General features: G+C 36.3%; 1 protein-coding gene across 1 annotated transcript; it reads right to left on the reverse strand.

The window, feature by feature from the left end:
• Positions 1 to 36,785: 36,785 nt before the first annotated feature.
• LOC126810682 (uncharacterized) lies at positions 36,786 to 57,083 on the reverse strand. The gene is made up of 7 exons (XM_056098340.1): positions 57,019 to 57,083; positions 47,342 to 47,466; positions 45,923 to 46,267; positions 44,394 to 45,182; positions 42,118 to 44,061; positions 37,791 to 37,853; positions 36,786 to 37,550 (listed from the first exon to the last, which is right to left on the reverse strand). The coding sequence occupies exons 2-7, from the start codon at positions 47,457 to 47,459 to the stop codon at positions 37,474 to 37,476; spliced, it is 3,336 nt and encodes a 1,111-aa protein (XP_055954315.1). The 5' UTR covers positions 47,460 to 47,466; positions 57,019 to 57,083; the 3' UTR covers positions 36,786 to 37,473.
• Between the last annotated feature and the right edge of the window lie 15,006 nt (positions 57,084 to 72,089).

The following is a 72,089-nucleotide window of genomic DNA, read 5'->3' on the forward strand; positions in this document are numbered from 1 at the left end:
GTGTCATTATCAATGCCTGAAACTTGTTGCGTATCACTCATTTTGGATGTCCCTGGTAGTGTTTCTGGATCACTGGATCCTCTGCAAGTCTGACTTGGAAATGTTGGAGCATTCACTTCAAGTTGCCCACTTGGCGAGGCACTGACTTGACTAACTTGTGGAATGGGATCATTGGAGGAGTCTGATCCATGGGTCGTGTTGTTATTGACATCACACCCTTCTTGCTCCTTATTCAGCCTACCAGGTTTAGTTTTTTTCAGACATTTTGCTTTCTTCTTTGTTTTTTTGGGTGCAGAGGATTCTTCACCTGTGTCAGTAGTTGCAATATCAGATGTCGAAATACTTTTGCCAGGTTCAACTGCTAGTAGTTTGTGCTTTTTTGGAGCTTTTTTTTGCTTGTCGTACCTCATCTCCTGTAGCATCTCAGTGACTGAAGTAGACAGAATGTCAGCAGCATCGTCATGACTCTGATTGTTTGGCATCTTGGACAGAACTTCATCTTTGTTCATTGGGTGGATTCCACACGTTTTGAAGCCACTTTTCAAATTCTCTCTAGCATTTTCTGCCATAGTATTACTCAGCAGAACAAGTAGGCCAGGAAACTCACTTTTTGGAACAGCAGAAGACCTTCTATTCTTTGCCTTCCAATCGGAGAGAATCTTACGCCATGATCTCTTCATTGGGGCAAAAAATGAGACATCAAGTGGTTGACAGATATGAGCAGAATTTGGTGGTAGGCACACAAATGCAATATTGTTCTCTTCACAGGACTTCAGGATTTTTGATGTGAAGTGGCTAGAGAGGTTATCACCAATGAGTACCGTTTTCCCAGCAAGACGTTTGGCATGAGGCAAGAAGGTTGTAAAGAACCAATCTGAGAAAGTTCTTGCCTCAAACCAACCACTCTTGCTTCGATTAAAACGTGCTCCACCAGCACAGCATCTATCCTCACAAAAAGGTTTACCCTTTGGGCCTCCTTCACACCAGGTATCCCAAAGTTCTGCTGACTTATACACTGTATAGACTGGCAGTAGATCACCGTGAGCTGAGCCACTCATCATAACTGAATGAGAGGATTTTGACATGTTCATGATGCGGTCTACATACTTGGAACCTCGTTTCGCAATCACTTTCTTTCGGCCTGGATCGTCAGATAGATTTGATTCATCGTAATTGAAAATGTTCTGTGGTGGAACACCATCAGTAGTTTCAGCCAAGTTGTCGAAGTACTGCTCCATTTCATCAGGTGTGACAGTGGCACGGGCTCGTTTCATGTTGTTCGCATTTCAGTTAGATAATGTTTTGTTCCGTTGCGAGAAAGACTGGCAGAAGTCTAGTCCAGGATAGTTCTCTTTGAACACTTGACATTTTCTTCCACTTTTGTCCAGGTATGACTTCACCATGCATCGGAAATCCATCAAGTCAAATGGGAAGCCCAACTTCTGGACGGTGACTAGAGCAGCACAAAAGAGATCCTCCTCTGCTTTTGAGAATACAGTTGGACGGCCTGGTTTGTTGAGGTGCTTCTTATTTACTTTGTTTTCCAAAGATTTGCGAGGAATCTTGTAAGTTTCTGCTGCCTTTTTCACACTTAGGCGTTTACTTTGGACTGCTCGTATGGCATTCTGAAGGGCATCTTCAGTGTAGTTCCGGTATGACCTGCTGCCTACTTTTCGCTTGTAGTTTCGTACCATTTTTGGAAATCCGTGCAATCCTGAAAATAGAAATTGGAAAAACAGTTATGATATACGTACATGTAAAACAGCTTTTCCAGCATTTTCACTTAGTTCGCAATCAGTTGGATTACTTTTAAAACCCATTGATACACTTTAAATTAATTGGGGCAACTTTGCCATATGGCAATGTAACCCCTAGGAAATTTGGCAAAATTAGCCAAATATTTTGTTTCAGAGGTTTGTAATAAAATTCTTCTTGAAACTTAAATTAATTGAGATATATTTGTTCTAGAAGTGTTATGCGACATGATAAAACTTACCTTATTCCTGAGACCCTCCTGGACTCTCCTTGTGGGAAGAATTTTCCGGAATGACAGGTGTGCTCCACTTTTCCCACCATGTGGCACCTCGTGACCTTGACATTGACCTTTGCATAATCATTTTCATAAACAATTTTTAAAAATTCCCAAATGCCATAAATACATCATATTGCACAAAAATCAAGTCACTGATAAATGCTAAACAAAAAAACTGATAAAATAACATTTTCATGTTGAAATGGCATTGTAACTCCCATGGGGCAAAGTAACCAAATCGGACTTAACAAGGACTATTGTTGGTGTCATTTATTGTTAGTTCCACAGACTTAGGGTGACCGAAGTGAAAGACCTATGAGCGATTGCCGATGAAGTTCTTGGTGTTACAAGCAAATTATTGGAAGCAGATGTTAAAGAACGAGGGTGTGGGTATATATGGGTGGATAACCTCAGACAGGTACTCTACTGGGATCATTTAACCACAGATAAGTTCGACATAATATTTTACATTCTATTCGTACAGTCACTTATTATAACCATAGCAACTGATTTAAGACAGGGATGATGTGCTCATGGGTTATAACAGTAAAAAAAATTACTAATAAATTCCTGTTAACATCTTTTAAATATTCTATAAATGACGTTTCTCTCCGTGCGTTTCTTTCTTTTTTTTGTAAAAATACATTTAGCGACATTCCCTTGAAATAAATCCTTGTATTGTTGAATAGTTTCCATTGCATGTTCATCAATTCTATCTATAGGTAAAACAAATGAAAACCCATATATTTTTTTTTTTTTTTTGTAAAAATACATTTGCAGACTTTTCCCAAATAAATCCTTGTATTGTTGAATAGTTTCCATTGCATGTCCATCAATTCTATCTATAGGTAAAACAAATGAAAATCCATATATTTTTTCTTTCTTTTTTTTGTATAATTACATTTACAGACTTTTCCCAAATAAATCTTTGTATTGTTCAATAGTTTCCATTGCATGTTCATCAATTCTGTCTATAGGTAAAACAAAAGAAAATATGTGGGGCCCTTGTGCCAAATCATCCATACATTTTACAAGTTCCTTTGTCTGATAAACCTGGAGCGTCAATGTTTTTTTTAAAGATATTTCTCAATGTCTACCTCTGTGACACAATGTTTACGTAAGTTACAGCGTGTGAACTGAGGCGTCTCTTGATATAGAGACATAGATATAAATCCAACAAACTGTTGCCCAGGGCTCTTTCCAATTAATATCAACCACACTTTTACCAGTGCCAGTTTTTCCAATTAATATTAACCTCACTTCCGCTTCTGAAATTGAGAGAACAAATCATAGGCATGCTGGGGTAGGTAAACCAGACCCAAAGCACCATGGGGGGAGGCTGTATGTGGTTCTGTAACATGTACTAGAGTAAACCTGAGCCATGGCCCGTGGAATACCCATCATCAATATTATGAATGGTTGAGATATTTTCTTAATGCAGTCTGTGCATGCTTAGTGGACCGAAATACCCTTTTCACTCAGTTGTCACTATTTTTGGGATTGACTGAATTTTAATTCCAGAATGTTCATAACTTCAATCCAGTTTAGGTCTGCCTTGTGTGTGAGGTTCTCCTGCACTATACAAATGAGTTCAATAGAGTGTTGTCGTAAAATAATTGATTTAGGTAAAATTTGTGTCAACTCATCCACGAAGAGTAGTAGTGCTCCAAAATGTTCTTAAAGACAAACAGGGTTTAATGTTCACTTGACACAAACTAGGTCATTTCAGGAATAACATATGGTTCAATTTTATTTCAATAATTCACTTGCACAAAAGTGTTCACAAGGTTGAACAGGCGATACTACTCCTTGTCACATACTACTGGGGAATCGAAACCAAGCCACTTGACTCAATCACAGACCTTATGATACAGCACGCATGTATAACCATTCAACAACCCAAAGCCCCCTTGCATACTGAAAAGCAAAAGTGCTTCAACAAGTGGTTTAATCTCCCAATGCTGTAAAAAATCTTCGTCCATCCATTTATGTTTATTTTATTATTTCTTAATTTCATATCTCACATCTCTCTCTCTCTCTCTCTCTCTCTCTGTACAAAAATATTGTGATATCTTCCTAGGTATTAATTAAATTGAAAGCCTACTCTAATTACCTCCCCTTGGTTCAAGCACATCAATAATTTCATGTCATTTAAAATCACATTAAGAGTCGTCACTTTGTTTTATCTGGGAACATTCCAAAAGAGCTTGCCATTCTTGCTATAACAGTTTAAAAATAGATAATGAAAAGGGAATATGTTGAAAATTTCCGTCAAATTACTTCATTCTGAGCGAAGTTATCACTGTTTGAAGAATAGCGGAGTCGTGATTTTCATTGCTGCATGGGATATCACGTGGCTACGTGGGTAAGACGCTGGTTCGCTAGCCTGGAGGTCGGGTGTTCTATCCCTGCATTGGCCGAGAAAGTTCATTCAGATTTTCCGGCGTGGTTTCCCCTTGTCAGTGATGCAGGATGGAGGGCCTGACAAGGACAGCTGTCTAGTTGTTCGGATGGGACGAAAAACCGAGGTCCCGTGTGCGCATTGGCGTGCACGTAAAAGATCCCTTGGCAGTTGGAATTCGCTATAAGAGTAGGCCGTAGTGCTGCTGCCCGGGCAAAATTTCCCTCATAGCACACTGTATGGCGAATGCCCGTCTTCATTAGCCCAGGTTAGGAGCAGAACAGTAGGATGTTAAACCCCATTTCATTTCATTTTCATTGCTACATTAATTGTTACTGTTGTTAAAATAATTTGCAAGTTCTTGATTATCCATTTTCAAATTAAATTGTTAAATGGCAACCATGTTTCTATCCATTCAAAATCGCCTTCATCTGATGGTCTAGAGAGTGGATTATGGGTTAATAAATGTCTAATTAATGATTTATATAACATTAGAGGCAATAGGTAGATTGATCTCTTACCTTAAACATACATTATTCACGAGCTACATCTACCTATTGCAGTTTTTTTAGGCCTGAAATGTTATCTAAATTATTAATTAGACATTTATTTACATGACAAGACCATAATCAACTCTCAGTGTTATTGGATATCTCCGATATTAAGTAGATTAGAACGATTCACCTATATTTTGATCTAATCTAAAAATGGTAAAGGGAGGCTAACCTTTGAACAACTTGTGCGATGGTTGCAATTAATGCATGCATCTTGTCAAACCTTCAAAAGCTAATATCATCACTCACACTGGAGCAATTTGAATGAAATTTTCAATAAATTCACTTTGCATTATCTGCTATCAAACTATCATAGCAAAAATGGCCAGCTCTTTATCTAAATCTTACATAATGTATCTTTAAGCATCATTCATATTATTTTGATACAGTTGATATTGGTAAGAATCTAATTTACTTCCAAGCAGGCATGGAAATAACGGTTTTAGATGTACCTGACAAAATGTCAGGCACTAATGAAATAGTACCGGACATTTTCAACTTAGTGCCGTACATGTATTAATAATATCAATAAAAAAGACAAATCAGTGACGGACAAAATGACAGGCACCAGAGGTTTTGTGCCTGACAAAGCCTGAATCTGTGTCTGACATTGTCAGTGACAGTTTACCTTATTTCCAGGCTTGATTCCAAGTATTGTCTGCTAGTGTAGGTCAGTAGATGTGTTAAACTATAAAGATGTTTTAATCCAATCAACATCAAAGCCATGATCCATAGAATTGATTATGGTCTTTAATGTGAATAAATATCAAAATAATAATTTATATAACATTTAAAGCCAGATGGGCAGAATTAGCTCTTACATAATTCACCTTGAATTATTACAATGAAGTATTATTATATTATGGAAAAGATCAGATTCTTGTTAATAAATTTCAGTATTTAGGCCAAAGCCTTTTAATTTTTAGTTGTTTTGAGCATTGATTAAATAAATTGTCACTATAGGTATTGTGAATATGTTTTGTTAAGGTTTAAAATTTAAGCCTTTCGAGAGAATAAAGAAATGTGTGTGGCCTTATACTAATACTATATTCAATATTTTACCTTTGTGCCAAATGTATTATGTATTTTAATCATCATAGGGCATATGTAATAGTTGGTTAATACAGTTTATATTTTAAATGTTATGCCAAAATATGCTATTCTCTGTATACCATGGATAATACAGCTTATATTTCATACTAAAATAAACTATTCTCTGTATACAATGGATATTGCAGTTTATATTTCATACTGTTCTCTGTATATCATGGATTATAGATGGCTAATACAGTTTATATTTCATACTATTCTCTGTATATCATGGATAATACCGTTTATATTTCATACCAAAATACACTGTTCTCAGTGCCCTATGGATAATAGATGGACAGTTTATTGAATATTTCATACTAAAATGCACTGGTTGTAACTTATTAATAAAAATATATATTCCTATATTGAAAAAATATAAATTCCTATATTGGAAAAATATAAATTCCTATATTGGAAAAATATAAATTCCTATGCTAAAAAATATAAATTCCTATATTGAACAAATATAAATTCCTATGTTGAAAGAATATAAATTCCTCCCTGTATTAAACACAGGTTGTAACTTATTTTAAAGCATGTATATAAACACTGTTTTAGAAACTGTTTATAACTATATATTTTTGTAAAATAAGTTATAATATCTTATTGTCTACGGTTAATGTAAGATTAAGGCCTGTTTTGCATGTACATGTTTTCTCAGTGGTTCTGCACATGTTTTCGCTGGTGAAAAAGTCAGTCATATGCTAATGCAATGGAACCGTTTCCAAGTAACTGGCAAAAACGTGTGCTGAAACGCTGCGAAAACGCATACATGGAAAGTCTCGATTGAGATGAAATGGGGGTTTAAACGTCCTACTTTTTTCTATACCATCCGGTCTATTGAGATGGAACTCCTTGTCAGTTGGGCAAGACAGAGACGTAACAAGGAAATAAGTGTCTGGTGGTTTGGTTGGAGTGACAAACGAAGGATAACTCTTGTACATGAAAGTTTAGGCTGCAGTCTGAGTCCAGGCTAAATTTCCATTATTGATAGCACACCTCATGGCATATACCCATCTTCATTAGTAGGACTTAAACCCCATTTCATTTCAGTTCCTTTCCAATGCCCTATTAAAAAGACAATATAAACAGTAAGCCAAATAAGTATTATTAGATTATACAAGTGTTATATTATGTTATATTACACATCTCCAGGTTATATATTATATCCCATAGCAACTATTGATGATCAGGTTATATATCCATAGCAACCATTAATGTTTTAAGATAACCTTTGCCTGGAAAGTGATTTGCTATCTACTAATTATATATAAATTCTAGCAACTTTATAATTATTATAGAAATACTAGCAACTTTATAATTATTATAGATCAACCTCAGTTTGTATCTAAATTGTATGTTATTTCCCCCCTGTTATTTATCTATAAATCCAGCTATGTTTTATTTTCATTTATCTACAAATTCAAATAAGATTTGTTTTCATTTATCTATAAATCCAGATAAGATTTGTTTACATTTATTTGTAAATGCAGTCAAGACGTATTTTTATTTTCTATCAATGCAGCTCAGATGTATTTTTATCTACAAATGCAGCTAAGATTTGTTTTCATTTATCTTCAAATCCAGATAAGATTTGTGTTCATTAATCTACAAATCCAGTCAAGATTTGTTTTCATTTATTTGTAAATCCAGCCAAGTTTTATTTTTATTTTCTCAGCTGTTGACAACCCTGACTTTGTTATAAACATGTGCCTTGTGTTAAATTGTATTTGAATTATTTTTCTATTTTTATTTTCGGTGTTATGTTTTGTTAAGGATATTTTTTGCTTGTTTTTTTCTTGTTGTGTTGAAGGAATTTCCGCCCATTTACTGCTTTATTAAATGATTTGAAAGATTTAAACATGAATTGTTCTTACTTTATGACATTATACATAACCTTTTTTATATTATGGATTATCTAGTTGAAACAGGAGATCCAGTGTGTGTGCCCTTAGTATCGATACTGAAAAGTAACAGTGGGTGTGGTCTCCATACTGTATAAGTACAGTAGGTGTGGTCTCCATACAGTATAAGTAACAGTGGGTGTGGTCACCATACAGTATAAGTAACAGTGGGTGTGGTCTACATAATGTATAAGTAACAGTGGGTGTGGTCTCCATACTGTATAAATAACAGTGGGTGCGGTCTCCATACTCTATAAGTAACAGTGGGTGTGATCTCCATATTGTATAAGTAACAGTAGCTGTGGTCTCCATACAGTATAAGTAACAGTAGCTGTGGTCTCCATACAGTATAAGTAACAGTGGGTGTGGTCTCCATACTGTATAAGTAACAATGGGCCTTGACTTGGTGGCCTTACTGTACAAAACCTTCCTGTGTTATAGGGATTTTCTGCCGTTGTTACCCTTTGTGCAGGACGAAGGGGCTGGGTTCTTTTATTGAATAAAAAGAACCTCCCACTAAACCAATCATGGCCAAAGCCCGCAAATTGAAAAATTTCTCGATCATATTCTGAAAAACTGGAAGAAACTCGTGGAAGCAGCCGTTACAGAAAGATTACCAGAAATAAACTTTTAATGAGGCATGATTCAAGAGGTAAATCTGCCTATTGCAGGTCATTATTTAGACCTTAAATGTTATCTAAATTATCAATTTATTAACATGACAGGCCATAATCAACGCTCGGTGCAATCGGAAGGCTCCTATTTTAAGTAGATTAGAACTCTTCTGTAATGTAATGATTTAATTCAAAAATGGAGAAGTGATGCTAAGCCTCTAATAATAAACAATGAATGCACACATCTTGTCAAAACTACAAACAATGATAAAGCCGCTTAGAAGAAAGTAATTTCAATGAAGTGATGCTAAACCTCGAATACTTTGAACCGTGATTTCGATAATAAACAATCAATGCACACATCTTATCAAAACTTCCAACAGTGGTAACGCCGCTTAGAATAAAAGAATTTGAATGAAATTTTCAATATATTCATTTCTTTTAATACATTTCCGAACTATCATAGCAAGAACAGCCATCTCTTTATCTAAATCTTACATAGTGTATCTTTAAATTATTATAGCAAGAACAGCCATCTCTTTATCTAAATCTTACATAATGTATCATTGATATAACTTGTACTCCATATAATTGTGTCATGTGATAAGTGTAGGATAATGCACGAGACTGGGGTTATGTTGGAGAACGACAGACTGAAGAAAAGAACCCGAGAAAAAGAAAAACCGAGGCCAGCAGGCCAAGGTTTTACTGTCGAGGGCTTTTTCTGAAGTATTTTTTCCCCAGTATAACCGAAGTCGAGAACTTTATCTTGCTTATAAACCGTCTATGTTTACATGTACACAAGAAGGGAATATCCCAGAATTCTCATAAGAAAAACCTTATATCATGTTTTCTTATGGAAAATTAACCTACCCTGGAAGAATAACCTGTTACGGGTTTAAAGAAAAACTTTCAGAAGAATAACCCCAAATTCCCCTGTATATATACAAAGACGCCGACGACTTTTAAACCCTGAGTTATTCTGGACATAGAATATACCCCAAATATCAAAGAGATCTACCGTTACAGGTTTATAAAGAGCCATATTAATCGAGAGCCCTGCACGCGTCCCGAGTACCACAGTCAACCAATTCTCCACCCCGGAAAATAAAATAGTGGTCAAGTGTTGGGGTTGATGAACTTTTCACCCAGACGAACCATTAAGGCGTCGTAGCGTCCATCATTCCTTTTTGTGGTGATTTTCTTTCTTTTTTTGTCTGTTTCCTTCTTTTTCTTTTTTTTTTGTCTGTTTCCTTCTTTCTTTTTTTTTTTTGTCTTTTTCGTACATATTATAACACAACATTATCAATATTTTTTTTTGAATGGAATGATTTAGATACGACAATGAAATCCGCCAGGTTAAGTCCTAACAACCCTTCGTACCACCAATCTAAATCTAACTTTGATTGTCTTATAAACGTGTCGATATACTACCAAATAAAAATTCCGGTTGTCCTTTTCCATTTTTACCCGGACACCAAAATAAGATTATTAACTTTTAAAAGTCATGTAATGTTGCACAATTTAAACAACTATTTCTAAACGTTTCGAGTGAAATTTTGATAGGAATGGAATCTCTATTCAAGAACATGATTAACAAAGATTTTCAATTGTTAATATAAAATTTATTCAATGTTTGAAGATAATGAAGGATCTGTGAAATTTAGAGTATGTAATAATAACATTACATGATGCGGGATGCTAAATTTAGAACATAGATTGTTACTTTAGCGCCAACACGATGACGACGTCATGTATATCCTGTTCTTGGCTTCCTCTCTATATATACCGTACACGTGTGTACATGTTTTCCGTTAGTTAACGATATACTATGTAACCATAGACAATGATAACTATATGTAAATATGTATAAATATACTATACCACCCATCTTTATACAATGACATTATTTATGAATAGTCCCAAGACGGACGAAAAGTACTCTAAAATGCTAAAATGTTATTAAACCAGTGTTGAAATCGGTTTGTGTCGACATAACTTTTATCATTTCCTCGTTTATCGTGAAACAAAGTAGTGCAGCTTTACGGTTGTGCTAATATTTCTGGAAATGAAATGAAATGGGGTTTAACGTCCTACTGTTCTGCTCCGACTGGGCTAATGAAGACGGGCATACGCCATACAGTGTGCTATGAGGGAAATTTTGCCCGGACAGCGGCACTACGGCCTACTCTTATATCAAATTCCAACTGTCAAGGGAGCTTTTACGAGAAAGGCAATGCGTACACGGGACCTCGGTTTTGCGTCTCATCCGAATGACTAGACAGCCGTCCTTGTCAGGCCTTCCGTTCTGCATCACTGATTAGGGGGAACCACGCCGGAAAATCTTGGTGATGGATATGTATATATATATGTAATTATAATCCAAATATTGTGCATATGCTAAACACAGAGTGCTTGATGAATAAATCCAGAGTAGATATAAATAATTAAAAAAAATTAAATAAATAAATAAATAAGAACTTACAGATTTCATATTTTTAATTATTTATTTATATATATATATATATGTATGTATATTTATGTGGAGCCACGGTGGCTCAGTCAATAAGATGTTAGCTATATTCCCAATGATATATCAACTGAAAGATATGTTGTTATTTAAAGTAGCTAAGTCTCTAACTCAATATCATCCCAAATCTTGGACATTGAAAACACAAATTATTTGTAGGTTTAAAACAACATTGATGTTGTGGTCTTACCGGTAAAAGGTAGGCTTCTCATATCCAATATTTAAGACAAAAAAAAACATTTTACAATTGGTACACGAATCGTGTACCATAATTTGTTTGAGCGCTATTTGTAATAAGGGACTCGAAAATCGAGGCTAGGCATATTCCACAAGTCATGTCAAACGGTGACGCTATATTCTTATCTGGAGAGCATGCCCAATAAATACTACCGGCGTAGACTGGAATAACCAGACGATAGAGATTGAAATTCGATTGAGAATACTAGCGTATTTCGCCGAACCTAACTGATAGAAATTACAGAAACGATTGAATGTAAATCAATTTATATACATTCATATTACATTATTGTATGCGTTGCTACCCATTTGTGTCAATTTCTAGGTCCCAAATATTAGCAACTTAGCTCCTTTAAATGTATGTGTGTCTATATTTATATATTGTTAATATCCTGTTAGATTATTCTTGTAGAATGAAAGAAAATAAATTATGTATTTTGAATTTAGTATATATTGTGAATGAATATGTCTATAAGATAAACAAAAGACGTTAGCTGGAGATCCAGTATTCGAACCATGCGTTGGCTGAGAAAGTTGAGAAGGTTCTGGCGTGGATCCCTCTTGTCAGTGGCGCAGGAAAATGGACAAGGGAAACCTATAGTCGTTGGATGGGACTAAAAAACCGGAGGTGTACACGTGAAAAGAAGTAAAATAAAAGTATACTATAGATAGAAATGAGCATGAAAATAATCAATGCTGTTTAGTGAAATGAGAATAAGGGGCGGGGCTTTTATACGAGTATATAGTTATGTATACACATTGTATACTGAACTGTTTACAGTTTAATGTCCAATACATTATCTGTATGTTACTGAGAGAGAGAGAGAGACCCATGTTAATTCTAGTCTCAGTCAGGGTAGCTACGAGAACTTAACTAAAAACGTTGAGATATACTGATATGTTTGTTTTTAGCTACGATTGGATGCCTTTAGTTCCAAGTGGCAAATTTCTTTATTAATGCATGTAACATCTTAAAAATAAGATAATTTTATTATGACCAATTAAACTTACAGAGGCCAATGTAGTGGCACAACTATCGCCTACCTCCAAATATTCGCGTTTAAATTAACGAAGCGTTGTTTTTATCCGATATACACCGTCATACATCTCCTGTTTTAAAATGGCGTTCCTAGTAACGGCTTAACTCCTCGATTTTAAATACAATGATTTATACCCGTTTCGGGTAGGATTATATGCTTAATTGTAGTTGGATGTGGCAGACATATTTTAAATAACAATAATCAATCGTTGTTTTGATGAAAATGATTACCGATGCGATTCCCGTTGGCTTTGCTACGTGGGACTATATAGGGCCATCTCTTATCTCGAAACCCGGCGGGTTGAGAGATTAGGTTTGTTATCTACAGTCAGAGGTGATTTGTTAATTCGAAACCTCTTTTATCAGATATTAGGACCTCGTAATTCAAGGACTAACATGTAATTTTATTTCTATAGTATCGAGTGAGTGTATTGGTCGGTGAAACGAACAAGGTTTGACAGGCAACCGTTCTCCTTGTCACGTACATGTAGGGGATCCTAACTGCCTCCTCTTGACTCAATATCCACCCCCTTCATCAATGGTCACGTGTCTCAGTAAATCTAATGACTCTATATTATCTGTGTAGATGAAATTAAATGATATGGGATTTACCGCCCAACTTTTCTGTCCAAACTGGGCAAATTAAGACCAGCATACGCCATGCAGCGAACTGTGTGATAAATTTTGCCCGGACAGCGGCGTTATGGTACACTCTCATTTCGAATTTGAACTGGCATGGGTTCGTTTATATCAAGGTGTACACGGGACCTCGCATATTCCTGAAGCAATGGCCCGAGCTCTAATCCAACGAAACACTGCGAGGAGTATGTGGAACTTGGTATTTCGTCCCATAGCCTGGAGGTCGGGTGTTCGATCCTTGCATTGGGCGAGAAAGTTCATTCAGATTTTCCGGCGTGGTTCCCCCTTGTCTGTGATGCAGGATGGAGGGCCTTACAAGGACAGCTGTCTAGTCGTTCGGATGGGACAAAAAAACCGAGGTCCCGTGTACACCTTGGCGTGCACGTAAAAGATCCCTTGGCAGTTGGAATTCGATATAAGAGTAGGCCGTAGTGCCGCTGTCCGGGCAAAATTTCCCTCATAGCACACTGTATGGCGTATGCCCGTCTTCATTAGCCCAGGTTAGGAGCAGAACAGTAGGACTTTAAACCCCATTTCATTTCATTTCCCACCCAAACGACTACACGCTCTTGCCACAACCTCCGTCCTACACCACAGAAAAGGGGGAACTACACCGGGGCATCCCTTTGAACTTCCTGGCTCCTGAACATCTCGCTCACCGCGTTACCACTCCCATCTGCAAAGCATATGGACTAATCTTGATAAAACTTATGGGGCAGTGTGTCACATCCCCCAGCTAAGAGTTGCAATCAGACTCCTGAGATTTTGTTTAAATATAATACTGTCAGTGTCATTGGATATTATGTGGTTAGTTTTTGTGGGCTGGCAAACTGTCTTCATTACGCATTGTACGTCTATACAGATAAAACCAACGCAAAGAAAAACTATAAAACGTACTTATGGAAAAACAGCTACCTATATATTCGGGCGACATTTTGAAGAGTATTCGGTCAACGTTATCAAGTTTTCCATACGCATGTGTTATGGTCTATTTCTGTATCCAGTTGTAGGGTTGGATGGCCGAATGGTTAGCGCGTGCGCGTTGTATCATAAGGCCTGTCATTGAGTCAACTGGCGTGGGTTCGAATCCCCGGTTGTACGTGACAAGGAGTAGGGTCGCCTGTCCAGCCTCGTGGGTTTTTTCCGGGTCCTCCGGTTTCCTCCCACTGCTAAAGCCCCCTACGCGCAAGCGAATTATTGAAATAAAATTAAACCATATGTTAGTCCCGAAATGCCCTATTGCCCTAGTCTGTGTCGAGTGGACGTTAAACCCCATTCCGCATTCATTATGTATCACTGTGTAACAGGGGTAGGTTTTAGGACGTTGTCAATTAATGTTAGTAATAAATGTCCTGGTCAGCGTATTTATTAGTTTGAGTTTTGAATTAATGCGTTTATAGTTTTGGTTTTAATTAAGCTAATACAAATCTGTCATTGAGGCAGATCAACCTTCGTGGGTTCGATTCCCCGGTTGTACGTGACAAGGAGTAGGGTCGCCTGCCCAGCCTCGTGAGTTTTCTTCGGGTCATCCTCTCACTGCTAAAGAGCCCACGCGCAAGCGAATTGTTGAAATAAAACTGAACCATAAGTTAGTCCCGAAATGATCTAGTTTGTGTCGAGTGGACGTTAAACTCCATTTCTCTCTCACACACAATTCATACTGTCGTTGTCGCCAAATATAATAAATTATTTTTGCTACTTGGCGTTAGCTAGCGTTACCCCCATGGCATATATAACACTCATAAAAAATCTTACAATTCAGATATTTTTCGTTCCTCCTGTAGAAGTTCTAACTGAACGAAACGTCTTTGTTTTGTTTATATAATGTATTGTTTAACTCGTCTTACTGAGAGTAATAATAACTCAGTCTACTGCCTTCATATAAACATACACCTTCTGGGTGTAATCCATTAAGAAATAATTATTCAACAAACCCAAATATATATATATAAATTTTTTTAGGAAAAATTGGATTATCGAGAAGCAAATGAGGAGAGTGTACGCGAAAGACACCTGGCACGGCACACGCACATTTTACCAATTTATTTAATACCTACACCACATATCCAATCTTGAGGAACTCTCTACTTGTTTTATAAATCCGTCTTCATTATCCCGATTGGAAATGAAATGGGGTTTAACGTCCAACTGTTCTGCGCCGAACTAGGCTAATGAAAACGGGCTTATGACATACAGTGTGCTATGAGGGAAATTTTGCCCGGATAGCGGCACTATGGCCTACTCTTATATCGAATTCCACTCTCAAGGGATTTTTACGTGCACGCCAATGTGTACACGGGACCTCGGATTTTTGTCCCATCCGAAGGACTAGACAGCTGTCCCATGTCAGGCCCTCCGTCCTGCATCACTGACATGGGGGAACAACGCCGGAAACTCCAGTCCTAGAAGAACAGCTGGACGTTAAGCCCCATTTCATTTCATTTCTTGTTTTAAATCCATAAAGACCAGCCATTGTGATGGATGAGTTGTATTTTGCTTTGTTTAGAAGGCGTTTCAGATTTGTTGGCTGGCTTTTTGATTCAATGAATTGAACATTGTCAAATTTCGCCGACAGGTTTGTTAACTGATGCCAGGATTGTCCTGTATTCATGCATTGTTTTAAAGGAGTATATACTATGTGTCATATAACAGGTATTTTATGATTACATGTTAGGATTATTTCTGGACGATCTGTGTTATTACAATGGGTCATCTAATTGTCATAAATACGTGTATAAAGGATAGCTATAGATATGTGATATACGTTACGTGGTTATAAATAGGTCACTACGTCATGTTAATATCTACGTCATCATTTCGTCTATTTATATACTGTACTGGTATGAACAAAACTCATTCATTTTGAACTGGGTCAGGATGATAATTCTCTTAATGTAAAGTTCGGATGAAGAGAGAGAAAAATGGGGTTTAACGTCCACTCGACACAAACTAGGTCATTTTGGGACTTACATATGGTTCAATTTTATTTCAATAATTCGCTTGCGCGTAGGGGTCTTTAGCAGTGGGAGGAAACCGAGGACCCGGAGAAAACCCACGAGGTTGGAAAGTTCGGATGGTCCCGTGTACACATTGGCGTGCACGTAAAAGAACCCTTGACGGTTTTGATTCAAAATAAGAGTCGGCCATAGAGCCGATGTCGAGGCAAACCGGCCCTCGTGGAACACTGTATAAGAGCGTATGCCCATCTTCATTATAACTGCCGGGACAGAACAGTAGGATGTTAAAACTAAAACTCCATTTGATTTTATTTCCATAATGTAAACTATACATGTGACAATACTAGGATGATTATTAGATAATTTCACCTTTCTATTAAAGATAACACATCTACTTGGCCTCAAATCTATTAACGTAAAGCGACAAAATATACGTTTGATTTATATTCTAGTTTCATTTTTATATATAGTAACACTGTGAAATATGATAATAGATCACAGGTCACAGTTCAATCAATGTCTTACCTGTATATTAAACAATTTACCTGTATAAATATATAACCTGTTAATCTATAGAAGGTGTAACTTTTAATAAAAAAACATAAATTAAATTAGTCTCATATGAATGTTTGTAAAATAAAGCGAAATATTGTATTCACATTCTAGTTTCAGTTTCATTATCCCACTATAGGTTCAGAAATTTAAAAAGCTAAACCTACATTCATTCATTCATTCTGTCGTTAATAGCCCAGTCGGTGCAGAATAGTAGGACGCTAAACCCCATTCATTCATCCATCCATTCATTTGTTCATTCATTCATCCATTCTTAAATTTATTCGTTCATTCATAATAACTGTTGATAATAAATCCTTAGCAGGTAAAATAGGTCAAAGGTATGTAGCATGACGTCACAGCTTGATTTAATTCTTAGAAGTCAGTTTGAATTACTCCTCTATTAAAAACTCGCCTGTTCACGTTTTAGTTTCGGAAATAAAAATAGTTACCTGTATGGCGTAATAACAGTGTTATTGACGTGAATTCATACAATATTTAACAAGTTTTATATTAAAAACGATTGAAATAAAGTACTAAAGTGTAAATATTACATCAAAATTTTACACGTAACATTTAGAAATAGCAGTTTAAATTGTGTGTCTTTGCATGAATATTTGAATTTAATAATCTTGTGTTTATGTCTGAAACAATTTCAAAATGATCACCAGAATTTTTATTTGGTAATATATCGACACGTTTATAAGGCGATCCAAGTCAGGTTTAGATTGGTGGTACGAAGGGCTTGTTGAGTTCTATCCCAGTCTGTCATTGTCATGGCTAAGTCACTCCGACAAAAAAAATCATAAAAGTAACGAAAAATGGCGTCTCTCTGTTGCATGCATTTCATAATTTCCTTCACTCTTGTATGTATATGTTCGCTTAGTGCCCTTTGCTGCATGCATTTCATCCTTCTAGCCAACCAAAAAAAAGATATATTACCTAAAAAAGTTAGAAAAATAAAAAAAAATTATAAAAGACCTAAGAAAAGTTTGATGGACGCCATGAAGTGAGCAATGATAGGTCTGGGTAAGTAATTCGCTATCCTAAATACTGGACCACCTTTTATACAACCTGGACATAGAAAGGATCATCTGGTGTACCTCAAGGTCCCGTCCATGACCCTGTTCTCTTCAGTATATATACAAAACCTATTTGGAATTTTGTTAGAAAACATGGTTTATAAATTTCATTTATATGCTGACAACACACAACGTTATATCCATTTTATACAACCTGGACCCAGAAGGGAATCTTATAACATCATCTTATCATTTGGTGTATTCACTTCAGCCTAAACCCCTTGCGAATATTGTTAGAACACAAGAGAGAGAGAGAGAGAGAGAGAGAGAGAGAAAGGTGGGGGTATGTCCACCTGACACAACCTAGGTCATAACCGGACTAACTTATTCTGGTAATTTCGGAGCTAACATCTGATCCGTTGGTATTTAGAAGTGGTAACGTACAAGCAACATGATATTATTGCCCATTGTCTAGCTCATACAATCTATACTAGAGCAAGATAGTGGTCTAGATACTTCAGAAGAACAAAGATTATAGAAAATATTAGATCTGGTGAAGTAGATTAAATTATGCACATAAGCATGGCCACACCCGCAGTCACGATCAGTGTATAACAGAGCATCAGTTTTGTAAACATAAAATTTGTTTACATCACGAACACGAATATGAAATAGGAACCTAATCAAGACCATAAACAGGGTGCATTACTAAATACATTAAATCAGGAACAAGAACATAAAATAGGACCCCAATCAAGAATATAAACCGGGCCCTAATCAAGACCATAAACAGGGTGTATTACTAAAGGCTATACAAGGACGGTAAACTCTTTTAAAAGCAACCATTCCGTCCTCTGCCAAAACAGCGACTGAACACTACAAGAAATATTGGGTCTTATACCTTCAAACAAGGGGGATCAGATCATCTAATAAACAGTTGAGTCTTTAAAACACACCACAGTTCATGTCATCATGATTTATATGGATATTATAATTTTACCAAGTGGAAGCACATGCAGTAAAAAGAGTAGTGGACCTAGTACCGACCCGTGTAGCACCCCAATTGACAGCGGTTTAGATAAAGTGTTGCTGCTATGATTACGGACACATTGGCTTCTGTCAGTTAGATAAGACTTAACAGCGCCAATCCGCCGATTCCCACGAAGATGCCACTTAGATGTAGAAGTATAAGGTAGATGCCAATGTTGCTGTCCAATCCTGCATCAGTATCACCTTTTACCCTCAGTAGTGCTGTCTCTGTGCTCTGACCTTCTTCATAAGTAGACTGAAGCGGTTCATGGGGATTGTTAGCTCGCAGATAATTAGAGATTGTCTCGCTATCAAGGGGCAGTCTTGACTAGAAAATGCATAATTCCCCGAAGAAAAAAACTCCAAAAACATGGGACCCTATGGAAGACCAAACAGCTCTTTATTCTTAATTCTTAATTCCTAATTCATAATCCTTAAATCTTATTTCTTCATTTGTTGTCGTATTTTGACATTTGTATCTTAAAATCATTATTTGTATCTTAAAATCATTATTTGTATCTTAAAATCATTATTTGTTTTACAAATTAGACATTTGTTCTTTCAGATTTGTAAAATGTATTTTTGTTTAATTTAATTTTATTTTAATACATAGACAAAATTTATTTCATCCTAGACATACAGCGAAAAACAAATCTCGAACAACAAATTTCTAAATACAATTCTTCAAATACAAATCTTGCAAAACATCTCTCCAAAAACATCTCTTCAAAAACATTTCTTCAATAACATTTCTCCAAAAACAATTCATCGAACCGGAGCATTATGATCATATAAGCGGAAATCAACCTGGCATACAAAAAAAAGGAGAATCGAGCAAACATATATACAATAAGAAATACCGCTCGATGATCGTGATTTTAGTTAAATCTGAAATCGCGTGCGTGTTATATTTACATGTATATATATGTTAAATAGCATTAAATAAAATAGATTGAAAGTAGTTTATTTTTAGTAATTAGGTTATTATTTCATAGCGAAACGAAGGAGGGCTTTATCTCTTCTAAATCATATAATCATGAATGTGTCGGTAAAATAGCTAATACTCGTATATTCAAAGAGCGATAGACAAGTACTTTCCGGTGAAGCATTTTACGATAACTGGAATTTCGTATTAAGAAGCGTATTTTGACGCGTAAATACCCCCCCCCCCCCCACTAAATAGAGTTCAGACGATCCAAGTTGTATCTGCTTTAACAAGGTACGTAAATATGAATATGTCAGAAAATATTTTACAATTTTGAAAATGTATTCGGACCTTTTTAATGATATGCATCCCGATATCTTGTATTGTGTGTTATGGCTCGTATTTTGACGTTAAATACCCCCCCCCCCCCCCATATTAGTGCCATTTCAAATTTGTTCTTTTTTTCAAGGTATGTAATTACAAATGTGCGAGAAAATAATTTACATTTTGTATATAAACAGATATCGAGAATTCTTATTAAGTTAGTGGGGTCAGGTGGGGGATGGGGGATCACGCGGCTAAGTGGGTAAGACCCTGGTTCGATGGGTTGGAGGTCGGGTGTTCGATCCCTGCATTGGCCGAGAAAGTTCATCCAGCTTTTCCGGCGTGGTTCCCCCTTGTCAGTGATGCAGGACGGAGGGCCTGACAAGGACAGCTGTCTAGTCCTTAGGACGAGACGAAAAACCGAGGTCCCGTGTATACATTGGAATGCACGTAAAAGATCCCTTGGCAGTTGGAATTCGATATAAGATTAGGCCGTAGTGCTGCCGCCCGGGTAAAATTTCCCTCATAGCACACCACATGGCGTATGCTCGTCTTCATTGTCCCTGTCGGGACAGAACAGCAGGACGTTAAACCCCATTTCATTTCATTCCCATACTGTAAAAGGTACATGCCACCATCACCTAGGAATCGAACGAACTCGCAATCGAGGATTATTATAGATAATTTCATCTTTCTATTAAAGAAAACACACCTAGTTGGTCTGAAATGCGTTTGATTTATATTCTACTTTCGTTTTTATATATAGTAATAGTAGGTAATTGGTCACAGGTCACAGTTCAATCAATGTCTTAAAAGTTAACTTGAATTACCTGTATATTAAACTATTTACCTGTAACAATATATACATGTTAATCGATATAAGGTGTAACTTTCACATAAAAACATACATTAATTAAGTCTCGTATGAATGTTTGTGAAAATAAAGCGAAAGAAAATATTGTGTTCATATTCTAGTTTTAGTTTCATTATCCAGCTAGGTGTAGAAAAGTCGGAAGCTAAACGTACATTCATTACTTTTTACTTACATTAAATATTAAATTCATTATTACGTCTTTAGTAGCCCAGTAGATCCAGAACCTGACGCTAAACCTCATTTCATCCATTCGATAGTAGGAACTGGCAAGGGCAATGTCTAGTTGTCTATGACGCAAACCCAAGATTTTTTGTAGTTTTAAATGCATACCTTCATAGATTAGATAAACATATCAATATCTTATCACGTGACTGGGGGATGTTATCGATCGTGTAAAATTGATAAACACGCCCCTTTCCTACATCCATCAAATAAATAACATTAAATATTATTACAAAATTACACGATACACACCAACACTTTAAAACTTCAATCATAATTGTAAACATATTATTAATAAATATTATTATAAAAGACAGGTTTGTCATAACATTGTGTATTTTTATAATCAGGGTTTATAGGTATCGTAATATCCTATTCTGTAATCAGTGAAAACTTTCATTAGGTTTAGCAAACGTTTATAAGGAATTGAAACTAAAATTGTAGTTGTCATGGTACGCAAGGATGAGTGGAAATCGTTGACAATCTAATCGATGGAGGAGCGCGCTCCAAGCTTGTTTGATGATAGCCATAAAGTTGTTCCAGTTGCCATCGTATATATCATATACGATACTTTCAAATCCATCAATCTTGTCTGCCTAAACCACCATCCTATACCTTGACCATGACTTTTATAAAGTACCGTAATCACTCTGTTTATATATATATATATATATATATTAAATGCTTTTGCTTTTGACTCCATACTCCTCGTGGTGTTTCGTTTGATTATTGCCCATAATTCAGTCTTTTTCGTCTAGGCCTCCATACTCTATCCCGTTGTCCGATGTAATATTGTCAACAATCATTACAAGTCCAGACATATATAATATGAGCGATTTTGTATCACAATTCATATTGCCAATGGAGCTAATAGTAAAGTTTGAATTATAAAAATTATATTTGTTGTTGGCCATTATGGTCACGACATTTACATAGAAGATCGGGGAATTCAGATACATAGAAAATCGGGGAATTTAGATACATAGAAAATTGGCGGAGATACATAAATGTCAGCCCTTGTGATAGATGAATTGAATTTTGCTTTGGTGAGAAGGCGTTGTCGAATTTCGTTCTCAGGTTTGGTGGTCAAATTGTCGGGATTGTGGTTTATCTTTGAACGTTCAAGACAACCAGCGGGAAATGATTTTGATGAATGTTTGTTTTAGACTTACAGTTTAACAATGGACCTTAAGATCCTACAAAGACCCGTCGCCCTTTACGTGGCCTTTCTCCGGAATCCATCTATCACCGCGGACCACCATGTTTTAATTGTATTCGGGATACTTATAAACCGACCCGTGTAGCACCCCAATTGACAGCGGTTTAGATAAAGTGTTGCTGCTATGATTACGGACACATTGGCTTCTGTCAGTTAGATAAGACTTAACAGCGCCAATCCGCCGATTCCCACGAAGATGCCACTTAGATGTAGAAGTATAAGGTAGATGCCAATGTTGCTGTCCAATCCTGCATCAGTATCACCTTTTACCCTCAGTAGTGCTGTCTCTGTGCTCTGACCTTCTTCATAAGTAGACTGAAGCGGTTCATGGGGATTGTTAGCTCGCAGATAATTAGAGATTGTCTCGCTATCAAGGGGCAGTCTTGACTAGAAAATGCATAATTCCCCGAAGAAAAAAACTCCAAAAACATGGGACCCTATGGAAGACCAAACAGCTCTTTATTCTTAATTCTTAATTCCTAATTCATAATCCTTAAATCTTATTTCTCCATTTGTTGTCGTATTTCGACATTTGTTGTCGTATTTCGACATTTGTTGTTGTATCTTAAAATCATTATTTGTTTTACAAATTAGACATTTGTTCTTTCAGATTTGTAAAATGTATTTTTGTTTAATTTAATTTTATTTTAATACATAGACAAAATTTATTTCATCCTAGACATACAGCGAAAACAAATCTCGAACAACAAATTTCTAAATACAATTCTTCAAATACAAATCTTGCAAAACATCTCTCCAAAAACATCTCTTCAAAAACATTTCTTCAATAACATTTCTCCAAAAACAATTCATCGAACCGGAGCATTATGATCATATAAGCGGAAATCAACCTGGCATACAATAAGTCACCATACAACAAAGGAGAATCGAGCAAACATATATACAATAAGAAATATCGCTCGATGATCGTGATTTTAGTTAAATCTGAAATCGCGTGCGTGTTATATTTACATGTATATATATTGTTAAATAGCATTAAATAAAATAAATTGAAAGTAGTTTATTTTTAGTAATTAGGTTATTATTTCATAGCGAAACGAAGGAGGGCTTTATCTCTTCTAAATCATATAATCATGAATGTGTCGGTAAAATAGCTAATACTCGTATATTCAAAGAGCGATAGACAAGTACTTTCCGGTGAAGCATTTTACGATAACTGGAATTTCGTATTAAGACGCGTATTTTGACGCGTAAATACCCCCCCCCCCCCACTAAATAGAGTTCAGACGATCCAAGTTGTATCTGCTTTAACAAGGTACGTAAATATGAATATGTCAGAAAATATTTTACAATTTTGAAAATGTATTCGGACCTTTTTAATGATATGCATCCCGATATCTTGTATTGTGTGTTATGGCTCGTATTTTGACGTTAAATACCCCCCCCCCCCCATATTAGTGCCATTTCAAATTTGTTCTTTTTTTCAAGGTATGTAATTACAAATGTGCGAGAAAATAATTTACATTTTGTATATAAACAGATATCGAGAATTCTTATTAAGTTAGTGGGGTCAGGTGGGGGATGGGGGATCACGCGGCTAAGTGGGTAAGACCCTGGTTCGATGGGTTGGAGGTCGGGTGTTCGATCCCTGCATTGGCCGAGAAAGTTCATCCAGCTTTTCCGGCGTGGTTCCCCCTTGTCAGTGATGCAGGACGGAGGGCCTGACAAGGACAGCTGTCTAGTCCTTAGGACGAGACGAAAAACCGAGGTCCCGTGTATACATTGGAATGCACGTAAAAGATCCCTTGGCAGTTGGAATTCGATATAAGATTAGGCCGTAGTGCTGCCGCCCGGGTAAAATTTCCCTCATAGCACACCACATGGCGTATGCTCGTCTTCATTGTCCCTGTCGGGACAGAACAGCAGGACGTTAAACCCCATTTCATTTCATTCCCATACTGTAAAAGGTACATGCCACCATCACCTAGGAATCGAACGAACTCGCAATCGAGGATTATTATAGATAATTTCATCTTTCTATTAAAGAAAACACACCTAGTTGGTCTGAAATGCGTTTGATTTATATTCTACTTTCGTTTTTATATATAGTAATAGTAGGTAATTGGTCACAGGTCACAGTTCAATCAATGTCTTAAAAGTTAACTTGAATTACCTGTATATTAAACTATTTACCTGTAACAATATATACATGTTAATCGATATAAGGTGTAACTTTCACATAAAAACATACATTAATTAAGTCTCGTATGAATGTTTGTGAAAATAAAGCGAAAGAAAATATTGTGTTCATATTCTAGTTTTAGTTTCATTATCCAGCTAGGTGTAGAAAAGTCGGAAGCTAAACGTACATTCATTACTTTTTACTTACATTAAATATTAAATTCATTATTACGTCTTTAGTAGCCCAGTAGATCCAGAACCTGACGCTAAACCTCATTTCATCCATTCGATAGTAGGAACTGGCAAGGGCAATGTCTAGTTGTCTATGACGCAAACCCAAGATTTTTTGTAGTTTTAAATGCATACCTTCATAGATTAGATAAACATATCAATATCTTATCACGTGACTGGGGGATGTTATCGATCGTGTAAAATTGATAAACACGCCCCTTTCCTACATCCATCAAATAAATAACATTAAATATTATTACAAAATTACACGATACACACCAACACTTTAAAACTTCAATCATAATTGTAAACATATTATTAATAAATATTATTATAAAAGACAGGTTTGTCATAACATTGTGTATTTTTATAATCAGGGTTTATAGGTATCGTAATATCCTATTCTGTAATCAGTGAAAACTTTCATTAGGTTTAGCAAACGTTTATAAGGAATTGAAACTAAAATTGTAGTTGTCATGGTACGCAAGGATGAGTGGAAATCGTTGACAATCTAATCGATGGAGGAGCGCGCTCCAAGCTTGTTTGATGATAGCCATAAAGTTGTTCCAGTTGCCATCGTATATATCATATACGATACTTTCAAATCCATCAATCTTGTCTGCCTAAACCACCATCCTATACCTTGACCATGACTTTTATAAAGTACCGTAATCACTCTGTTTATATATATATATATATATATTAAATGCTTTTGCTTTTGACTCCATACTCCTCGTGGTGTTTCGTTTGATTATTGCCCATAATTCAGTCTTTTTCGTCTAGGCCTCCATACTCTATCCCGTTGTCCGATGTAATATTGTCAACAATCATTACAAGTCCAGACATATATAATATGAGCGATTTTGTATCACAATTCATATTGCCAATGGAGCTAATAGTAAAGTTTGAATTATAAAAATTATATTTGTTGTTGGCCATTATGGTCACGACATTTACATAGAAGATCGGGGAATTCAGATACATAGAAAATCGGGGAATTTAGATACATAGAAAATTGGCGGAGATACATAAATGTCAGCCCTTGTGATAGATGAATTGAATTTTGCTTTGGTGAGAAGGCGTTGTCGAATTTCGTTCTCAGGTTTGGTGGTCAAATTGTCGGGATTGTGGTTTATCTTTGAACGTTCAAGACAACCAGCGGGAAATGATTTTGATGAATGTTTGTTTTAGACTTACAGTTTAACAATGGACCTTAAGATCCTACAAAGACCCGTCGCCCTTTACGTGGCCTTTCTCCGGAATCCATCTATCACCGCGGACCACCATGTTTTAATTGTATTCGGGATACTTATAAACTGTGAAAAACACGACTTCAAATATCACTGGTAAATTTGTTGTAGAAGAAAAAACAAGAACATAAATAAAGGGAGACAACCCGGATTGTCTAAACCTAACAGATATAATTTTAATGATTTATTTCAATTTATGGTAAGTAATCTGCACTATAAATCCTATTTTGTAAAAAAATTATAATTTTACCCAAAATTAAGTATTGAACATATATTATTATTATCTATATGACATTGGGGTATTACATATAATAGTCCAGGAAATAATAACCAAATAATATGGTCACCTGCTACTAATGTTTTGACCATACACAGAGAGGAGCCACGGCCTACTCATATACCGAATTCCAATTGTCAAGGATTCTTTAACGCGACCGCCCAATCGAAACGACATTCAGTATAAACAGTTTTTATGTGTTACGCAGAAGTATGTCATGTATAAAGCCTACAAAGGAAATTAAATGAAGTTAAGAGTTTCATATGCTACTGTTCTGTCCAGATTGGGTTAATGAAGACGGGAATACGCCACACAGTGTGCTATGATGGAAATTTGCCGGACAAGGGCTCTACTCTTATTTCGAATTTTATCTGTCAAGGGTATCCCGTCAATGTACATGGGACCTGTGAATTTTTGTTCGTACCATCCAAATGATTATACGTTGTCCTTAGCAGGTCCTTCACCATTGATAAGGGGAGACCATACCGGATAATCCTTATGTTCTCGGACAACACCGGGGTCGAACATGGGACATACAGGTTAGCCACTATGGCCCCAAGAAACACCGAGGATGAAATCTTCTATTCTATCTAAAAGAATATCATCTCGGCTTTTTGGAACAAACTGAATTCTTTTTTTTCTTTTATTTTTAAAAACAATTAAAATGCAAAAACTAAAAAACAAAAACAACACTAGAAATGATGGATTGTTGAATGCCCTTGTCCATAGACGAGCCGAGTGTTCTGGGTTGGATGGCTGAATGGTTAGCACGTGCGCGCTGTACCATAAGGTCTGTCATTAAGTAAACTAGTGAGGTTTCGATTCCCCGGTCGCCTTCCAACCTCGTGGGTTTTCTCCGGGTCCTCCGGTTTCCTCCCACTGCTAAAGACCCCTACGCGCAAGCGAATTATTGAAATAAAATTAAACCATATGTTAGTCCCGAAATGACCTAGTTTGTGTCGAGTGGGCGTTAAACCCCATTTCTCTCTCTCTCCCCTATCTGTCTTCGATCACACCTGGGTGACATCTGAAGAGAACTAAGGCATCTGGTGGTAACTCTTCTGGTCTTGAGCTGTGCGATTTTTAGTTTTCATTTAGCATTTAAGTCTGGTAATAACTTTTCAATGAAATGCAATTCCATGTTCCTTCTTAGGACGATACTGACAATTTGACTCAATAAAAAGGACACTTAGAAGTAAATAGAGTAATATTATAATCTTTAAGTGGCATTTAGCGATTGGAAAACACATTAATAGAACACAATTTTTATGGGAAACAATCACTGGTTTATTCTAAAAGCACGACGTTTCGACAAGTATCCTCTTATCGTTATCAAGCACAATGACATTTCATAAACTTCAGATGAATATATAAGAGTGGACATGGTGAAACCATATAATAAGATAAAATAACAATAACAATAAAGATAAAGGATTAAACAAATTAGACATAAGATAAGTAGGGTAGTTAATTAGACAATCAACAACAAATGGAAAACATTTAGCTAATTATGAAGACCATCAAAGGGAGCCGTTGGATGCTGTTATGTTGTTTCAATGAGGTAATAGGGATGAAACCATTTACTAAGAAATGGATAACACTTATAATAAATTAATGTAGGCATTGCATAGTCCATTAACAGAAGGCTAAATAAACAAGATAGGTGATAATATGTATGGTAGATGAGCAAGTGGTTATGACAATGAAAAAATTAAGAGTGTGAAAGCTCAAAAAAGAAATGACAAATGAAGTTAATAGCCTAATAAGTTAAACAGTCCAGAAAAAAGCCATAGGTTGGAAACATATTGTAATAAATGGGGTGATAAAGGGGGGGGGGACCATTTAACTTACTATTACATACATACTAATAGTATGTGAACGCTCAAAAAGAAATGACAAATGAAGTTAATAGCCTAATAAATTAAACAGTCCAAAAAAAGGCCATAGGTTGGAAACATATTGTAATAAATGGGGTGATAAAGGGGGGGGGGGGACCATTTAACTTACTAATACATACATACTAATAGTAAGAAAGCAAGTACACACTGCCAATTCTCTCAGACTAACTAAACAGTTAAAGTTTGTGATTAATGGGTTGTAACTTAAGTTGAATTGTTCATTTTGATGACCTGATCGTATGCCCTTGAAATATGCAGCCCCGCGTCCCTGTTTAGTTGGGGTGAATAGCGCCTAATGTTAATCGCTTCTAGGATTTTCCTTGTTTTTCTATTCAGTTGGTTGGTTGTTAATATCTGCACCCCATTCCAATCGACTTTGTGCTGCGGGTGGTTCTGTAAGTGCTCCGCTACGGCCGAGTTGTTGGTGGCAGTTTTGGACCGGTGTTCTGATATTCGCTTATCAAGTGGACGTTTAGTTTCGCCAATATATGAAAAATCACACGAACAATTCACTTTGTATACAACTCCTTTAGGCTGAACAGGTAGGGTTGGTTTTTGTTTGCCATTAGCTTTAAGTATCTGTTTCAAGGTTGTGGGAACAGAGAAAGTGGTGTCGATGTTGTACATCTTAAGTAAATTACTCACTTGATATGTTAGGTTGCCGTGAAATGACAAGGTTACTCTAATCATCTCTTTTGGTGTTTTTTGTTGACTTCTGTTGATGTTTTTGGATATTTCATTAATTTGCTTATTGACTAGTGATGGAGGGTAATGGTTCAAGTTGCAAAATACATGGCGTAGATGTTCCAATTCTCCCTGCAGGTATTCAGGTTCACAAATGCTAATGGCTCTTCGTGCTAGGGTGGATATCAGAGCTTTTTTGGTGTAGTGGGGGTGGCTTGAGTTGAAATTAATGTACTGATCAGTGTGAGTTGGTTTTCGATATATTTTGGTTTTTAATTGATTATTTACCTTAACAACTTGTACATCTAAAAATGGTAGAGTGTCATCTATCTCGGTCTCAATGGTGAATTTGATACTGGGGTGCTGTTTATTGAGGTGATCTAAAAGAGACATTGGTCCATCATTTTCATCCAGAACCACAAAAGTATCATCAACCTTGCGCAGCCATGTAATAGGAGTAACGGGTGAGGTACTAAGGGCACGTTCTTCAAATTGAGTCATAAAAATTTCAGAAATTAAAGGTGAAAGGGGGCTGCCCATCGGTAAGCCCCTGACTTGCTTGTAAAGGTCATCTCCCCAGGTAAAGTATGTGGAATCAAGGCACATGGTGGTCAATTCAAGGATGCTATCTGTGGATAATTTTGTTTCCAGTAATATTACTAGAAATTTAAAATTTAGCTCTAGTAAGCGATTTTTAAGGCTAGGTGATTGACGTTTACTATTGAATAATGCTATTAAATTGGTATTTAAGATTATCATTAGAAAGGAGAACATTTTTAGTATCATAAATATGTTGAAAAAAATTATAATTTCGAGAATTGTGTGTCGAAATAAAGGTAATACCTACAGGCCCGGCACTGTACAGCACAGTGGATGCTTACAGCTAGCCCCCGGATCCATTTACTTACTCTGATATGTACGTTTGTTTGTGATTTTTGCGTATTGTGTCTTGTCCGTAGTTTTTGTTTTATGTAATAATGCGTGGTTCAGCACCACCACCCCGGCCCCACCCCTGCACTTACTACTAGAGCTAAATTTCAAGTTTCTGCTAATGTTACTTTTTCTACAAAGCGCACAATTTAGCATGTAACAAAACATGCATTCTATTGTACTCCGATTCCCAGGTTGCCCTTAGCGCGTGCTTATTTTGCTTACAGGTTAATTGAGACCTGTATCGAACCATAATAAGTGAGAACCACCATGGACCACGTCCCCAACCCCCGGAATATACAAAATGGTGGTCAAGTTGAGAGATGATGATCTTTTTTAACTGACGAACTATTTATCGTACCATACACCACTCCTTTTTGTGGGGTTTTAGCCCATATTTTCTTTTTTTTTTATTTTGTCCACCCGCCCTCTTTTTTTGGTTTGGAATGATGTAGATACGAGACAACGAAATCCGTTAGGTTAAGTTCAAACATCCCTTCGTACCACCAATCTAAACCTTAATTTTATCACCTTATAAACGTGTCGATAAACTACCCCAAAAAATTCTGGTAACCATTTTGAAATTGTTTCCCACATAAACACAATATTATTAACTTTAACTATTCATTTAAAGACAAACAATTTAAACTGCTATTTCTAAATGTTACGTGTAAAATTTGGATAATATATTAAAACTTCAGTAATTTATTTATATCGTTTATAATATAAAATTTGTTAAATATTGTACGAATTGAAGTCGATAATACTATTATTATCTCAGTAAACAGTTTAAAATAGAAGAGTAATTCAAGCTGACTTCTAAGAATTAGAACAAACTGTGATGTCATGTCACATGTGTATGACCTATTTTACCTGCCAAGGATTGATTATCAACAGTTATTATGAATGAATAAATGAATGAATGAATGAACAAATGAATGGATATTTATTTTCTGCATCGACTGGGCTACCAACGACAGAAAGAATAAATGAATGTAGGTTTAGCTACCTACTTTTCTGCACCTAGCGGGATAATGAAACTGAAACTAGAATATGAATATAATATTTCGCTTTATTCTAACAAACATTCATATGCGACTAATTTAATTTATGTGTTTGTAAAAAGATGTTGTCGTCATAGTTTCGTCTTGCTCTCGTCCCATGTTATGTTGTCTCCTAGTAGCATTGGGTGTCCTTTTTTCCAATATCTACCTAAAATTGACCTAATATTATGTTTGTTTATTGGAAATAACTATAGTGTAAATACGTACCCTTTAAATTCATTTAATTTAGTTTTTACACAATATTAATACAGGTATAGCTATATATATGTTATTGGGGTGACCAACGCCCAACATATTCATAAAATTATTTATAGTTTTAGCGCAATACTTTATAAAACTCAGATACTGAAATAGTACAACAATTATCAAAAGAGCTGTCCGTTGAAGTGCTGTTTTATCGTAAAGTCTGAGAAGGCTGAGGCCTAGGAGCTCACCAAGGGTAGATGCCAATGCAGCATTTGTTTTCTTTCAGTGTCAAATGTATACATTATGGATATGACAAACGCGGCCTGGCGTCACTGAAGCTGGAAGCGGAGGGGCCCTGTCATGAATACAGCACCATGTATGTGAGATTCTGTATTATTTATATATCTAAAATCCCGATTTAATTAATGCTCCAGAAATTCGTCTCAGAGCTCAAAAGATTTAAATGGTGATAATAACAATCATTAACTAATTTGTCCATGGGTGTCTGTTGTGTGCGTATTAAAAATACCAAACAAAAATGGCGGAGGTATAGTGTGTACATATTACCACGTGCGTATGTACAAATGAAAAGAAATGGGGCTTAACGTCCTGCAGTTCTGGGCCCTGTTTCACGAAAATTTAACTAGAGATAAAATCCAAATTTTAGTAGATACTTCAATTTTGATTGGCTAAGCACTAAAATCAATCTAATATTATCCAATCAAATTACTAAAATTTGGATTTTATCTTAGTTAAAATTTCGTGAAACAGGCCCCAGCTCCGACTGTGCTAATGAAAACGGGCATACGCCATGCAGCTTGCTATGAGGGACATTTTGCCAAGACAGCGGCACTACGGCCTACTCTTATCTCGAATTCAAACTGTCAATGTTTCTTTTACGTGCATGCCTATGTGTACACGGGATCTCGGTTTTTCGTCCCATCCAAACGACTATACGTTGTTGAGTGCAAGATCATCCGCCCTACAAGACAGACAAAGGGGAATCACGCCGGAAAATCTCGATGAACGTTCTCGGCCAAGGCAGGGATCGAACACGGGACCTCTAGGTTAGCGAGGCAACGTCCTACACACTAAGTCACCATGGCTCTGTATCAGTCTTATACTGGTTAGCGTATAGTATTGACAAGTCCCTAAATTACTTAAGAATGAATGGAGTTTAACGTTCCAGTTGTCTGCACTGACTTAAAGAGTTCGTGTTAACTTTGAAGTTCCTGACTAATTGCTTCCCCTGATTTAACAAATATAGTTTGTCTATTTATGACTTTCACCCACTACCACCAAACCCCCGTTTTGAATCTTATGTTTTGTCTTTGATCTCGCACCGACCAAGAACATTTGAATTGATATTTGCTGCCAGGATTTTGGTGAATATTCATGAATTTGAGTTGGACTGATCCGGAAGTAAACAAACGTGAATTAGGAATATTCCGTTCTAAAATGACCTCACAGTCTATAGATTTCTTTGAACGGTGTTAGATCAGATCGAAAAGGTCAAGCCCTTCAATGGTGAGAGAGTGGAATCGTCATCCTAGGACTAAGGTATGGTTCAATTTTATCTCAATATCTCGCTTGCGCGTACCCGCGCGTGTGTGTGTGTGTGTGTGGGGGGGCAATTGGAGGACCCGGGATAACCCATAAGATTGGACAGGCGAACTTTCTTTTGTTCACGTACAAGTAACGAATCGAAACCACGCCACTCAATGGCAGACCTTATGATACAACGCTTTAAACAATTCGGCCACCTAACACCTGTCAGTCTTAGCCTGTCAATACGATTCGAGTTGTCTCCCTTGACCAACACGGCGTCCTGCGTTAAATATTACAACTTCGATGCTACCAATACAAAATATGTCCCAGGGTAGCACCAGGGTGTTGGTAGCACTTTTAACCAGACTAACAGAAGTATGAATTGTATTTTTTAGGGTATTATGTTTTTGTTTTTTTAAAAACAAGGTCTTCGATGGACAATTTTTAGTTATATGTAAATATTATGGATGATGGACAATCTTTTTTTTTTTAAATTTATTTTATTTATCAAAAGGCATAGAAATATTAAAAAAAATAATAAGTATTATATTATCCTACTAATTAAATTTCACAAGGATTTATCATCAACAATTTCTATATATGGATTTAATTGATATAAAAGTTGAAACTTGGGTAATAATCCACGATGTTTCATATAAATATAAACATTATTCATATGATCTGTTAAAACTGATTTAAATACTGCACGTATTTCTAACTTGTGATTTTGCTGTACGAAAATACAACCTTCTCTTTAGAACAGCCAATCTAACACTCGAGAAAAAAAATACTAAAAAAATTCAAACATGAACCAAACCACATAATCTTCTCTGCTGAACCCTTTACTCTAAAAAATCACCTAAATCATGTCATATATGACATCGTGTAATGATTTGACATATTTACAGTCTAGTAAGATGTGCCTCAAAGTTTCAACACATTGATCTTCACATAAGGTACAAAAAGGATCGGGAACTATTTTAGCTTAACCCTTCTTATAATTAGTCCATACAATAATGTGTAAAATCTTGTAATCAGTATCTATAAATTCAGAACATTTGGAAGGATGGAATTCCGACTTCCAAACATTCGATCAATCAACATGGTTTGAATCATATCTCACTTCACGAAAACAGTCTGTTGTCATAAATAAGCAGTCATCAAAACCAGTAGACATAAAATATGGAATTCCGCAAGGATCAGTACTCGGTCCGTTATTATTTACGGCTTATACTTGCCCTCTTGGTAAACTTCTTAGAGATCACAATTTAGACTATCATATATACGCAGACGACACACAACTGTATGTGGCTGTAACACCCGACAACGAAAGTAAACAAATCATTCAGTTGGAGAAATGTATTGATAATGTAAAAAACTGGATGAAAAACAACTTTTTAAAACTAAACGATGATAAAACTGAATTATTAAAAATAGGAACCGATCATAGACTCTCATCAATTATTACAAAATATGTTAAAGTGGGTGGTGCTGTCATACATCCAAGTAACAGTGTACGGAACCTCGGTGTTAAATTTGGGAAAAATTTTGACATGAAAGAACATGTGTCGAATATGTGTAAATCCGCCAATTTTCAACTATATAATATAGGTCGCATAAGAAACTTTATTGATACTGATACTTCTAAAATGCTTGTCAACTCACTTGTAACCTCCCGCCTTGATTATTGTAATTCTTTATTGTTTAACTTGCCTTCTCTTCAGCTAAATAGATTACAAAAAATTCAAAACAAAGCCGCTCGAGTCATTACTAGAACTAAACTATGTGAACATATCACCCCTATTTTACACCAACTGCATTGGCTGCCAGTTACTAGCAGAATTGAATTTAAAATACTCTCTCTAACATATGCTGTCATTAATATTGAAGACTCACCTGACTACCTCAAACAACTAGTGACCCCATATATTCCTACACGCACACTTAGATCACAAAACAAAAACTTGCTAATGCCCTATCATGCAAAATCCTCATTTGGGGAAAGGTCTTATAGTTTTGCTGCTTTTAAACTATGGAATAAGTTACCTTCTGAAATTAAAGATTCCCCTTCCCTGCCTGTTTTTAAGAAAAAGTTAAAGACCCACCTTTTTAAAAGCCATTTTAATTGCTAAATGCTTAAGCTTTCTCAGAGTTTACTTTTTTATTATTGTATACCATATTTTATTCTAATTGTGCAATGTTCTTATTATTGAGATGTTTTATATTTTATACCTTTACAATAATGTAATAGCGCCATAGAGCAATCTAAGTATTGGATTATAGGCGCTCTATAAATAAATTATTATTATTATTATTATAACCTACCCCCCCCCCCCGCCCAAACAATCCAGATTTGTAGGTGTACCACAAAATAAATTCCTAAGAATTTTATATGCTGAACCAGATTTTATGTCGGTCAAGACAAAATCTTCATCCTGAACATTCAGAACAAAATCAACAGTGTAACTCAGATCATGTGAATCTTGAGAATTTGTATTGATGATATCAACCCACTCATTTGGCAATGCTTGTGCAGATTTGTGATTTTTAACCTTGACCTTTTGAAGCCTCTGGAACTAGGCTCTTAATTATGTGTGATTTTGTTGTTTTAGATGTCTGGTATGGAGGATTTCAAACCAGGTTATTCATTTTCTTTTACATAGTTCCACTTCATCGTTAATTGAATCGGAGACATTCTTCTCCATCTATTATTTCACGGTGGATGAAACTGGCTCGTTTGACTACGCGTAGGCAAATAAACAACATGGCTCCAGAGTCATAAAAGAGAGGATTTGTCTTGTATCTGATCGAAAGTTCAGACATTAGTTCATCTGCCGCAGTACTTCTCTCCCTCCACTGCATACTGGGTATGTCGGAGGCAGGATGCAACTCCTGGCTTTGTTCGGGCCCGCCATACACATGACCCTGATGGCGCTGCTTTCGATGACTTCAATCTTGCTCGTTGGGTGCATCTAATGATGGGATTCTGTATTCAATCTGTAGCTTGTTGAATATGCATGATCTGGATATCTTACTAACTGAATGGAATCTTTGCCCTTACCAACTGGAGAATAATGGGAAGAATATTACATTAAGTTCCCATCGACATTCGTCTAACAATAATGTCTGTTCACCTTTTGAAGCCTACACATAGGTGAACTATTGAATGAACCCAGCGGAATAGTTAACCCATACGTATTTACAGACTCCCATTGTCATCTTCATAACACCAGTGACCGGCTAAATTCAGTAGTGTCTAATTTTGTCCATCGATCATCTTGGCATTTAACACAAGGTATAACCGACCCTACCACCCAATTTGCCTATGGACTACATCAACATTAAGTTTCCACCACGACCATGGGCCAAGATCTCAAAACGTTGGGGAATATGATACAGGAGAAAAAATGTGTGGCTCTTGGGGAGATTGGACACGACTTTACCTCCAGGAATCAGTCATCGTGCCAGGAAAAATTCGTCAGAAGGGTCTTGCAATACTCTGATCCTAAACAGACAATTATCATTCATAGCAGGGATGCTGGAACTGGGGATACAGCAAGGCAGATTTTTCACAATCTAAAGCAGATACGACTCGCAACCAGACACATACACCGACATTGCTTCGTAGGTGATGTCCAGGAGATGCGCCGCTGGTTGCAAGATTTACCAGATGTTTTCCTGGGCATCACCTCTGCTCTTCAGCACATTGATTTGACTAAGGACATTTTGCCTAGCTACATCTCCATGGGGAGTGATGGTCGTTGCCACAAAAATCGCTCACCTTCGTAACATTCCTGTCAGAATACTGCTACACATATTTAATAGTGACTTCCGCCGACTTTACCATCCATAAACACGACTCACATAAATTGCATATTTTCGTGATAAATACTTCTATTATCCTTAACATCTAACATGGCACCAGCAGAGTAGAGTAATTTTATCTTCTCCACTGGGTTTATTACAGATCTAATACAATAAAATACTGGTGTCATATTAACATCATCCCTACCATTTTTATCAAGTCCTTGTTCCAATAAGTATTTTATACTGTCTATTGTACTCCACCAACAAGCATGGTGTAATAAACTACCATCATTATCCTTAACATCTAACATGGCACCAGCAGAGTAGAGTAATTTTAACTTCTCCAGTGGTTTTATGTCAGACATAACACAATAAAATACTGGTGTTAGTCCAAATAGATCGACAGGAATATTTAAATTTATATTTTGATGTATTAAAGTGTTGACATCATCAAGTGTACCATATTTACAAGTATTACGTATTGATTTCTCGTCCATTTTATTGTTGTCGGTTGTTTTATTATAGTTAGTTGTTATTACATCTTGTGTAACAAATGGTTGGTTTAATAATGGAGTTGTTGATGTGATGGTGTTTAATAATATTGCTAGAATGTTTGCTCTTGAAATAAGATGGCTTTATATTTTATTTATTAATATCTTTGGCAAGTTAGTAATTTCAAACATATTCACATATATAGTGTGCACTAAATCAACTTAGTCTGTAATTGACAGTTGACATATAAAAAGAGCTCTTTATCGAAAACATATGTCAATTATTTACCACCAGAATTACACGTGAGTGGAATTATTCTAATTGCATCATTTGATTTAAAGTAACCAATCATTTTGTTAATTACACAAGTTCAGGGCCATGATCACGCGTTATTGTGCATGATATTCATTTACCTTTAAAAGAAACCGGGGAACCCTGTAAGTCAGACTTGCATTAGATTCCAGAGATCGCGGGTACATCTGAGTTCCTAGACAGCCGAGAGGCTGGATAGGGTGGAGAAGTGGTTTTAGCTATATAGTATTGTAATTTGTGCTATGCTTGTATACCTGTATTCAGTTATATGCTATATAAAATGTAGAAGCGAACTATGCATTATTATTCCTGGTAAGACAAACGTCTTAAGAAGCTGGAAGAAGTAAATACACAACGTGAAGCAGAAGTAAAGACAGCTAAAGACAAATTCTAGACGATCACAAGGCTACAGAAATATGTAGTAAGAAAAGATGCATGGGTCGTATGTAGGATGTGGCGATCGGTTTCCCATAGACGCTCTCCACGTCAGACAGAAGGACCTATGGTGATACAGGTGGTGGCCATATTGTTTTGTATAGATGTCTGACTATATTTAACATCATCTGAAATTATATAATATTCATACTAGTTGATTACCTGTTCATATATACCGTTCTGATGGTGGTTAAAAACCCTTGCCATCTTTAAACTAGGTTATCTTTGTTGTCTGAACGTACAGGTGGGGTAATTTCGAGTATGATATACACCTGAGTAATTTTAATTATAGTTATAACCCTTCGACTAGAAAATTACTTGCCTTTTCTTTAATTATTAATTAAAATGGCTATAACGAAATGACATACCTGCAATGGTCATCCCTTTGCTTTCTTCATCTATTAGTAAGTGATCATATGTATCATCCGTATCTGTAATAGAAACATATATATATTAGTAAGTACAGAAGGGTACCACATAAACAAAGGGGGTTGCTAGGCAACGAAGCATACGCACACTAAGGGCGGGTCCAGAGACCATGGACAGGAGGGGGCGCACGGGATGTGAAGTTGTACGTTGCGAAGTAATCAGCGTGGGGTCTAGCCATAGGTGGCCTCCCGCGGAATATTTCTAAAACTAAGATATGAGACAAGAATCCGCTGGTTCGACATGGGCGTGGGGGGGGGGGCGTGCGCCGCGTTCGCCCCACCGCCTAAATCCGCCCTTGGCACACACCAGCAGCTAAATCGTCCGGGCAGCCATCAAGGTTTGTTGCATATTTTTTTTGTCAGTATGAGTAGACCTAATTAAAACATTTAAATCAAAAATACAACACAATCAAATCTTATTTAGAGCAACAAAAACCCATCGGAATTTGTTTGGCTTTTAGTTCTGCCCCATGCTAACGTTTAGTAATAGTATACACATTTAATATTATGGATTTAGCTGTTCAAGTTATCAATCAATGGGCTTCGTCTCGAGAGCATTCACAACGTTTTTAAAGAGATCAAGGACCATAACTCTGACGGTAATTATCATTATCAAAAATCATTCAAAATTGCATGACCTTAAACATTGTATATAAAATGGAAATCGATCGGATTTACCTTTAGCCCCTAGAGCGCACTCCAAGTCCAAATTCCAAAAGATTGATTTTTCGAAGTGATCAAGGGCCATAACTCTGACAGTAATTATCGGAAATCGTTGAAAAGCAAGTCTCCTTCGTCTCATGAGCTTAACGCTCTGTAATAAATTTGAAGTACATCGAATATTTAGGCCTACCAAAACAGGGATGACGACAATATACGACCAGATTTGAATATTAAAGTTCAGAAGATAAGCCCACTCTAACAACAGTAACAAGACACATGACATGACAAAAGTATTAAGTAATTAAATAGACTTCTTCGTTTCACTAAATTGTGGACGACGGACGGCAATACTACCACATTTCCATGTACAAGATTATGTACCAGAAAGAAGAAATTCTGCAACTGCAGAGTCGACCTGTCGTCACCAAATTGTTCTGCAAAATGAAATCTCTTGTTGGCTGTCGTCTGCTGAATGACGTCACTTGACGACGGTTGTCTGCCAAATGACGTAATTAAATTTAGAATGTTAAAAACATCGTCGTCAAGTTATCGCTGAACAGATCAGTCATTTTTAGAAATGTATTACTGAATTGTGTTGAAATAAAGTAGAGTCTCGGTCGGTGTTGGGGAGGGACTGTTGGATTCCCCTGGACAGTGCAATGTCCAAAAATAAACCAAAATCTTTACTAGATACATTTGTTCGTTTAAATCAACATAAATAATAATTATTTCATACGTATACACACACCATACGTGATTGTTTGAGGTTATTTAAAGGCCAGATCGACTTATTTCCCTGACAATTAAAATAAAATACAATTTAGCTTGATTTGTTTGATTGGTCATTTGTAAATATTCATTTTTTGAATCAGGTTATATTATTTTTGAATATTGATGTCACCATTATGCATAAACACTTCTACCGGTAGGACTAATATATTTTTTTATTTGAGCAATGTTAGTAGGCTACCCAAGGACTGTATTTAATACATTAGTAGGTCAGAACCAGAGCCTTATGATATTGCTTAGCAACACAGTCGCCTATTGAACTTTTGGGAAATCAAGCCACAACACTGTTGAGAGATAATAAAATTTGAAGAAATTTATAAAATAGATTAATAGCGGCCTATGTTTTGAGTTCACCAGTTAACAAGTCACCAGTTAAATGTGAATTAAATATGCTCATCTATTTAGACTTTTCTTTTTTAGAATTATTGTACAGCTTTGTAGACAAATTGTAAAATATCAAGTTGTTGGAAAATTTTGTGATTGAACGCTGACCCCTGTAGGACCCTTTTACTGTGGAATGGCAGACAAAAGTTGAGAAATATCGATTCAAGGGAGATAACTACATATTGTAGGCCTATTGACGATGACTATTCCATGAAAATCTTTTGATTTGTGATAGTTTATTGTTTGTAATTATATATTCTCACTCACTCACTTAGTTTCTACCAGAATAAATTTATATTTACCATATGTTGAAAGATGTTATAGATGCTTTATTTTTGAAACGTTGAAGGAACATAATAAAACTTGAAAATTTTGTGAGATCTAAAAATTTTGTTGACTTTATGAGAAGAAAACTTTGAAATTAATATGTGCTTATCGGAATGAACATAATTGCACATAAGCGTATTAACAAAATAAGTCGAAGACTACAAATACACAAAATCGGATGTCATCCTCAATCACAATCATAGGAGCAGAGGTCAATTTAGAGGGTTTTAGAACATAACTTGTTCGTGGCCTATTCTCTGATTTAATACTTTCCGGGAATTCACATACTGAACAAAAACAAAAAAAAACAAAAAAAACAAAATTGTTGGCCAGAAATAATGGTCATCAAAATAGCTCTTATTGATTTTACAGGCCAATAATTTTCATCTTAAAGAGGTCACTAGAGCCAAACTTCGACTTGACATTGTAATATCGACTACTTAAGTCTACCCATACAGATACGCCCCCTTACACCTTTACGCCAAAAAACATTGAGTCCTAATGTTATATTTTCATGTAGGCTAAATACAACCAAGACGAAAGCAAAAATGAATTTCAACTTCAGTCACAAAATAACTTAAGTTTTATTGCGAGTACGGAATTGGAATGTACAATACTGATCAGAAATGAAATAAAATGGGGTTTAACGTCCGACTGAGCTGATGAAGACGGGCATACGAACGACTATATGTTGTCCCATGTCGGGCCCTCCGTTTGCACCACTAGCAAGGAAAAACCACGACAGAAAACCACGATGAACTTCTTGGCCATTGCAGGGATCGAACACAGGGTCTCCAGCTCTTACTCATACTCATTCAGCCACTGCGATTCCCAGAATTAGTATTAAGGAAGTTATGCTGGTTTATAAATGTATTAAATCATAAATAAATTTCTGTTATTGTCTGCAAAACACAAAAAAGCGGACAGATGCCCGGGCGGACAGGGGCGACGACAATATACGTCCACATGAACACATGGGCGTATAAATTATCTTTTAAACCAAAAGAGTCCAAAAATGAAATACGTGCCTTTGTTGACAAGCGGTTGCCATGCATCACATTTCCACATCCAATCATTGGCCGAATGCTTGACATCAAATTTGAATAAATCTGTTAAAACTATCGCATAACAAAAGTGTTCGGAAAAGGCTGGTAATTCCGGAACGGGAAGTCATTGACACATAAATTCACTGGACAATAACAGCCATATTACCCATAAAACTATCCGTATCAGCTGTGCGAATTACAGCATTACCAGGAGCTATAGGAAGAAATTGGGGTGGAATATTCTTGAATCAGCCTCTTTTTAATATTTTTCCTTTTAATTTTTCCATAATGGCTACCTTTTCTGCAGATCCAATGTTGAAAATAGATAAATGATTTGTTTGATGTGGAGAGAATGGATTAATAAACTGTCCACTTCTTAGATTTATGGTCTATAACATAAATTTTAAGTTTGATAAAAATCGGATAAAAATTGTGACCTCTGGTGGATCCACAACCTTGGAATTACATACCTTTACACTATTTGCGCACAATGAACGGCCATTTTGACGGATAGTTTCGAAATTTGAACTCAACCATTATTAGGGCGTAACGGTGGTATATTTAACGATTTTGTAAAATTAGATAAAAGTCGGACGTAATCCAGAAAATTACAGTCCGGTATGCGCAAATATCGAAAAGAAGCGAGCTATTTGGGATGCAAACATATATTTTAAGTTTCATCAAAATCGGATCAAAATCGTGACATCTAGGTGGTCCACAACCCTTTTTACATACTTTAACACTATTTACGTGCAAGGAACTGCCATTTTGGCGGGCAGTTTTGGCCCCATACTGTAAATTGGATAAAAACTGTGACCCCATAGAGTGTCTAAAAGCTAAACACGTGATTAGTCGTACAATCAGGGGCCAAAATCCAGGAAGTTACAGTCCAATACATTCCAATGTCCAAAGAAACCGAGATCGTTTAGAGATAAACCTATATTTCAAGTTTCGTCAAGGTCGGATAAAATATTGTGACGTGTAGAGTGTCCACAAACAAATTGTGGATGGACGGACAAGGGCGACAGCAATATACATTATGAAAACGTGGGTCTTACCTGCTCCATTTTCCAATAGAACATCAACCATCTTTTCGTCACATTTAGCGCGGGCTTCCGTCAGTGGTGTTCTACCGCACGCATCTTTAGCATTAATAGGCGATCCAGCTTCCACCAACAGTTCTATAATGGCAGATGTATCAATATCCAAACGACCAGCATTGGAGTTGGCAGCTACGTGAATGGGTAATTTTTCGTCTTTGTCAGTCACGTTAACAGAAGAATTCAGTTTTATGAGACAATTTATTGTCAAGATCTTTCCTCGTTGAATTGCTAGAATTAGAGGAGTGCGACTGTTTTCATCCTTAGCATCGATATCCGCACCCTTTTCAACGATATATTTGACGATTTCTGGGATGTCATAATCAGAATCACAGGCATAGTGTAAAACTGTACGCTGGTTAAGATCCACAGAGGTAAAGTCTATATCTGTAAAAGTACTAACATGTTTCAAAGTATCCAAACTGTTTGACTGGACTGCTGCACGAATAAGTCGTTGAATGTCGGCTTTACTCTGACGTTCCATGACATATTTCTGATCACGTAAATAGTTTATTTTATCTTTTACTTCTTTCTCGGATTTAGCGGCAAGGCTTAGTAAATCGAACCCAAGCTTTGTTTTTATGCCAGACAAATTGGCAGTAGTTTTGCTGTAGTATGAGAAAACTATTTGCAGCTCGTTTAAATATCCTAATAAGCATACATAGTGTAGAAAATGTCCTTCATCGATTGAACCAACACCAAGTTGCATCTTCAGCTCAGGGTTTAGCAGTACTTCAGCACTGTCTCGATTAAGAAATTCATGCAAAAAATTACTCTCAAGAAAGGCTTGGTGGAATAACACCGCTTTATTTCCCTCCCGCAACTCACGAGAGAATCTTTCATATAGATCAACATAACAATGTGGCTGCATAAAAACATTTTGATCACCTTGGGCGGTAGAAACGTGGTCAATTAAGAGTTCAAAAGGACAGTATTTTATCGCCAGTTTTATAAATCGTTGAGAAACATGAAGGAGAAAGCATCTGATCACCTTTTCTGGTAAAAACATGCGATTCTCATTGGCATCATCACATAAAACGTACGAACCAGTTAAATGTTTGCATGAATCCAGAATATCTTCTACACCACCCGGATTCCCCATTTCTTGTTGTATTTGAGTTTGTATCAAGTGATTCGTCTTTTGTCGGATTTCATCCTCAGAGATAGGTTGTGGACTAAATATAACCAATAGAGCCATATACTTAATTCTATCTTCATTCCAGAAAATATCGTATTCCCTACGCAAAAATTCAAACAGACTATTCAACACCCTTGTTGTTTGTCCTGTCCAGGTTTTGCTACAAAGACTGACAATATCTGGAAAACCAAAGCATCCTGAACTGTGTTCCAGCATCTTCTCCAGCTTTATGTCGCAACAGTTTCTGAAATGGTATCGCAAAATATCCTTTTTTTCATCCTTTGACAACTGGAATTGCGTTCCATGAAGCTGCAACTGATATGGCATAGAGAATATTTCATATTTCCTAAGAAGATGTTGACAAGCCTGGTAGACATCATTTCTCATCACATAGATTATTGCCGAATTGCGTTTTTGTTTTGCTAAAAAAAATGACTCAAAATGTTTTGGCCATTCATGTATTTGTTGTTTTAGTGTACTTGTCCAAATACCAAACATATCATCAATGATCATGAGATAGCTATCCTCATCTGTGAACCTTATGGTATCCATGTCTCTTGGGTGTCGTATTTCCAGTGGAATAAAATTTGTATGTACCTTCAAGAACGAATTGGCGATCATCCGACATAATACTGTTTTACCATCTCCTACAGCGCCAATTATACCCAAGATAAAATGTTCTTCCAAAATACGTTTCCCTTCTTCAAAGGCCCTTGTCTCTACAAACTGCTTACTTGTGGCATCATCAAGTAAATTTTCGGCATCTTGAAAGAAAAGGAACAATTTTCAATAATATTCTTCTATCTAATGAATATTAAGTATATTGATATAATAACCAAATCCTATATCTAAAATGCTATGATAGTTATATGAAATTTCAACCTCCCTTCCCAATACGTTGATTTCTCGGTGTAAGGTAATTTGATAAATAATAATGACAGTATTATTTTGCGTTAGTATGTTTATGCATTCTTAGTAGTCTTGTTTATACTCCATATATAAATCAGTTGATATATTCCTACTGGTAGTATTGATATGATAACTATATTATAAAATCATACATTATTTATTAGACAATGTAAACTCTAGAACTAACCTGTTTGGTATTTAGTTTTCACTCGTTCGGGTTTTGGTAGTGGATTCTGTTGGACAAGAGTTATATTTTGTCTACCAGATTTTTTCAACTCATTATTTTCACGCTCGAGTCGTCTAATTCTCTTCTCTAAATCACATGTTTGTTGTTTTAGTGTCTCAGTGTATGCTTTTTCAGCTTCCCTGAACATTTGATGTGTATAGGAGCGTCCTTTGGTTTCAGTGACTATTGTTTTAATAGTGTTTATAATAGCTTCGATTTCTGGGTTGCCATCGACCGTGACATCACTAACATAATTTAAAACTAAACATCTGTGTTTACAACGATCTAAAATATTCTTTATTGACGTCGGTAATTCGTGAAGCAAGTTTTCTTTGGATTTAATCTTCTGGCTCTGGTTATTCAGTATGACAATAAGATGGTCATTTATGTCTTCACCAAACACGTCGCACAGAGACCGCAGGGCATTTTCTTCCTCTTCTGTGAACCTCACATCAATTCTGACAACCATTAAAAATATGTGAATACCAGTAAATTTAAATATGGAAAGGAACTTTTTAACAGTTTTTGTATTGTCATCTCTTGTGTCAAATAAACCGGGAGTGTCCATGATGGTCAAGTTAGTATCTGCATCTAATGCCCGTTCTCCATTTGAACAAACTGATGTACACGAATGCATCGAATTACTGCACTTAAAATAATCTCTATGTAGAAGTAAATTTCCTAAGTGACTTTTACCAACTCCGGTCTTGCCAATGACCGCCACTCTCATATATAAAGGAGTTTGTTCACCTGTAAAATAATAAAGGGTTATTATCTTTCTAATGTTCACATGAAATAAAACTAAAGAAAAAAAGACGGGTTACAGGATCTCAAGTCTCAGATATCCTTCAATACGAGAGGAAGAGAGAGAGAGAGAGAGAGAGAGAGAGTAAGCGTGTGTGTGTGTGTGTGTGTGTGAGAGAGAGAGAGAGAGAGAGAGAGAGAGAGATTTGGTGAAAAACATTGCAATAAAATTCTTGGTATATCGAAAATTATATTCAATTGTCGAAAATAAATATGGCTTGGATTACAGAATGTATAAGTCCTATTGCTGATTTGCAAGAGACAATAAATAATTTATATATCATTACAATTGATGTGGACAGTCGGCATTCTTGGATGTTCTATTGACAATTGAAACGAATAACGGATATGTATCTCATGGTGTCATCCATGCCATACCTAAGACAATATACACGCACCACTGTCACAGATAAAATACTTCGGATTATCAAATTAGGTGAGGCGTTGGGATACAAAATGTAAAATTTGTCTTCTTCTGGTACATGAAATTCCCTTGGCTTGAACATAGGCTTTTAAGTTTAATAATTGTCGTCTATGTTACATAAAGAGACAGTATTTAGCAATGAACTCTATTCGTTCTAGTAATATATGAACTATAGGAGAATCCCTGGAGGGGGATATTTAAATGAATATCACTGACAAACTAAAATAATGATATCGAATGTAAATTGTGCTATTTTACTTACCCGGTGATAATTGTTCGGCTACTGCTCCATATCCTGATTTATTTAAACAATGGATGAATTTAGAATATGCATGTCTACCGCAAGCTCGAAGAATATCTAGAAATGTACGTATCATTGCCTTTCTACCGCCAGATTCTGCCCCGTTGATTACTTCCAAGTCATCTTCATTTAGTACATATATCTCAGTCAAACTGTCTAATAATGGTTGTAGAGGAATCAGATTCTCGATTAAATACACATAGTTAGATATTATCCTATCGTCATCTTCAGGTAACATCTTCCCCTTCTCTCTTCTAGGTATAACATTTCTCCTCTTAGCATCAGGTGAGCTCTCTTGGTATTCGACTGGGAAAATAAACACCATAATATTATACACTTGTCTATAACAATAATCATTAACATAAATATTATAACACGGTTTGACCTTTATCAAAACCCTCATTTATCTTACAAGTTATAAGTAAATATAATAGCGATAAATATGTAATATATATTTGTAAACTTTCTGAAACAATCTATACGTGCATGTGTACATGACTATCACGTATGTATTGTGTTTATTTATAGAAACAGCATATCAACGTCATTTGATGCTGACGTAACTTCCACCAATTATTGTACTTTACATTACTTTTTTATTCAATTTCTTTAGAATGTGTAAAATGGATTGTAAGAAATTACGAGAAAAAATACTAATAAGTTTTAAACAGATTATTTTCTAAACGAGGGACCTCATATTTTTGCAGGTATAATATGAAACTTATCTGCCATTCTGCTATTATCAATACCTCAACTCCATGGAAGACTTTCGATATACAGTTCACTGCCCGTTACTGACCACCGACAACTCAATTTCGCGGTTTTTTTCCATTCTTTATTGTTTTAGCACAAATATTCAACTTTCTTTCCTTAACTAATAATCACCCCAAAATATATCATACTAATACAAATTTTATTTATCTACTATGTTCCAAACATGGCCAAAAAGCTTGATAATAAACGGTGCTGATGACAACAAAAGATGAATTTTCTCTAAACTGGCATGGATTTCCATCACCTTCGGCATGGACAATGCTAATTGTAAGTCCACAGGCCGTGGTTTATGAAATATCAACTCAAAGTATTTTAAAACCCCTGTTTATTATTAATAATAATGAATAAAATATTTTTAAATCACAAGATTCTACAACATGAAAGAAGGATCATAACTCTTCACAATCATTGGCCTATTGCTTTACATCGAATTTGAATAAAATATGTTAAAACTGTAGCCTTTATCGCATGTCCAGGGGGATAATTTTGGAATTAGAAGTAAATACCACATAATTACACGGACACACAGACGGGCAGAGCCGACGACAGAATACGTCCACACGAAATTGCACCAGGAATTCTTTATTGCAGTATCTTTAAGATTACCTGGAACTTGAGAACTTGGTTCTGTAATGATCTTGTTATCTATCTTCACGGCACATTTCGGACAAAATGAAAAACTTGGATCCAAATTATAGTGACACTTTGGGTTTTTACACTTCATATTGAAACTGAAAAATAAATAATAATGGTATTTGATCAAAACAATCTTGTTTAAGATCTAGTGGAAAAACACTTTCAAGAATCTGTGATGGGACTGTTAAATTGATTACGTGGCATTAAGTTCATGAACAAAACAGGACATGATTATTTTTTTTTCAATTAACTAGCTTTTGTTCTATTGCTGTATTTCTAGATTACTTGAATAATATCAACATCGATACCGCAACAATATATGTCCGCATTCCTGGGGGTCGGGGCATGCACCAGAATAAATAATTGCTATTTTTACGGTATAAGGAATAAATATGCAAATTGCCAAGATGATCAATTCAGAATTGCAGCCTGTGGCTCGGTCCCTCCATGGGGTTGGATATAATATAAATAGATAGATGCAACCCTGTGATGGATCAGGCCGAATTAGATCGAAATCTGTTAATAATTGCAACTTGTGGGTGTTGCACCGCCCAAGCGGGGCATTTCATGCAACAAAATTAATAGTTGCCGTCCTTAGGTTATAAGGACACGGGGGAACCCCGCCGGAAAATCTGGATGAACTTTTTCGGTCAATGTAGGGATCGAACACCAGACCTCCTAGCTAGCAAGCCAGCGTCTTACCCACTTAGCCACCGTGACTTCCAAGTTCATATGAGATTAGGCCATTGTCGTCTGCCATTTGAGTTTATGTAGAGTCTTTAAACAAAGACTAAATTAAAAAAATGTGTTTCATCAAGATCGGATAAAAATTGTGACTTTTAGATGACCACAACCTTAATTGGTATTACATACTTTTACACTATTTGGGCACAAGTAGCAGCCATTTTGTCGTTCAGTGTCGGTCTGACTTTCACGAAATGCAAACCCAGTCATTATGAGGGTGTAACAGTGATATGTTTAAAGGTTTTTTTTTAAAATGGATAAAAAATGTGACCTCTAGAAGGTCCAGAAGCTACCAAAACGTGATTTTGGTACAATCAGGGGCATTAATCCATCACGTTATATCCGACATGCGCGAATATCGCAAGGAACCGAGATCCTTGGGTTAGAAACATTTTAAGTTACATCCAAATCGGATATAAAGTGTGACCTCCAGAGTGTTCACAAGCTAAATACGTGATTTTTCTACAATCAGGGGCCAAATACATGACAATATTAAAAGGAACCAAGATCTTTGGGAGATAAACCTATATTTCACGTTTAGTCAAAAATCGGATAAAAATTGTCCCGGCCCGTCTTTGTTCCGTTTGAAGCTATCGTCATTGTCAGGGTATCCGGACAAAGTCCCGGTATGAAGACCGCTTTAATGATCGCCCTAGGTACGGTGACTGGGTAGGGTGATCATTAAAAATGAAACTGAAATTTTTGTCAATTGCGGACTGTACGGCAGTACAGTATGCTCGTGTAGCCGGAGCTTTATCTCTGGGGTTTTCGGGTAACAGAGAAGCTAATTTGCAGCAGTGGTTTTAACGGTTTATTGAACACAAAACAAAAACATTGAAAATATAAACACAAAGAGATTTCAAACATGCAAATAAGGCGGACGAAACATAATCAAAATAGAAATAAATATACAAAATAAGGCGGACGAAACATAATCAAAATAGAACTAAATATGCAAAAGAAACATATAACATAATCTGAACTAAATACATTTATAGATATGAAATGAAATGAAATGGGGTTTAACGTCCTACTGTTCTGCGCCTAACCTGGGCTAATGAAGACGGGCATACGCCATACAGTGTGCTATGAGGGAAATTTTGCCCGGACAGCGGCACTACGGCCTACTCTTATATCGAATTCCAACTGCCAACGGATCTTTTACGTGCACGCCAATGTGTACACGGGGCCTCGGTTTTTCGTCCCATCCGAACGACTAGACAGCTTTCCATGTCAGCCCCTCCGTCCTGCATCACTGACAAGGGAGAACCACGCCGGAAAATCTGGATGAACTTTCTCGGCCAATGCAGGGATCGAACACCCGACCTCCAGGCTAGCGAGCTAGCGTCTTACCCACTTAGCCACGTGATCCCCAAATACATTTATAGATATATCAACATTTAAAAAGATAGAAGAGAAAAACAGGAAAACTAAACATACCCTGGGAAAGGTGTTTTAATTGTATTATATACACCAGTGACGATCTATGTTACACATAAAACACAAGCTAAAATAAAACAAACACCACAATAAATAATTACCACTGGGAAAAGGGTGAAAATGGCGGGAAAACTAAAGATATGAAATTATAGATAAATTAGAGAAACTCCTATTACAAGAATTATTAATTAAACTACTGAGAACAAACCTATACTAAATATATTTACTGATAAATTAAACTTGATAAAATTACTAAAAACAAGAAATATGATATACCTGAAGTTTAGAAATACACAAAGGTCCTGTCATTAGTCATGTCAAGCTAGAAGTGCAGTTTCAAACAAGGTGCAAGCCAGGTAAACTCATTAAAACAACTCACTAAACACAATACAACGCACACTCTGGACACCACATCTTGGCTAGCTTCCAAGACATCAAGCTGACATAAGATACACAACCATATATTACATAAACTTTACTTACATATAAACAACAAAACATTTATAAATTACACCCTACTACACTATCCCCCCACCCCTAAAAGTGGCGTCCCGACACTTACTAACAACCACCCCATTAAAATAAAATGCACATACTATCAATACCAACCGAAATTCAAAATTCGAAATCCAAAGACGATCCAAATCAACTATATTTACAATCCAAAATCAAAGTCCATAACCGTTCCAAATCCAACTATATTCATAATCAAAATCCATGAACAGTCCAAATCTAATAAATATAAACCACTGTGTTTAATCCAAGATCCAATAATAGATATTCCAACCGGATATAAGTTACCGAAAGCTAAACTAAAAACGTGGTAGTAGCATGGACCTTATAATACATCCATGGTAGTAGTATCTCAAATGTTATTATGTATTACTTATTATGAAAAAAACAACCAATAGTAAATACCAACAGAAATTATATATTAATACTCTTTTATAAAAGCCAGGCATCGGATGTCATCCATTTGGGTGGTTTACGTTGACGTTTTGGTGGAGAATTAGAATGACATAATTCGGGTTCAAATAATGAAACTGGAAGAAGTAGTTTTGGAATTGGGGGCACAGAGGTAAGTAAAGGGGTTGAAATACGTGAACTGGGTGCAGAAATTGTTTGAGAAACTGAAGAAATTGGAAGTAGAAGATTCATGTGTAAAGTACGTCTTTCCGAACTGTTATTTCTCTGAACTGTAAAAACTGGAACATTATTATTAGGTTGTGAAATAATTATGTAGTAGTCATTCTCCCATTTGTCTGCTAACTTGTTTTTACCTCTTATTTGAACATTTCTAACTAGAACTATATGTCCCACATTTAAAACTGCACCGCGTACCTTTTTTATTTTATTTGTTTTATTTTAATTTGAATCATAATTTAATTTTTGCTGAACTTGTGCTTTATTGATGTTATCGATTGCAAGTGTTTTAACTGTATTTAATTTATGTTGTAGATCTTTAGCAAATTGAGAATAAGATTTCTGAGATGGCTGAGAATAAACTGAACTGCCAAGAATAAGATCTGCTGGTACCTAAGGAGTTCTACCAAACATTAAGAAAAACGGAGAAAATGAAGTTGAATCATGCTTGGTAGAATTATAAATAAAAACTAAATACTGTACATAATCTTTCCAGTTTTTCTTCTGTTCTTCCGACAATGTCCCAAGCATATTAAGAAGCGTTCGATTATGGAGTTGAGCGGGATTTCTGGATACCAAGAATAGAACAAATTTCCTTGATGATGTTACTTTCGAAGTTACGCCCTTGATCAGAATGTAGTTGGGAAGGAATTCCATAGGGCAGAAAGAAATGATTAAATAAAACCTTAGCAGTTGTATTCTTGGTACTACCAGATAACATGAAGAATGCCTTGATGGCGTTTAAATGCAATTACACATCAATAAGCGTTTAATTGAGAATTAAAGACTATGAATAAAGAACTAAGAATTAAGAACACTGTATAAAGAGCTGTTTGGTCTTCCATACCTTCGTCGCAAACCCTAAACATTGTATACACAAGTCTGTGGAAGACCAAATGGAACAATATTCATGATTCTTGTTTCTACATTCCAGTTTGAACATTTTAGACACGAACGCAACATTCTAAACTAATGATTCTTGTTTCCATTTTTGCCACATGCGAAACACGCCTAGGTCCAATTTGCAAGCACTATCCTATAGTTATAATAAATATGAAAAAGTAAACAAATAACAGTGAATAGATTCCATTTACAACACAGCATTATCATCCATTTTTGCCATATTCGAAACACGTGTAGGTCTAATTTGTAAACATGAAAAAGTAAACAAATAACAGCGAATATGTAAGAAAGGCCTTCGTCCTAATTTTTCTAGCTGTTTAAATTATAGAAGCTATTTGTATTGTTATTATATCTCGAGCTTATTTACTGTTTCAGCAACTTATTACTGTAAACATAATAGGGGACCACTTCCACTCGTGGAAAAGTCTACTTTTGATTTCTAATATATAGTCTGTATCAAATTTGTACACATATGCTAACGCCCTCTGGTGTAATAATGTTGATAATTCATTATATTTTTCTGGACATTTTCATTTCAAGATTTTAACTTCAAGACTTTTTGAAACGCAGAAAATATTTTCATAAAGAGTTCAAATTCCATATTTTTTTAGATACTTTCAGAAACCAATGAATTGATTTCTTTGTCGTGTAAAATTAAGAAATTATTTTTTAATTTTAATATTTAATGATATATAAAAGTTACCGATAAAACGCCGAAAATGAAACATAAAGTCAATTTTTTGTTTAAAATGTTGATTTTGTGCATGAAATGTTGACATAAGAATGTAGAAACAAGAATCATTAGTTTAGAATGTTACGTTCGTGTCTAAAATGTTCAAACTGGAATGTAGAAACAAGAATTATGAATATTGTCTCATTTGGTCTTCCATACAAGTCATATGGGTGATAACGTTGTTCTCCAGAGCGTGCGCAAGTAATACCAAAGTGATCAAGGGTCATAACGCTTGCAGTAATTTTTGGATCTATCGACTGACGACCATACGGGCGACGTAAATATACGACCACATTTCAATGTAGGCGTTCAGAAATCATATTTTTCAGCGGTTTTCCAAAATGGTTTCACCTTGTTAGAGGTGCAGGACGCGAGCAGGAGACATGGGGAGGGGTTGCGGCGGAAATTACGAGGACGTAATGGAACCCTCGACAGTTTGAATTTGGAATAAGAGTTGGTCCTAGCACCACTGTCCAGGCAAAATATCCCACATAGTACACTACATACCGTGTGCTCGTCTACACTGGTGTAGAATAGTAGCGTGTTTGATATACTATGCCATAGTTTAAATAACCTCGGACTGTCCCCAGCTATATTATTTTTTGTCTAGAGTTTTTAATTAACAAAAATAACATATTGTCACCAGGAACGGTTAAATAACGACATGATTAAAATTAATATGATTTGAGTGGGAATATTAGCAGATTGTTATATGTTTGGGTAAATTGCCCTGTTAGTGGTAATCAGTGAACATGCCCACGAATTGACCTTCCGAGTCGAAAAAACCCTTTGACTTTTGCACTTCTCGCGGCGATACATCAAGATTATAATATGGCCGCAATAGGCCACCGTAGTATAGGGTAATTCCCCCGTTTCCACGACCGTTAAGCGGATTGGATAAAATAATATGAGTCATTATGTATTGTTTAATGGTCGAGAGCGAGACATTAAGTAATATATTGTAACAACAAGAGGACCGTCAGGTCCGAGTGTTTTTACAATATATTACGCAATGTCTCAGCTCGAGACCATTAAACATCTTAAAATACTGACACTCCGCACGTGCATTTACAGTGAAATACGTCACTCGAGTCTAATATTTGACAAGGTACGATTGGCAAGTTGCCCGTACGATTATTTGAAATAATGGTACGCCAACATCAAAGGGTGACGTCACATCTGTATTTTAATTGCTATTAATACACCCATACAATACAAAACAATACACAGACTGACAACTCTTTATGATGTTTTGTTGTAACAACACTACAGCAGAATACTTAATATTGACAAATATTCAGGCGACTTATAGGGGACGATTTCTCACGCCATGACGAATAAAAGGTCAAAATTAATCTCTGTACACCAGTGTGATTAGTAATAAATAGGGGATAATGAAATGCAAATATCTATGCAGGTTGTGATATAATAAATAGTCATGGACACTTGACATGCTTTGAAAGTATTTTCACAGATGAACAACTTATCGCCCCAGCTGAACCACTCTGCTTAACATATGTGACACGCAACAGCGCCATACACTTGAGAGGGTTCATTGTCAAATTTGACACTTCAAATGACAGTTGGAATTCGATATAAGAGTAGGCCGTAGTGACGCTGTCCGGGCAAAATTACCCTCATAGCACACTGTATGGCGTATGCCCGTCTTCATTAGCCCAGTTCGGAGCAAAACAGTAGGACGTTAAACCCCATTTCATTTCATTTCATTTCATTTGTTATTTAATTTTAATCAACTATTTTTTCTACTTTTGCCATTTTTACGTATGTACCGATTTTACATGTACCATTTCTAACCTGACAATATTAAATGTGCTATTTTTTCCTATTTTCCCCTTTATTAAATATTCCTATGTCGTTATTACTTACATTCACTAACATCAGATATTTTTTAAGGATCAAGTTAGCTACCCATTACTAAAAAAATCTTCAATTATTCCAAAGTATGCTATTTTTTTATAATCTATTATTTTTAGTTTTTGTGATAGAGACACATATAATTTAAATTCTGAAATAACCATAAACTGTAAAAAAATGTCGTTATTGTGTGGAAAAAATTAAATCATATGATGACAAAGATTATATATTTTAAAAATATTTGGAAATCAGCCAGTTGTATTCGTCCAGAATTGTCTATTATTTATTTATGAATGCCAAAACTGTATTATGTCTTTTGGTAAAAAACAAAGTACCTAAAATCTATTATAGAGTCCATGACGGAAATAATAAAAGTATGAGCAGTATTTTACTACCAATTTTTCTTTGCAATGGCGCATTACAATATTCAAATTTAAATACTGTTCAGATAATTTTGTGTGTTGTCTTTTTTTTAATCCTAATTTGTAATTTTATAGCCTTCTCCTACATACATACATCTAGATCTACATTCTTCATTCTTTTTTACCTTTTAGGATCTCGTACGTAACTAACGTACGAAAATTAATTGGTGACTAGCTGTTTTTTTCGCACGTATACAGTGAATGGCCATTTTGCTCAGTAATCCCAGCCAGAATTTGGCTTTTTTCTAAATTTGCGTTAAAGTTTAGAATATTTGTTTTAGAACTGAAATAAATTAACTATTAGTCAATCCCAACGCTAAAAACATCAACAGAATTGATTGTGTATATCTGAAATAGACACGACCGACGCACAAAATAGTGCCAAGATGGCTGCAGACGCTGTCATTGAAGACAACGTCAATTCTATGAGTTGTAGATGTTATTTTTGTGAAAAATCATTGGAAAAAGAGAGAACATGTTGGGACTATACGAATTATATAGTCTTTATGGGTGCAAAGGACACAATGCTGAAGATAAACCTATTGTTTACAATGTAACGTGTTGTTGACCTCATGACCCATTGACGTCAATGTCATGACCTGTGATGTGTAGATGACGTGATATGGATATCATGGCTATTGACTGTGTCTGAGATACTTCTCCGCAGGTAGTGTGTCTCAGATGTTCAGAATGTTAGGATCTTTATATAAATATCCCATTTTATGTGGCCTATATCATTTTATTTAGAAATACTACTTATATTATTTTCCTATATCCTATGTTCTCCTTTACAAATTACAATTCTGTGTTTTCAGTTTTAATTGCAGAGCAAACAGCACAAATTTGTCGTTTTTAAAATATAAAATTACATTATATAACTATATTTTACAAGTCTATATCCCATATTCTTCTTTACAATTTAAAATTCCTTATTTCAATGTTAATTAAATAAAAACAAATAGTCCAAATCTATTCTTTACAAAATATAGGCCTTACATCATTTTCTTCATTTTTTTGTAATTTAACAGTTAATTTGTAAAGAAAAAAACTCAAGATGTGTTTTCCTTTCGTCTTGCGGTGAATATAATCTGTAATTTTAGCGTAGTTCTTTCTTTTTTTGAAAAAAAAAACAACTATTCACATATAGGCCTATGTTTGCGTACAATTTATAGCAATTTTTGAACAGTTCAAAAATATATAAGTCAATTTTTTTGCGGGTCTCATATATCTTCCTGTAATTTTGGAGTTTTTATATTGTTAACAAACACTAATTTCTTCTTTTAAAAACCTTACTTATATTATAGGACTATATCATATTTGTTTTTAAAAAAAATAATAAAAAACAAATACTTATATGAGTCTATATTCTATTTTTGTTAACAAAGAACTACTTATATTACATGCCTATATCCCATTCTCTCCTTTACAATTTACAATGCTGTTTTTCAGTGGTAATTTCAGAAAGAAAATATCACAAATTTATTTGTAAAAAAAAATATTGGATTACATTATATAACTATGCCTACTTTTTATCAAAGTCGCTTATGTCAAGGTAAAATAGATGATATATGACATCAAAGAACCTGTTTTCTCTGTATGCCTACTATTTATCGAAGCATTTACTACTTCTTCTGTAGTGTCTGATTGGTTCAAGTTAGAATGAAGTTAAGCACAAACAGAGTATACTTCATTTTTTCGATATTACGTTGCCATAGGAACGTTTGATATATTTCCAAATATTAAACTTTAAATCATAATATGTTTTCTTCGAATTCCGGAGCTCTTCGTGTATAATAAAGCATGCACACGACCACAAATCATTTTAAATAAATCGAAGCCCAGGCCAGGGGCCGTTGCTATGGTAGACACTTAAGTGACTCAAAATAAACAATACCAAACAGGCCCTGTCCATTACTACATACGCAGTGTGAGCATATATGGGTGATGCGCAGTGTAAGCGTCATGTAGGGATTGACAGGTTTGATATTAGCGATTTCTCCATTTCTACAAGTTACACCATTTTATTCAATGTATTGATATGATAGCATTAATATTATTTATTGCCTGCAGTGTCTGTGTTATTTGTCTGAAGTGTTTTGTCCCCGAATTTGTTGGATTTGTTCTGAAATTGACCAGTGGTGGGCGGGTGATCCCCTTAGAATATTATGAAAAAAATTGAAAAGTTGCGGGTAATGATCATCGAGCACGTGTCTATCAATGGTGAAAGATCTGTTGATTCACAATATTCTGAAGGGGTCACCCAACAAGTGTCTATAAGTTTGGTCCAGTAGTGCAAATACATTTATAAATAATCAAAACGAAATAATTAAAACTGCCAACATAATATCTTGTACAGCAAATAATGTGTAAAATAAAATCAAACTTACAGATGAGTAAAACACGGGCTGGGAGATAGACAGTGAAATAGTCAACCGCTTGAATCAAATAAAACTCGTTACTAATAAACATATTATATCACATGACACCAATTGATCATTGCGTTACTAAAGGAATAAAACTTTCCATAGATTCGTTCCCCGTGAATTTAACTTTAACTGAATTTAATATAATACATTTTATACAATGGCTTATATTCAATTTGCACGCGTCACTACTATGACAAACTAACTGAATAGACGATACATAGAAAAATCTTAACGTGGGCCAATATATAACTTAAATGGTGCGTTATTTAATATATTGGATTAAACAGAATCATCGGTGACCGATCAGCAATACCATACCTAATACCATTCCTAAAACCTATAAATTATTCAACTACCATGAAACTATAGAAATACACCAAGACTGAAATATGAGCATACTAGCAGGATACCCGGCTTCGCTCGGGGGTCATAACTCCGAACAGACCAACCCCGAACAGACAGGCTTCGCTCGGGGGTCATAACTCCGAAACCGGAAGTGGTAGACTAAGGCCACCTGGCCTATGTTACTCCCCGGTCCGAGCTACCCCTATACCCCAAATTTCAGACTCGGGGCAGACCTAGTGTAGCCGCCAACCCCGAACAGAAAGACTTCGCTCGGGGGTCATAACTCCGAAACCGGAAGTGGTAGACTAACACCACCTGGCCTATGTTACTCCCCGGTCCGAGCTACCCCTATACCCCAAATTTCAGACTCGGGGCAGACCTAGTGTAGCCGCCAAACCCGAACAGACCGGATTCGCTCGGCGGTCATAACTCCGAAACCGGAAGTGGTAGACTAACGCCACCTGGCCTATGTTACTCCTCGGTCCGAGCTACCCCTATACCCCAAATTTCAGACTCGAGCAGACCTAGTGTAGCCGCCAACCCCGAACAGACAGACAGACAAACAGACAGACAAACGACAGTCACAAATATATATATAGATAAAACTATGTGTTTAATGAATATATTTCTATTCTCCAACACCATATTCAGAATATATCTGTTAACTGTCCCCGAGTGCTTTTACGTTTAGTTAATGTCCATAATATTACTCTATAATAAATATCGAATTATCATTCAACAGTTTCAATATAAGACCCATCTTTACAAACATGACAGATCTTGATGGAAGAGTGCCATATATAATGTATTCTTCAAAGATTGCGGCGTAAAGTGTGGAACTACACCCACACAGTACCTATGTCACCACAGTTGGGTATCTAAAAGGAAAACTCGGACGTTGATAAATTTCATTCAAGAAATCACATCACATGCTCACAAACATTTCAGGACATATGTCTTTGGAAGAGGGTATAGTTAACGAAAGGAACGTTATGTCTTAAATACCCCATACCAACTTAGATATGGTAGTGGAATTTATGTGTGACTATTGTTGATAACTCTTCACCATCTCGTCCTCATTGCTGTCTTCAGGGTCCCAGCAGCAAATACCAGATGATAAATTGTCGCTTGAGGACGGGGGGGGGGGGGGCATTCACGGAGGTAAGTTCAACTTTTAATACAGCTGATATACTATTCAAAAAAAGTAGGGGATATTTGATTTTTAAGTGTTATTAAAGTCACCTAATGAAACTGACGAAGAAACAAATGACAAAATGAAATGAAGTTCACATTCATCGATTTATTCCAAATGATCGTTAGACTAAGTAAGGCACAGACTGACCATTATAAGGGTAAAAAAATGATACCCGGGGTCAAACAGCAAAGTTACCACAGCATCACAACCAAGTCAGTAACGGGTAAATCCTCCTCTGTTTGCCCAACAAGCATTGATCCGACGTGGCATACTCCTAATGAGACGTCTAAGGTCATTTTGGTCCAGATTGTCCCATTCCTGTTGCAAGTTCTAGGACATTGGCAGGACGTTGTTGACGTTGACGTAACCTCTGTCCAAGCATGTCCCAGACATGCTCGATGGGGGAGAGGTCGGGACTCAGTGCTGGCCAAGGTAATGTGGTGATGTTCTGTTGTTGGAGGTAACCTGTAACGATCCTGGCCCTGTGACATCTTGCGTTGTCATCCTGGAAGATGAAACGGCGGCCATGACGTCGTGCGAACGGCACAACATGGACTGCCAAGATGTTGTCCCGGTAGTACTGGCCTGTAACACGCCCTGCAACAACATGTAAAGCCGTTCTTCCAGCAATAGTGATGCCTTCCCACACCATAACAGAACCACCCCCAAATCGATCATGTCTGATGACGTTAACGTCTTGGAAGCGCTCGTTTCGACGACGCCACACATTCCTACGTCTGTCCAAAAAATCAACAGTGAACCTTGACTCATCTGAAAACATCACATTGCTCCAGCGTCGATTATCCCAGTGTTGACGATCCCTACACCAACGACGTCTTGCCTGAATGTGATGATCTCTCAAACAAGGGATCACGCGTGGACGTCGGGCGCGAAGGTGACCCCTATGCAGTCGATTCCGAATCGTCTGGCCACTCACTCTCACACCAGTGTCTGTTTGAAGACGAGCGCTGATCTGATTTGCTGTGATGACACGATTTCTCAAGGCCAAGGTACGGATAAATCGATCCTGGGCTTGAGTTGTCGCCCTTGGTCGACCTGAGCGTGGTCTGTCCTGTACAGATTGTGTATCACGGTATCTGGACCATAGCCTGCTTATGACAGACTGAGAAACATTCATCGTCCGCGCCACAACCGCCTGTGTTGTGCCGATCTGTAGCATGCCAAGGGCACGTAACCCTTCATTTTGGGTAAGCCGACGCATATCAAAATTTGTTTTCTGGTCACTAAATTCAATGCCACAATGACTGTAACATTCAAAGTCAGAGTCGTGCAAATCTTGGGTTGGACCCCCATGATGATCCCAAGCATCACCTGCATTCCATGCGGTAGCTATTAGTGCGTTTGGGCGTCACATGTAACTGGAAATGTTTCTTCTGTTAGGTTCTATAGTGACTTTTTTCGTAGTCATTTGCATATTTTAGTATTATGCCCCCAAAATCAAATATCCCCTACTTTTTTTGAATAGTATATTATTTGATGAAGTGTTCGGTACTCTAAAAAAAATTGTTCTACACTCACTCGACGTTAAATATCATAACCACCCTAGACAATAGGAGTTGGCACAGTGAAGTGTTCCCATTACATCCCTAGACAATAGGAGTGGGCACAGTGAGGCGTTGCTATTGCAACCCTAGACAGCAGGAGCGGGCACAGTAAGGTGTTGTCATATCAACCCTAAACAACAGGGCCGGGCACAGCGAGGTGTTACTATAACAACCCTAGACAATAGGAGCGGAAGAGTTATCAATTTTGCTATCTGTGGGCGTATGTTCTTTTTCATATGGAATACTTGTTTGTTGACATTTTGATACAACCGAAATAACCCTATATGCCTCTAAAGGATTATTAGTGTAAAGATATTACAGAATATTTATTTCAATGTCGACACCATATTAACCACCATATTAACCTCCCATTCTCTCTCTTTCCCCATCTATCAGATAGGATGAAGAGAAATAGACCTGAGACGGAGCCTTGAGGTACCCCAAATGATAAGTTTCCTTTCTAGGTCCATGTTGTATAAAAGGTGGTCCAGATTTTAGGATAAAGAATTACTTACCCAGACCTATCATTGCTCACGTCATGGCGTCCATCAAACTTTTCTTAGGTCTTTTATATTTTTTTTACTTATTTTTCTATATTTTTTAGATTATATCTCTTTTTTTTTGATTAGCTGACATGATTATTATGAAATATATACGATACATACAAAGGAATTTTTCGTTATTTTTATGATTTTTTTGTTGGAATGAATTAACCATGACAATGACAGACTGGGGTAGAACTCAACAAGCCCTTCGTACCACCAATTTAAACCTGACTTTGATCGCCTTATAAACGTGTCGATATATTACCAAATAAAAATTTTGGTGATCATTTTGAAATTCTTTCGGACATAAACACAAGATTATTAACTTCAAATATTTATATAAAGACTTACAATTTAAACTGCTATTTCTAAATGTTACGTGTAACATTGTGATGAAATATTTAAACTTCAGTAATTTATTCCAATCGTTTATATTTTAAAACTTGTTAAATATTGCACGAATTCACGTCGATAACACTATTATTACGCCATATAGGTAACAATTGTTATTCTCTATGCTTACAGGTGAACAGTTTTAACGGGAAGATTAAATCAATACGACTTCTAAGAATTAGATCAAACTGTGGCGTCACGTCACATATATATGGCCTATTGTACCTCCTAAGTTATTATAAAGGAATAAATGAATGAAGGTTAGCGTTCTACTTTTCTGCACCGACAGGGCTACTAACGACAGAATAAATAAATGAATGAATAAATAAATAAATTAATTAATGTAAGAATGAATGAATTCAGGTTTAGCTACCTACTTTTCTACACCTGATGCGATAATGAAACTGAAACTAGAATATGAATACAATATGTACTTTCGCTTTATTTTAACAAACATGCATATGAGATTAATGCCGCTATCTAGAAAAAAATATCCCTTTTAGTTCACTGTATTGAGTATTTCGGTCCCCCTTAGTCCAATCGGAATAGAACAGTAATTGATGACAATATGATTTGGTTATTATCTCCTGTACTATTATATATACGTAAAGTTATGTGTAATACCCAAATTGATAACAGGATCACGTGCCAGAGATAATGCACTAATTATAGGCATATAGATAACAATAATAAATCTAAAATACTTAATTTTGGATAAATTGATAAATTTCTACAAAACAGGAAATATAAGAAGTGCAGATTATTTACCATAAATTAAAATAAATCATTGAAATTATACCTGTTAGGTTTAGACAATCCGGGCTGTTCTTTCTTTATTTATGTTCTTGTTTTTTCTTCTAAGATGTTTCAATAAATTTACCAGTGATATTTGAAGTCCTGTTTATAAGCATCCCGAATATCAATAAAACATGGTGGTCCGCGGGGATAGATGGATTCCGGAGAAAGGCCACGTAAAGGGCGGCAGGTCCTCTACGCTAAACTCTACGCTAAAACAAACATTCATCAACGTCAATTCATGTCTGCTGTCTTGAACGTTCAAAGGGAATCCACAATCCCGTCAATTTGACCACCTTTTATTATGGAAACAATTGTTATAATCCTAACAACAAACCTGAGAACGAAATGTGACAATTTATTAAATGGCAAGGACAGCCACCTAATCTGAAACGCCTCTTAATCATCTATCCCAAGGGCCGGCTTTTATATATCTCCGCCAATGTTCTATGTATTTAAATTTCCCGATCTTCTATGTAAATGTTGTGACCATAATGGCAAACAATAAATATAATTCAAACTTTACTTTTAGCGTCATTGACTATATAAATTGTGATACAAAATCGCCCATATTATATATGTCTGGACTTGTAATGATAGTCGACAATATTACATCGGAAATGGGGCAACCATCAGCAGCTCCTAATAATGAAAATGGTCCCTTATTTGTAAAAAATAGACAAATCTTTAGATGCGCGCAAGACCTGTAATTAACATTTCAAATTGTCCCGTATTATAAAATGAAAGTCCATGACAAAGTAAAAAGAAAAATGATGCAAAACCTTAACTTAAACTTAATAGTCAATAAGTAACATGGTTCTTTAATTATCTTAATCTATGCCGAGATTAATTGTTCTCACTCATTGTTCCTAAATTATATCCATATACAACTGATTAACACTTTGTACATGGTTTCTGTTAGTTACCGATATACTATGTAACAACAAACACTGTTTCACTTGACATGTAACCATAGACAACTGTAACTATAGACAACTATTCACGTGACATGTAACCATAGACAACTGTAACTATAGAGAATTCAAACCACAGTATTACTATGTAAATATGTACGTCTATACAATGACATTAGTTCTGACGAGTTCCCCAGGTGAGCTAAACAGTACTTTAAAATGTAGCCGCACCACTTTGTTTCACGGTAAACGATGAAAGATAAAAGGTACTGATTTCAACACTGGATTAATAACATTTTGACATTTTAAAATACTTTTTCGGTCATCCTGGGAGCTGGTCAGAAATAATGTCGTTATATATTGATATGGAAACAAATTAATGTGAGGCTTGGTGGCGATAGAATGCAATGCGCCCAAGGTCATTCGAAATAGGGGTCGAACGAACAACATACTGAATTATGGGCTATTATATTCCTTAAGCAATAATCAAACGAAACACCACGAGAAGTATGGAGGCTTAGACAAAAAAAAAAGCAAAATCATTTAATATACTATTCAAATAAAGTAGGGGATATTTGATTTTTAAGTGTTATTAAAGTCACCTAATGAAACTGACGAAGAAACAAATGACAAAATGAAATGAAGTTCACATTCATCGATTTATTCCAAACGATCGTTAGACTAAGTAAGGCACAGACTGACCATTATAAGGGTAAAATGATACCCGGGGTCAAACAGCAAAGTTACCACAGCATCACAACCAAGTCAGTAACGGGTAAATCCTCCTCTGTTTGCCAAACAAGCATTGATCCGACGTGGCATACTCCTAATGAGACGTCTAAGGTCATTTTGGTCCAGATTGTCCCATTCCTGTTGCAACGCAGCAGCAAGTTCTTGGACATTGGCAGGACGTTGTTGACGTTGACGTAACCTCTGTCCAAGCATGTCCCAGACATGCTCGATGGGGGAGAGGTCGGGACTCAGTGCTGGCCAAGGTAATGTGGTGATGTTCTGTTGTTGGAGGTAACCTGTAACGATCCTGGCCCTGTGACATCTTGCGTTGTCATCCTGGAAGATGAAACGGCGGCCATGACGTCGTGCGAACGGCACAACATGGACTGCCAAGATGTTGTCCCGGTAGTACTGGCCTGTAACACGCCCTGCAACAACATGTAAAGCCGTTCTTCCAGCAACAGTGATGCCTCCCCACACCATAACAGAACCACCCCCAAATCGATCATGTCTGATGACGTTAACGTCTTGGAAGCGCTCGTTTCGACGACGCCACACATTCCTACGTCTGTCCAAAAAATCAACAGTGAACCTTGACTCATCTGAAAACATCACATTGCTCCAGCGTCGATTATCCCAGTGTTGACGATCCCTACACCAACGACGTCTTGCCTGAATGTGATGATCTCTCAAACAAGGGATCACGCGAGGACGTCGGGCGCGAACGTGACCCCTATGCAGTCGATTCCGAATCGTCTGGCCACTCACTCTCACACCACTGTCTGTTTGAAGACGAGCGCTGATCTGATTTGCTGTGATGACACGATTTCTCAAGGCCAAGGCCCTTGGTCGACCTGAGCGTGGTCTGTCCTGTACAGATTGTGTATCACGGTATCTGGACCATAGCCTGCTTATGACAGACTGAGAAACATTCATCGCCCGCGCCACAACCGCCTGTGTTGTGCCGATCTGTAGCATGCCAAGGGCACGTAACCTTTCATTTTGGGTAAGCCGACGCATATCAAAATTTGTTTTCTGGTCACTAAAACAATTAAACTGATGTTTCCACCCTGGAATTCACTGCCACAATGACTGTAACATTCAAAGTCAGAGTCGTGCAAATCTTGGGTTGGACCCCCATGATGATCCCAAGCATCACCTGCATTCCATGCGGTAGCTATTGGTACGTTTGGGCGTCACATGTAACTGGAAATGTTTCTTCTGTTAGGTTCTATAGTGACTTTTTTCGTAGTCATTTGCATATTTTAGTATTATGCCCCCAAAATCAAATATCCCCTCCTTTTTTTGAATAGTATATATACTAAATAACAACACAAAAACGTCAATACGATTTCAAAATTAGACAGGCACTTTAATCAAATCATTCTAGAAAACGACTTACTAAATGGATCAAAGCAATTTTTAGTGAACAGTATGTTGACACATTAGTTATTAATTCATCACAATTCCAAGACATTACCAGATGGTTTAGAGTCTGTACACAGTCTATACATCAGTATCGGGTGTGTCCACCGCGCAGCGCCTGTACATGGAGTAGACCAGAAGCCTGGCGTAATCCATCGGCTGTGTTTGATCTCGGAACGACGTTATTAAGTCTCCTCTGAATTTCATCCCAAAGATGTTCAATCGGGTTTAAGTCCGGACTAAGGACTGGTCAGTGCATAACGTTGACACCGTTCTGCTTTAGAAAGTCCAGAGAAACGCTGGCGGTGTAGGCACGGGCGTTGTCATGCTGGAAAACGTTGTTTCGATTACCTGCGAAATGTGGTATGACTTGGGGTCTGAGAGCTTGATGAATGTAGCGCACTGCTGTGATGGCGCCTCCTCTCCAAGATTGTGGAACACCACAGGACCCACTGTTTATTGTTTACTACAAAATGTAAATTATTTTCTTGCACATTTGCAATTACATACCTTGAAAAAGAACAAAATTGAAATGGCACTAACATGTATTAAATGAGGAGTGGGTGGGGGTATGTAACGTCAAAATACGGGCATACCGTTAAAAAAATTTCAGACATATACATATTTACGTACCTTGTTAAAGCAGATCTAATTTGGATCGTCTGAACTCTATTTAGTAAAGGGAGGGGGTATTTAAAAGTCAAAATACGCGTCTTAATACGAAATTCCAAGTATTCTAAAATGCTTCACCGGAAAGTATTTGTCTATCGCTCTTTGAATATACAAGTATTAGCTATTTTACTGGAACATTAATGATTACATGATTTAGAAGAGATAAAGCCCTTTTTCGTTTGTCCAAAGAAATGTGTCGCTATCAAATAATAACCTAATTACTACAAATAAACTACTTTCAATTTATTTAGTTAATGCTAAATTAGATTAACAATATATATATATATATAATACTACATTTTTATGCTAACGTTTTCACCGCGATAGCGGCTCTTCAGGCATTTACTAAACAATAATTCATAGCCTATTGTTAATTGTATTATTGTTTAGTAAATGCCCGAGGAGCCGCTATCGCGGTGAAAACGTTAGCATAGAAATGTAGTTTTATTTTGCCATCTTTAATTTCAATTATATATTACCAAAGAGCACTATTCTACTATATAACACCCACGCGATTTCACAATCATCGAGCGATATTTCTTATTGTATATATGTTGGCTCGATTTTCATTTGTTGTATGGTGAGTTATGGTACGCCAGATTGATTTCCGCTTATGTGGTCATAATGTCCCGGTTGAGTTTCGAGAAATGTTTTTGGAGAAATGTTATTCAAGAAATGTTTTTAGAGAAATGTTTTGCAAGATTTGTATTTGGAGATTTGCATTTAGAAATGTGTTGTTCGAGATTTGTTTTTCGTTGTATTTCTATGATGAAATGTAATGTAGATTATTTTTTATTTTTTTTTGCAAGATTTGTATTTGGAGATTTGTATTTAGAAATTTGTTGTTCGAGATTTGTTTTTCGTTGTATGTTTATGATGAGATGTAAATGTAGATTATATTTTTGATTTACTAAAATAAATTTTGTCTTTATATTAAAATTAAATTTAATTAAACAAAAATAGGTTCCTGTTTCTGTTTTATATTCCTGGTGTAAACAAATTTTATGATTACAAAACTAATATTCTGTTATACACTGATGGTGTTACAATCTGCTTGATTGATCGATCGTGACTGCAAGAGTAGCCATGTTTATGTGCATAATGGGAGATAATCAACATTTTACATGTCAATCACATACATTTACTCAAAACGTTTAATTTTGATCTACTTCTCTGGCTCTAATATTTTCTATAATCTGTGTTCTTCTGAAGGATCTAGACCACTATATTGCTGTAGTATAGGTTGTATGAGTTCGACAATGGACATTTTGAGATCCCCTCCAAATACTAATGGATCAGATGTTATAGCTCCGAAATTACCTGAATTTGTTATTCCGGTAATGACCTAGGTTGTGTCAGGTGGACCTACCCCCCCTCTCTCTCTCTCTCTCAAACCTCTTGACAATCAAACCACGCGGGCTTTCACCAGGCGCACCGGTTTCTCCCCACTTCTAAATACCAGTGAATCAGGAGTTAGTTCCGAAATGACCCCCTCCCCCTCTCTCTCTCTCGCTCTGTATCAGATGTTATAGCTCCGAAATTACCTGAATTTGTTAGGCCGGTTATGACCTAGGTTGTGTCAGGTGGACATACCACTCTCTCTCTCTCTCTCTCTCTCTCTCTCTATCTCTCTCTCTCAATTAAACCTCTTGACAATCAAACCTCGTGGGGTTTTTCCAGGTCCACCGGTTTTTCCCCACTTCCAAATACCAGTGAATCAGGATTTAGTTCCGAAATTATCACACCCCCCCCTCTCTCTCTCTCTCTCTCTTGTTTTCTAAATAAAATAAAACCAAGTACGAACAATCCAAACCTCTAGACAAAATTCGAAGTCCTAAAACACGGTATGGCAAAATGGTGTAATCAGCAAATGGACTGTTCACCGTGTACAAAATACACGACAGTGGTAACAGGTGTCCGGAAGAGTAAGCTTACCTGCAAGGGGTTTAGGCTGACGTGAATGGGGGACATGCAGGGAGTCATGGGATACACCAGGTCTAGGTTGAATAAATAGTGATTCAGTTTTTAGGATGGCGTATTACTTGCCCAGAGCTATCACTGCTCAAATCATGACGCCCATCAAACTTTTCCTCCAATATAAAATAATTAACCATGTTTTTTAACAATATTCCCACGGGGTTTTGTACATAGGCTGGAGCCTGGGGTTACCTCATATCACAAGATGGTAAGACCCCTTTCTAGGTCCAGGTTGTATAAAATAGATAAAAAATTGACAGCATATCAATGGAATGATGAGCCATATTTTCTAACAAAATTCCAAAAGGGTTTAGTATATATACTGAAGAGAAATAGACCTAAGACGGGGCCTTGAGGTACCCAAAATGATAAGATTCTGTTCTAGGTCCAGGTTCTATAAAAGGTGGTCCAGTATTTAGGATAGCGAATTACTTACCCAGACCTATCATTGCTCACGTCATGGCGTCCATCAAACTTTTCTTATGTATTTTATTATTTTTTATTATTATTTTTCCAATTTTATTTTGATTATATATGATTTTTTTTATTGGCGGATACTAATCGAGCACACACATGAAACAATGAAACGCCATTTTTCGATCTTTTTATGATTTTTTTGTCGGAGTGACTTAGCCATGGCAATGACAGACTGGGATAGAACTCAACAAGCCCTTCGTACCACCAATCTAAATCTAACTTTGACCGCCTTATAAACGTGTCGATATGCTACAAATAAAAATTCTGGTGACCATCTTGAAATTATTTCCGACATAAAAACAAGATTATTAACTTCAAATATTTATATAAAGACACGCAATTCAAACTACTATTTCTAAATGTTACGTGTAAAATTTTGATGAAATATTTAAACTTCAGTAATTTATTTATATCCTTTATAATTTAAAAAATGTTAAATATTGCACGAATTCGCGTCGATAACGCTCTTATTACGCTATATAGGTAACTACACGTGTACAATTTTAACTAGAAGATTAAATCAATACGACCTCTAAGAATTAGATCAAGCTGTGACGTCATGTCACATATGTATGACCCATTTTACCTGCTCGGTTATTATAAATGAATGAAGGTTAGCGTCCTACTTTTCTGCACCAACTGGGCTACTAACGACAGAATAAATGAATGAATGGATGAATGAATGAATTAATTAATTAATGTAAGAATGAATGAATTCAGGTTTAGCTAACTACTTTTCTACACCTGATGCGATAATGAAACTGAAACTAGAATATGAATACAATATGTACTTTCGCTTTATTTTAACAAACTTGCATATGAGATTAATTTCTTTTCTTGTGAAAAATACACCTCAAGTTTTAAAACGTTGATCGATCTGTGACTCTGATCTATTATCTGATAACTAACTATTAGTATATATAAAAATAAAACTTGAATGTAAATCGAACTGTGGCTGTGACCTATTATCAAATAATCACTGTTAGTATATATGAAACTGAAAGTAGAATATAAATCCAACTGTCATTGTGAACTATTATCTTATTAATGACTGTTAGTATATATGAAACTGAAAGTAGAATATAAATCAAACGTTCAAGCGGGGAATCAAAACCTACCCCTTTGACTCAATTACAGTTCATGTGATAAACCACTAATGCGTCCAACGCCCCCAAAAGCAGAAGAACATTCCTGGGGCTATTAGTTTAGTGCATTGACCACCAAGAAAAGATACTTTATTACCGTAACTTATACCAAAGACGGAAATTATGAAAACTCAAAATCACACAGCACAGGACAGGGAAACATACCACCAGATGTCCTTGGTCTCTGTACACGTGGATGCCCCGGACAGGGAAACATACCACCAGATGCACTTGGTCTCTGTAGACGTGGATGCCCCGGACAGGGAAACATACCACCGGACGCCCTTGGCCTCTGTAGACGTGGGAGTCCCGGACAGGGAAACGTGTTGATCCCTGCGTTGGTAGAAAATATTCATTCGTACTTTCCGGCGTGGTTCCACGTAAAAGATACCTTGACAGTTGGAAATCGATAAAAGAGTAGGCCGTAGTGCCGGTGTCCAGAAAAAAATATCCCTCTATAGTTCACTGTATGGAGTATTCCGGCCCCCATTAGTCCAGCTGGAGTAGAACAGTTTTTAATGACAATATTATTTGGTCATATTATGTGTGATACCCAAATTGATAACAGGACCACGTGCCAGAGATAATGCACTAATTATAGGGATATAGATAATAATAATAAATCTAAAATACTTAATTTTGGATAAATTGATCAATTTCTACAAAATAGGAAATATGAGAGGTGCAGATTACGTATCATAAATTAAAATAAATCATTAATATTATATCTGTTAGGTTCAGACAATCCGGGTTGTCTCCCTTTATTTATGTTCCTGTTTTTTCCTTCTAAGATGCTACAATAAATTTACCAGTCATATTTGAAATCGTGTTTTTCACAGTTTATAAGCATACCGAATACCATTAAAATATGGTGGTCCGCGGGGAAGGATGGATTCCGGAGAATGGCCACGCAAAGGGCAGCGGGGAATGTAAAGTTGTAAATAGGAAAAAAAAATAAAAATTTGTAAATAGGAAAAAAAAATAAAAATTAAAGAAAATTCTCTAAAAAGATTTCAAAAAAAAAAAAAAAAAAAAAAAATCATAAAAAAAACACAAAAAAATCCTCAAAACATTCATCAAAGTCATTTCACGCCTGTTGTCTTGAACGTTCAAAGGTAAACCACCATCCCGTCAATTTGACCACCTTTTATTATGGAAACAGTTGTTATAACCAGTGGCGTATCATGTTATATTTAACCTGTGATGTACATGTTACATTTAATGAGTGGCCTGCAGGCAATATTTAACCAGTGTCGTACATGTTGTATATAACCAGTAGCGTATATGTTGTATATAACCAGTAGCGTATATGTTATATTTAACCAGTAGCGTACATGTTGTATATAACCAGTAGCGTACATGTTATATATAACCAGTAGCGTACATGTTGTATTCAACTAGTGGCGTTCTTGTGGTTATATTTATCTTCCAGTACTAGTATATTTCACCCGATGTGTGTCAAAATGAGTCGGATGCGTAATATCTGATTTTGAACTAGAAACAAAATAAGTGAAAATATTGATTTTGATCGAAATCTATTTTTTTTACAAAAAATGAGTCTATAAATATACTATCTATCGACACAAAAGATGAAAATAGCAATAAAACATTTTAGAACACCTTTAGTTATTTGTTTTATCGCTCACAGCGGGACGACCGGTCAATCCTCTTGCATAATAATTGGCATCGTTGTAAAGCGGGGAATCTCTAGTTTACAAATATGACCAAAATATTGCCAATGAATTCATTTTGAACGGATACAATCGAGTTGTAAAACCATGGACCGTGTATAGATGGACAGGCAACGCCCACGAAGCCTTTAGAATTCTGTGCCGCGGCAAAAGAGAGACCTGACAATCGTGACTAAATTAAATTAGCTCCCCTCGCGCAAATACCTGTATTAAGTTTAAAAGCAAAGAAACAGAAATCAATTCATAATATTTTTATTAATCTTGCTACTCTTTTTTTTTTAAACCCATACATTGATAGACTACTAACTGATGATTGGGGTGTAAATATATCAACACATCGTCTTTGTTTACTTCGGTGTTCGATCCCTGCATTGGCAGAGAAAGTTCATCCTGATTTTCCGACGTGGTTGCTCCTTGTCAGTGGTGCAGAATGGAGAGCCAGACAAGGACAACTGTCTAGTCCTTCGGATGAGACAAAAAACCGAGGTCCCGTGTATACATTAGAATGCACGTAAAAGATCCCTTGGCAGTTGGAATTCGATATAAGAGTAGGCGATAGTGCCGCTGCCCGGGCAAAATTCCCCTCATAGCACACTGTATGGCGTATGCCCGTCTTCATTAGCCCAGTATAGGAGCAGAACAGTAGGACGTTAAACCCCATTTCATTTCATTTGTTTACTTCGGACGCGCTTATGTGAATCCGGAAAAAAAACGTCGAGGTTTTTTTTAAAAACAAATCTACTAAAACACTCTTTTAATTTTTACTTCTGCACAATTAATCATCATTCCGGACTTTATTTTCATAACTTTAAAATCCTTCATATATACGGGAATACTTATCAGGTTGAAAAATTACCGTGTAACTATAAGAATACCGTAAATTCCAAGGAGGAGTTCGAGAAATTAATCAGTATAAAATCCCGCAATGTCAAAAATCACATCGCTTGATTTGCCGTTGACATTGAGATCTCGCCGTGTCTCGCGCGAGCGGCAGAGAATCCAACAAACGGGACTCGTTGCCTGTCCATCTATACACGGTCCATGGTAAAACCCCTAAAAATGTAAACAAACTCCGCTTGTTACTATGCTGTCTAAACAACTCATTTGCTGATTAGCCCAGACACCGCGTGCACAGCATTATGTGGCTCGAGCGGACGATAG

The sequence above is a fragment of the Patella vulgata genome, chromosome 2 (assembly GCF_932274485.2).
Source record: "Patella vulgata chromosome 2, xgPatVulg1.2, whole genome shotgun sequence".
Lineage (NCBI taxonomy): Eukaryota > Metazoa > Mollusca > Gastropoda > Patellidae > Patella > Patella vulgata.

What these genes read in the sequence shown, in the direction of transcription:
- LOC126810682 (XM_056098340.1), bottom strand. Translation starts at nt 47,459, where the DNA reads ATGAAGTGTAAAAACCCAAAGTGTCACTATAATTTGGATCCAAGTTTT. An exon ending in AGCCGAACAATTATCACCGG is followed by an intron (nt 45,183 to 45,922) that starts GTAAGTAAAATA and finishes ATTATTTTACAG; the next exon opens with GTGAACAAACTCCTTTATAT. An exon ending in TCTATTGGAAAATGGAGCAG is followed by an intron (nt 37,854 to 42,117) that starts GTAAGACCCACG and finishes TTTCTATTACAG; the next exon opens with ATACGGATGATACATATGAT.